The sequence below is a fragment of the Thalassophryne amazonica genome, chromosome 23 (assembly GCF_902500255.1).
Source record: "Thalassophryne amazonica chromosome 23, fThaAma1.1, whole genome shotgun sequence".
In the NCBI taxonomy this organism is placed as follows: Eukaryota; Metazoa; Chordata; class Actinopteri; order Batrachoidiformes; family Batrachoididae; genus Thalassophryne; species Thalassophryne amazonica.
This window is the reverse complement of record NC_047125.1, coordinates 30,790,294-30,862,382: the sequence shown is the minus strand read 5'-3', so window position 1 is coordinate 30,862,382 and position 72,089 is coordinate 30,790,294. Positions and strand designations below refer to the sequence as shown.

General features: G+C 41.8%; 2 protein-coding genes and 1 long non-coding RNA gene across 6 annotated transcripts; 2 read left to right on the top strand and 1 right to left on the bottom strand.

The window, feature by feature from the left end:
• The first annotated feature begins 17,497 nt into the window (after positions 1-17,497).
• Positions 17,498-20,900, top strand: gpr185b (G protein-coupled receptor 185 b). 3 transcript variants are annotated; one of them, XM_034164942.1, is made up of 2 exons: positions 17,498-17,692; positions 19,354-20,900. In XM_034164942.1, exons 1-2 carry the CDS (start codon positions 17,644-17,646, stop codon positions 20,409-20,411), a joined length of 1,107 nt encoding a protein of 368 aa, XP_034020833.1. In that variant the 5' UTR covers positions 17,498-17,643; the 3' UTR covers positions 20,412-20,900. The 3 variants fall into 3 exon arrangements, with proteins under 3 accessions (XP_034020833.1, XP_034020834.1, XP_034020835.1); XM_034164943.1 differs by lacking the exon at positions 17,498-17,692 and adding an exon at positions 17,743-17,829; XM_034164944.1 differs by lacking the exon at positions 17,498-17,692 and adding an exon at positions 18,411-18,567.
• A 17,413-nt stretch (positions 20,901-38,313) lies between these two features.
• Positions 38,314-38,619, top strand: LOC117505254. The gene is made up of 2 exons (XR_004559054.1): positions 38,314-38,481; positions 38,521-38,619. It is a non-coding gene; the product is annotated as an uncharacterized LOC117505254 (long non-coding RNA).
• A 2,619-nt stretch (positions 38,620-41,238) lies between these two features.
• On the bottom strand, positions 41,239-71,338 carry zgc:109889 (uncharacterized protein LOC553542 homolog). Of its 2 annotated transcripts, XM_034164745.1 has the most exons (11): positions 71,092-71,338; positions 52,908-53,054; positions 51,893-52,027; positions 49,307-49,460; positions 48,073-48,190; positions 47,168-47,236; positions 46,341-46,385; positions 46,098-46,231; positions 42,838-43,140; positions 41,642-42,057; positions 41,239-41,516 (listed from the first exon to the last, which is right to left on the bottom strand). In XM_034164745.1, the coding sequence occupies exons 2-11, from the start codon at positions 53,038-53,040 to the stop codon at positions 41,359-41,361; spliced, it is 1,665 nt and encodes a 554-aa protein (XP_034020636.1). In that variant the 5' UTR covers positions 53,041-53,054; positions 71,092-71,338; the 3' UTR covers positions 41,239-41,358. The 2 variants fall into 2 exon arrangements, with proteins under 2 accessions (XP_034020636.1, XP_034020637.1); XM_034164746.1 differs by lacking the exon at positions 47,168-47,236 and having other exon boundaries at positions 41,241-41,516; positions 71,092-71,337.
• Between the last annotated feature and the right edge of the window lie 751 nt (positions 71,339-72,089).

Genomic DNA, 72,089 nt, shown 5'->3' with positions numbered 1-72,089 from the left:
TTGGCAACACAGAGTATAGAAACCAAAGACACAGGTTGTGTTGGCCACTCCTTGACCACACCAGGATCGGACCTGCAATTCTGGCCAAACAAGTGACACGAACTCCAGAAACAGGTTGTCTGTGTTGCTCCATGGTTACATAACCATCAGGAACTGCAGCCATGGTACACAGAACTTCTGCCTTGGTAATGCAGGTGGCAGGAACTGTATAATCAGGTTGTCTTTGTTGTTCTTCGGTCACACCACAATCAGGAACTGCAGCTTTGGTGATGCAGGTGGCAGGAACTGTAGAAGCATGTTTTTCTGCACTACAACAGTGATCAGTAACTGCACCCTCAGCAACACGACAAACTGCAAAATAAGATTGTTCGCACGCCGCAGCTCGGTCACACCACAATCAGGAACTGCAGCCTTGATAACAGAGATGACAGTAATTGCAGCAGCAGGTTATGTGCGGTGCTCCTTGGTCACATAGCGATGAGGAACTGCAGCCTTGGTAACGTAGGGGACAGGAAGTGTAGAAGCAAACTGTGTGCACCAGTCCTTGGATCAGAAAGTGCACCCTCAGAAACACACATAACAGGAACTACAAAATTAAGGTGTGCGTGATGCATATTACCAAGGCTGCAGTACCTGGTCACACCACGATCAGGAACTGGGGCTTTGATAATGCAGGTGACAGCAACTGCAGATGTACGTCATGTGTGCCCCTCCTCGGTAATTGCAGCTTCAGGATCACACATGGCACGAACTACTGAATCAAGTTGGGTGCGCTGCTCCTTGGTTATGTCAATTGGGACTGTAGCTATGGCAACAGAGATGACAGCATCTGTCGATGCAAGTCATGTGTGCCCCTCCTTGGTCACGGAGATTTGGAACTTCAGCCATGGTATTGCACATCACAGGGACTGCAAAAGCAGGATGCGTACACCGCTCCTCAGTCATACCACCAGCAGGAACTGCAGCCTTGGTAACACAGATGACAGAAACAGGACATGAAACAAATACAATCTACCATCCCACATGCAGCAGAAAGACAAAGAAATGTATTAAGTTGTAATGGTGGAGTTGAGGTGAGAGACAGCACAAAGCAGCAGCTCTACTTGGCCACACAGAGATCATAAACCACAGCTATGGCAACTGCAACCCGTGGTAACACAGGTGTCAGGAACTGCAACAAGCGGTTGTGTGCACTGCTCCTGGGTCACACAACCATCAGGAACTGCAGCCTTGGGAACAAAGGAACTGCAACCTTGGCCACACTGATCACAGGAACCACGGAAGCATGTTGTATACACAGCCATCAGGAACTACATCCTTATTAACACAGCAACTACAAAATCAAGTTGTGCACGCCACACGTTACCAAGGCTGCCATGCCTGGTCACATCTGGATCAGGAACTGAAGCCTTGGTAACATAGGGGACAAGAACTGCAGAAGCAGAGTGTGCGCTATTCAACAGCTGCAGTGGAGACAGGAGTTGCAACCTTGGCTATACACTAAGGGAACTGCAGAAGACAGTTGTGTGCGCTGCTCCACGGTCACACCGCTACTAGGAACTGCAACCTTGGTAACACAGGTGATAGCAACTGCAGATGTACGTCACGTGTGCCGAGCCTCAGTCACACGGTGACTGGGACTGCAGCCTCAGGAACATATGGCAGGAACTACTGAAACAGGTTGGGTGCGCCGCTCCTTGGTTATGTCATTAGGGACTGTAGGTATGGCAACACAGATGACAGCACCTGTAGATGCAAGTCATGTGCGCCACTCAGTCACACCACCATCAGGAACTGCAGCCTTGGTAACACAGGTGACAGGAACTGCACAAGCAGGTTGTGTGCTCTGCTACTCTGTTAAACCTTGATCAGGTACTGTAGCCTTGGTAACAGAAATAACAGGAACTGCACAAGCAGGATGTGTGCACACCACTCTTAAGCCACACATTGATTCAGACCTACAATTCTTGGACACACAAATGATGCAGTACCAAAAGCAGGTTGTATGAATGAAACAAAAACACACTAGACAACACCTCACATGCTGGAGCACCCTGTGGAAAAAAGCAACACATTGGACACAGGGAATCCAACAACCGTCACACAGAGAAACCAGCACTGTATTCTCAGCAAAGCAGCCTTGACCACACAAATTACAGGAACTAAAGAAGCAGTTTGTGTGCGCTGCTCCATGGCTACGTCTGACATGAACTGCACCCTTGGCCAGAGAGAGGGCATGAACTGTAAATGCAGGTTGTGTATATCAGACCACAATCCACTGGTGACTGGATCTGCAGCCTTGGTCACTCAAATAAAAAGGTCAACCACATCAGGATCACTAAATGTAGCCTTGGTCACACAAATGACAAAACACAGAAGCAAGAATGCAACGTAAATTCAATGGAGCATGTCAAACCAAATGCAGTGTTGAAGAGAAATCACAACATTGGTCATCGCAGTGTGGGAAATAAAACCCAGAAAGGCCTGCACTGAGTGCCATAGGAAATAAAATAAAGACACACTATGCACAACCCCGTGCACCAGAGCACCTTGTGGAGAGAAATTTTTTTTTAAAGAACTAGCAATAGAGTGGAGGGTGAGAAAGAACACAGGATCTGCAGAAGAAAAAACATTGACATATAAGGAATGACAAACAGGGAACAGGGAAGGTGAACAACAATGACAGAGAAACCAGCACATTGTTCCCTACACAGCAGTCTCAGTAAAGCACACAGACCTGGTTAACTGAAAACACTGTGGGAGAAAAATCAGAACACAGAACAGAGAAACCTGTGATTTCACAAACTTGTCCAAGCAAACGTAAGTGCAGGAGGAGCGATGAGTGGAGGCAGAGGCCTAGAATAAGGGGATAAACAAAAGTGTACATCAGCTCCCACTGCAACCAATGACAACTCAAGACTGTAGTAGTGATTACTTCCTTTGTGAACAGCACCTTTATTGTTACATGTCCAACACACACACAAAAAAATTGTTTTCCAGCACACTACAAAAACATTTTTACCCGAGGCCATCAAATACAACCAGCACGTATTGCGAAGACTCTGCGTCTGTCAGTCTGCGCTGAGCATAAGTCCAGTCCTATTACTTCCACAGTCTTCAAATTCACAGTGAACATTCTTGGGACACAGACCTTTGACAAGTTCAACGATAGATAACCTGGATGCATTTTAAGATGTTAAAAAGTCTCATTCTGTTCCTATTTTTATGGTATGATCTATGGACATTAGCGTGGTGACATCACTTCCTGGTGTTACTACCTGCCAACTTCGCTTCATTTTTTGCTAAATATAACACCTTTAACAAATTACCTAAAAGCTAGCAAAACACTTCTAAAACTGGAAATGCTGTTTTTGTAACCTCATAACACCTGTGGAGTGATTTATAAGACATATAGCGGACATTAACGTAGTGACATCACTTCCTGATCTAGCTAGCTGCTAACTGCTTTGTTCGTGTTTAAATACAACCTTTTTGTCATGTATTATGTAAAAGCTAGCGAGAAATAAACACTTCTAAAACTAGAAACACTTTTTGTAAGCTGCTAACACCTCTGAAGCGATTTTGAAGACATTTCACAGGCGTTAGTGTGCACACTAACGACCACTTACTCAAAGCTAACTTCTGCGCTTGTTTAAAACTCAAACATAAATACTGATTATGACTGATTGACCAATTGATAAAGCGGCTTTGTTGAACATGTACAAATGGTAAGAAAATAGGCTCTTAATGTAAATAATACACACACACACACACACACACACACACATAATTTGCACTGGGATAGCAATTAAACAACTGCAAAGTCTAAGAATAAGAACTTTATTAATCCCAAAGGAAAGTGTTCTGCCTTGCTTCTTTTTTTTTTGTTTTACAGCAAGAACAGTGAGACAACAACGCTCATATTGCCAAGGGCATTTTAGTATATTTCCACAAATTGCGTTCCTCTTGACCTGTCGTTACATAGCACAGAAGCCTTTTACATTGCATCTCCCATAATTTTTCTTGTTTTTTTTCTACGCAAGTGATTTTATTAAGAACTGCCATCATGTCTTATTAAAATACGAAGATTTAATCAAGTTTGTTAAACACTATAAATGATGCACAGTTGAGCCGCTCACTTAAAACCTAGACATCGATGATATCACAAAGACAAAAGTTTGAAACTTTAAATATTGTATGAATATAGCCAAGATAATCACTGTATCCAACAGGTTATAGTCTGCTATATCTGGTTTGATGAGAGATTGTTTCCTTTGGTTCTGATTGATTGAAACGTTTTCTCATCTGCTGTACACAGTCTCCCATCTGGTGTGTCAAACACCAGATTGTGGTTGCTCATGCTTGTGCAGGACCACAGCAGGCTGCCATATCTCTCCTCTTTGCAGGTTAAACAATTTCCTGGTTTGCCTGTTGGAGGTCTTTTTTTTTGTTGTTGTTGTTTTTAAATAAATAGTCCTCATGCTTTTCTCTCAACTGCCTGCATACCTGAATGAGTAAGCAGTGAGGTGGACATTGGTAGTTTCCTTTTCATGGTAAATGGACTGCAATGCTTTTAAATCTGAAGCAGATGTTCAAAGTGCTTTACAATGATACCTCACATTCATGAGTTACATGTGCACCATACAACTACATATTCTGCTGCAGCCTAGTGCACTGACATTGCAGTTTTTTTTGTTTTTTTTTGTTTTTACAGTTCCATATTATGTACCTGTCAAATCAGAATTTTCAACAACCTAAACCTTTTTACATTACACGGTATGCTCATGAGTCTGTTGTGCAAAGTATAAATTGTGGAATCTGCACCTAAACAGAATTGTTTTCTATGCAATGTGCACATTGTCTACTTGTGAATTAATGAAGCAACAAACAATGACAACATCTCATCAGCTCCCACTGCAGTAGAAGGTGACCTATGACAGAAGCATCAGTTTACCGTTAAGCAAGCTGTAACGTGACTGTAGGTGCCAAACAGCAAGAGCGACACACACACACCAGCACACCCATGTGACATCGCACCTTCCTACACAGTAGTAGGTGAACAGTTATATTGGGAGAGGAATGAAGAGGTGGAGCGAGAGTGCAAAAACAGAGAAAGATGGATGAGATTGAGAGTGTCAATGTGCATGGATTAATATCATCCAGTTGCATCTTTATTTCATGTTCAGAAAAACCATTTTGTCTTTGTACACCTTATTATATAGAGTACACAGCATTAGATACAGTACTCCTCAGACTTAGTGGGCGGGGGGCAGACACTAATTACCTGTTAAAAATACTTTGACCAAACAAAAATAGCAATAATTAAAACGGGGCCACATGAAGGTTACTTCGCTGAGCTCAGGTTTGAGATGATTTACAGAATAAAGCACTATTCTATGAGAAACAAGGTTTTACAGCTATATTGCCAAGCGTGATGCAGCACATTATATTCAGAGCAGCAAGAAAGGTGAAGTCGTCAAAGAGGTTGTTTTATTTAAGAGCCAGGAGAAAGAATGCCATCAACCCACAGCCAACACTTACTTTTGATTTTGCAGCACTACAAAGTGACAGACACACACACCCCCCCAATGGCTTATTTAGTCAGCATCAAAACTACTTATTCTATGAATAAGGAGCTTGCTTTATATTTATCTGACACCCCAGCGTGGGTGTCAAGTCATCCATGCTAACAGTAATATGGAGTGACGGGGTGAGAGGATGCAGCACAGTGGGGGTCTAACCCACAGCTGCTCACACTAACAGCCTGTCTGACTGCACCACTACCTGCACGCACGCTTTTGTGAGAGCGCATACTTATTTTGCCACTTAGGAATCTGCTGCATTAAGAGACTTATGCTTCAACTTTACACCATAACTGGAACTTTTAGCATGTAGCAGGAAAGTTAGGCAGAATTACCACTGCCGTGCTTTTAAAAGCTTTGCCCAAGTTTGAAATGATGAGAATAAAACCAGTGTTTATTTTTAGTGTGGCCCAAGCAGACGGTCACCCCACTGAGTCTGGTCTGCTTGAGGTTTCTTCCAATATTCAAAAGATGACTTGAGAGTTTTGACCAATGTTGCCAGTGTGCTGATGTTTGGTGGAATTGCACCTGAAACACCAACTGCTAGATCTGATAGCTTTTAAGACACCGACTTCATTCCAGCTCCTTTAAGCCTTGATAAAAACATACTATTATTACATATAGTGCATTCAGCTGGATGTATGGACTTGTAATCTGGGCAGCACAGGCATGTTGTTGTTTGGAGGATTTATACCTGAAATATAAATGTATGTATTTTATAGCTACAACTCCCAACTGTTTTGACGCATCCAAGTATGAAATTAACCATCGTTTGAGTCCTGTAACACACAGATCTTTTTTGTTTAAAGACATTGCTGCCAGTATCTCAGTCTCACTTTTCCCATGTATACGCCGTTGGGTTTCTGACTGCTGCATCTCTACTGACGACAAGACCCCGCTGCAGCTCTCTGCAGGAAATCCTTCAGACATCACTCACAACAGGGGCCATACAGGCGACATAATCGTGCTGCCTATCTCAACAGGAGTGACTGGAATAGTCCAGGCTTCAGGCAGCCACATATGAGCGTCAACAGTGATACATACAATATGTGACTGCAATGTGCATGAGATCCTTTGGTTCGACTATAGCCACTGCCCGCTAGCTCCCTTCACACTCATAAATCCCTCAACAAAATGAAGCTGCGCACAGACAACAGACTGTCACAGCTCTCTAGCATGATTGGTTCTTGATGCTGTCATGTCTCCTGAGGAGATGAAAGAGATTGATGACACCTGTGCTGGCTGGTACTCTGCTATGCAGGCTAGTTAAATCAGGCTTCTCTCAAACCAAACCAACAGGATAAGTGACCACACAACCTCATTTTACACTTGCTGCTCTGTGGGTCCACAGACAGACATCAGTAGTGACAAAGAGAAAAGCAGAGCCTACATCTGCAAGAAACTACACCTCCAAGACCTGCACAAGATGGGTCGAGGGATGAAAGGAGAGAGAGAGAGAGAGAGAGCTGCAGCTTTAAATAATTAAAGTCACTTTAAAAAAAAAAAAAACCCATGGACTTGAACATGCAAAAAGCTAATTCATAATCCAACTGCAAGTAGTGCTGCTCTGATGGTCTGACATGTTCATGCTTGAAGCTGGACCTCCCCACCACCTCCTTATTTATAGCTATGGCACCACAGGACATAAGCAGGGTTTTGCCTCATGTTTCACTACATGACTGCACTGCTGTACCAGCTGTGTCTCACAGAAGTACAAAGTTAGAAATTCTGCATTGGTTACAGTTAGCAGGTGTAAATTGTGACAGGACTGGGTGTTGCTTCTGTCAACCTGGCCCTGTAGGGTCAGCTATTCAGGCGTTCACTGACATGAGTCCTGCTCAAGGTCAGCGACCTCTGAACTGCACTCAACTTATATCTCAAACATTGTGGCTCTTTGACAATTTGGTGTAAAGTAACAGTGCAGCAAAAGCCTATTTTTACACGCCGATGCAATTATGCTCAGACCACTGGGGCAAGGTTGACACCCTCTGATCTCATGTGAGAAAGTTGTGCAATTATCTTATATCCCAATACTTTGCCTTTGTGTAGTCCAAGCTGACAACCATCCCTGAACTGATCGCGAAAGAATATAAGGAATATTTCACTTTGGATAAAGACGAGAAAGAGAAGCCAACTTCAGCGGCTGCTACTGACGAGGTAAATTTGAAAGTCGCTCCACCAGTCACAGATAAACCTGAAAAAAGCAGACATGAAACCAAGGCATGTGTTTGCCAAAAAAGACAAACTGAAATTTTGTTTCATTTAATATTTAATTTCAAAGAGGAACATTCGGTGTCATCAAAAGACAGCATGTTTCTTCTCTGTAGTTCTTCACTGTGCCCTCTGGCTGATTTTCTCCCTCTCTAATTCTTTAATCAGAGCAGAATTTTTATTCCCAGGAGCCACATCCAACTAGTGACTCACACATGTTGTGATGTAGTGGGTCAGTAAAGCATTTGACTTCTCTTCATTGGCTCCCTGTTAATTCCAGAATAGAATTTAAAATTCTTCTTCTTACTTATAAAGGTTTTGAATAATCAGGTCCCATCTTATCTCAGGGACCTCTTAGTACCATATCACCCCAATAGAGCGCTTCACTCTCAGACTGCAGGCTTACTTGTAGTTCCTAGGGTTTGTAAGAGTAGAATGGGAGGCAGAGCCTTCAGCTTTCAGGCTCCTCTCCTGCGGAACCAGCTCCCAATTCGGATTAGGGAGACAGACACCCTCTCTACTTTTAAGATTAAGCTTAAAACTTTACTTTTTGAAAAAGCTTATAGTTAGGGCTGGATCAGGTGACCCTGAACCATCCCTTAGTTATGCTGCTATAGACTTAGACTGCTGGGGGTTTCCCATGATGCACCCAGTGTTTCTTTTTATTCACCACTCTGCTTTTAATCATTGGTGATTGACCTCTGCTCTCTTCCACAGCATGTCTTTTTCCTGATTCTCTCCCCTCAGCCCCAACTAGTCCCAGCAGAAGACTGCCCCTCCCTGAGCCTGGTTCTGCTGGAGATTTCTTCCTGTTAAAATGGAGTTTTTCCTTCCCACTGTCGCCAAGTGCTTGCTCATAGGGGGTCGTTTTGACCGTTGGGGTTTTTCTGTAATTATTGTATGGCTTTTGCCATACAATATAAAGCGTCTTGGGGCAACTGTTTGTTGTGATTTGGCGCTATATAAATAAAATTGATTTAATTTTATAGTAGAACTCTGAATAATACACATTTTCCTCCAGATTACAGGACTGTTGATTGAGCTTTTTAAAATTATTGATTCTTGTAAAACAAGAGAAAATAAGAATTGTGTTGGCATGTGTAAAATGACACAGGAACACAGATATAAATCCCCCCAGGGTGTGTGTGTGTGTGTGGGGGGGGGGGGAATTGCCACAGTAACAACAATTGTTTCTTATAGTGAGACTAACAGTCTACTGCAGCATGTGGTAGGAAAATTAAGAAAAATGCTTTACAATGGCTGGTGGTCAAGAGGACCTGATTGGGGATCTAGGGGGCTGAAACTGAAGGGTTTTAGCCATGCTAATGCTCGTCAGAACCAACTCAGCCACATGGGGTGTGCAGCCAGTACATTCTGAGTGACGGTCCCAAGCCCGGATAAATGAGGAGGGTTGCGTCAGGAAGGGCATCCGGCGTAAAACAAGCCAACCCAACTATGCAGACTCAATCAAATTCCCATACCGGATCGGTCGCGGCCCGGGTTAACAACGTCCACCACCGGTGCTATTGCCCAACAGGGTGCTGGTGGAAATTGGGCTACTGCTGGGTGAAGATGACGAAGAAGAGGAGGAAAATGTTGCCACAAACAGCGGGAGAAGAAGAAAACTAGAAGGGTAGAAATGAGAGTGGGGACTTTGAATGTTGGTAGTATGACTGGTAAAGGGAGAGAGCTGGCTGATATGATGGAGAGGAGAAAGGTAGACATATTGTGTGTGCAAGAGACCAAGTGGAAGGGAAGTAAGAGCAGGCGCATCGGCGGTGGGTACAAGTTGTTGTAGCATGGTGAGGACAGGAAGAGAAATGGTGTTGGGGTCATTTTAAAGGAAGAGTATGTTAAAAGTGTGTTGGAGGTTAAGCGAGTGTCTGACAGGGTGATGAGTGTGAAGTTGGAAATTGAAGGGGTGATGATGAATATCATCAGTGCATATGACCCACAGGTAGGTTGTGAGATGAAGGAGAAAGAAGATTTCTGGAGTGTGTTAGATGAGGTGGTAGAGAGTGTGCCCAAGCATGAAAGAGTGGTGATAGGAGCAGACTTCAATGGGCATGTTGGTGAAGGGAACAGAGGTGATGAGGAAGTAATGTGTAGATATGGTATCAAGGATAGGAAAGTGGAAGGACAGATGGTAGTTGATTTTGCACAAAGGATGGAAATGACTGTGGTGAATACCTACTTTACGAAAAGGGAGGAGCACAGGGTAACATAAGAGTGGAGGAAGGTGCACACAGGTGGACTACATTCTTTATAGGAGATGCAAGCTAAAATAAATCAGACTGTAAGGTGGTAGCAGGAGAGAGTGTCACTAGACAGCATAGGATGGTTGTTTGTAGGATGACTTTAGAGGTAAAGAAGAAGAGAGTGAGAGCTCAACAAAGGATCAGATGGTGGAAGCTGAAGGAGGAAGACTGTTGTGTGAAATTTAGCGAGCAGGTGAGAGAAGTACTAGTTGGAGGGGAAGCAATTTTGGACAACTGGAAAAGTACTGCAGATGTGGTGAGGGAGACAGCTAGGGCAGTACTGGGTATGACATCTGGACAGTGGAAGGAAGACAAGGAGACTTGATGGTGGAATGAAGAGGTCCAGGAAAGCATAAGGAGAAAGAGGTTGGCGAAAAAGTTTTGGGATAGTTGGAGAGATGAAGAAAGTAGACAGGAGTACAAGGAGATGCGGCGTAACGCGAGAACAGAAGTGGCAAAAGCAAAGGAAAAGGCATATTGCGAGCTGTACAAGAAGTTGAATAGTAAGGAAGGAGAAAAGGACTTGTACCGATTGGCCAGACAAAGGGACAGAGCTGGAAAGGATGTGCAGCAGGTTAGGGTGGTAAAAGATGCACATGGTAATGTGCTGACAAGTGAGGAGTGTGTGCTGAGAAGGTGGAGGGAATATTTTGAAGAGTTGATGAATAAAGAAAATGAGCGAGAGAAAAGGCTGGATGATGTGGTGAGAGTAAATCAGGAAGTAAAAGAGATTAGCAAGGAAGAAGTGAGGACTGCTATGAAGAGGATGGAGAGTGGAAAGGCAGTTGGTCCAGATGACATTCCAATGGAGGCATGGAAATGTCTAGGAGAGATGGCAGTAGAGTTTCTAACCAGATTGTTTAATAAAATCTAGGAAAGTGAGAGGATGCCTGAGGAGTGGAGACGAAGTGTGCTGGTTCCTATTGTCAAGAACAAGGGTGATGTGCAGAGCTGCAGTAACTACAGAGGCATAAAGCTGATCAGCCACAGCATGAAGTTATGGGAAAGAGTAGTAGAAGCTAGGCTTAGAAAACAGGTGAAGATCTGTGAGCAGCAATATGGTTTCATACCGAGAAAGAGCACTACAGATGCAATGTTTGCTCTGAGAATACTGTTGGAAAAGTACAGAGAAGAACAGAAAGAGTTACATTGTGTGTTTGTGGACTTAGAAAAAGCTTATGATAGGGTGCCAAGAGAAGAGTTGTGGCATTGTATGAGGAAGTCTGGAGTGGCAGAGAAGTATGTTAGGGTAGTGCAGGACATGTACAAGAATAGTGTGACAGCGGTGAGATGCGCAGTCGGAATGACTGACTCATTCAAGGTGGAGGTGGGATTACACCAAGGATCAGCTCTGAGTCCTTTCTTGTTTGCAGTGGTGATGGACAGGTTGACAGATGAGATCAGACAGGAGTCCCCATGGACTATGACGTTTGCAGATGACATTGTGATCTGTAGCGAGAGTAGAGAGCAAGTTGAGTCTAGTCTGGAGAAGTGGAGATATGCTTTGGAGAGAAGGGGAATTAAAGTCAGTAGAAGCAAGACTGAGTACATGTGTGTGAATGAGAGGGAGCCCAGTGGAATAGTGCAGTTACAAGGAGTAGAAGTGGTGAAAGTAGATGAGTTTAAATATTTGGGGTCAACTGTTCAAAGTAATGGAGAGTGTGGTAGAGAGGTGAACAAGAGAGTGCAGGCAGGGTGGAGTGGGTGGAGAAAGGTGGCAGGAGTGATTTGTGACCGAAGAATATCAGCAAGAGTGAAAGGGAAAGTTTACAAAACAGTAGTGAGACCAGCTATGTTGTATGGTTTAGAGACAGTGGCACTAACAAAAAGACAGGAGGCAGAGCTGGAGGTGGCAGAGCTGAAGATGTTGAGATTCTCTTTGGGAGTGACAAGAATGGACAAGATTAGGAATGAACATATCAGAGGGACAGCTCAGGTGGAACAGTTTGGAGACAAAGTCAGAGAGGCGAGATTGAGATGGTTTAGACATGTGCAGAGGAGGGACCCAGGGTATATAGGGAGAAGGATGCTGAGGATGGAGCCACCAGGCAGGAGGAGAAGAGGGAGACCAAAGAGGAGGTTCATGGATGTACTGAGAGAGGACATGCAGGTGGTTGGTGTGACAGAGGAAGATACAGATGACAGGGTGAGATGGAAACGATTGATCTGCTGTGGCGACCCCTAACGGGAACAGCCGAAAGACAAAGAAGAAGAATGTTCGTCAGAACCATTTTCTGCAGTGCATTTGCAAGGAGAAATAGAGAGGACAGAGGCAGCTGTTTATCCAACACGTTACAAGCTGGATAAAATCTATGTCCATATGCCAACAACGTCTGTGCGTCTATATCTCACTGCATATTTTATGATGGCATAATCACATTATAACACAAGCATATTATTAATGTCTTTAAATAAAAACACTCAAAAGTTTCAAGATACACATAAAACCTTTATTATTTAACATACAGTGCCTCACTGTTTCATGACATCTTGCCATTTATAAGCCAGTTTCGAGTTTATCAGTGCACAAGCGACGTGCTAGCTAAGACTTCCGGTTCACAGGTCAATGTATTCAAACAAACTGCCAACACTGGTAAAAAGCACCGTTTTTGAAGCAATAATGGCTTAACAAGCCTAAATAAGTTACACTGTGGACAAAGACGTATGTAAACAGTTTGTGTGGAGTTGCTCTAAGTGCATCATTTAAAAACAATTTCAATTACGTTCCCTTGGAGATGAGCAATCAGAACGATTTTTCCTTTGTGTGCTGTACTATCTTTACATGAAGTTTCATACAAATTGACTAAATATTTAACAGCGGAAAATGGTCCCGTTTGTAGAACCAATTTGCACATATTCCTCAAGAAACTCACCTGGAAGGAAATCTGTCATACATGAACCATGGCAAATTGCAGTGAAAAAAATTTGATACTGGGCCAACATTTCATGGCCAAAATGTAACAACTGCTTTCAGCCAGACCCACCCAGGAAAATTTTATTAGCACCACCACTGGACGGCATGCACCACTGCCCTGAATATGAAGGAGTTATGCAACTCAGCCTCCTTGATTAACGTGTCCTTCTGTGACTTTCACACAAAGAAATGAGGACTAGGCAATGACGGGGGAGAACTGTCTGCAAGAAGTTAACCTGGTGTTAGAAGACAGCACAGTTTTATAATGAAAAAGGAGGATGAAGGTAGATGAGGCTGGCTAGCTTTCTGCTACAAAGCAGAACAGCACAGCAAGATGATGTAACAGCATTCATGGTGCTGTGCACAGAAGATGAAGTCACACAAAACACGCCACCAGGCGCTTATAGCCACTCGTATGTGGCGATTCATAGGTAAAAGAGAAAGATGCCTGACTGTCCTTGAAAACTTTTCCTTTTCTGCGATATATCGCAGGCTGGACGATGGGTAAAGAGAGCTTGAGATATAAAGAGCAAGGGAGTGAGAGGACGGAGGTGGTTGGCACTGCGGTGTGCGTGGGCCGACTCGGGAGATTCCTGCACTGAAGGCTCGATGATGTAATTCAGCTTGAGCTGAAAGGGAGAGCAAACTGGCAGAGAAACATGAGCTTATGTCTTTCGTTCTCTTTTTTAATCATGACAAAAGGAGCCAGCTTGCATCATGCCAGCGTGGTCGCTTCACAGACAGAGGAAATAAAGGACAAGGCCATTAAAACACAATTACACATGCCAGGGACAAATCGGCCAGTTTAATGACACATAAGGATTTTAACATCTAAGCACTGACATTACTTATAACCACTGGTGGGATGTTGTTTATGTGAACACAGTACTTATATTTTATGTTGCCTTACACTATATGCCTTCCAAGGACTATAGTGACCTGATTATTATTTGACAAAATATTATTAGTTTGATGCTTGAGACAACTTTATGTACATCATCACACCTATGGCTAATGCTGACACGAACCCTAAGAACACTAACAACAACCGTCACCCTAAGAAATGATTAATTTTATCTGGAGTCTCATGAAATGAGCGCAGCAAGAAGCTTGATATCTCAGTGAAATCTTACGGGACATGACATGGTTTTCATGTGTACATGTGTGAGAACCCTGCAGCTTGCATACCAGTATTCTGGCACAAAGCTGGTACTGCTGTACACTGCAGACCCCCCCTCCACACACAGAGATGAGGCCACTCAAAATAACCAAAGTAAGCAAAATATTTTAGGAGTACATTTGAGGACAGTCAAACCAGAAATGGTGCCACCCCTATTCAATGCCAAACTTATTTTATTATATGGGTACTCAGTGTTAGCCACTAACACATACCTTTCAACTGGCACCATCAGCTGGTGGTTGCGATTACATATTTTTACAGATAAACATTCACACGACTAATATAATGTTGAAAAAACAAAAACCAGATGTCTCTGTGGGATAACAGTTGACCTGCCAATATGTAGACCCAGGTTTGAATCCAGATGTGTGCTTCCAGCCACCTCAGACAAACACTTCATCTTCATTGTCTCTGTCCAGAAAGCTACAAAAGGGTATCAGCCTAGGCTGAGGAAGTAACATCCCATCCAAGGGGAGCCATAGCAATTGGAAATGAGCACTGGCCCAATGGACCACCCGTATTGGAATTACGGCCTCTTCAGTAAATACTGATTACCATATTTTCAGGAGTATAAGCTGCACCTGTCAAAAAAAAATGCCTCTTGAAGATATAAAACGATTGAAGTTGCACCGAGTATACGTTTCACCTTTATTGTGATATGAGCTCTTTCATTTGGGATTTTTGTTCATTGAAAGTGCTTTTTTTTTTATTACTGGCATTTATTTTTTTAATATTGTAGTTTTTTGTTTAGTGCTTTGATTCTTGTGAAAGTTCTGCATAGTCATAATTACTATTATTAATAAACTTGTGAATTTTCAGTATCTAAGTTGCACTACAGTATAAGTCGCAGGGGGGCTTCCCAAACTAGTAAAAAAACAAACAAACAAACAAACAAAACAAAACACCACAACTAATACTTTGGAAAACACAGTATACATTTATAATTTCTATCCCAACATATAGTTCATTGCATAAGTACTTAACATCAACAGCAAAATAATTAAAACCACAACAAAATCTTATTACACACCTTTAGAGCTAAAATATTACAAAGAAAAACAAAGGAAACAAACCAGAGATAAAACAGCTGCTTGTGCTAGCCTGGTTGGTTTGCATGTCGCACATTCATGGACAAATCCATTGATTTCAACTCTTTTTAATTTAACCAGGTTAGTCCCACAGAGATCGAGACCTCGTTTGCAAAGGAAACCTGGACAATTATGAAGTTTCCAATTCATCTAACCTGCATGTGATTAAATGTGGGAGGAAGCTGGAGCACCCAGAGGAAACCCACACAAACGCAGGGAGAACATGCAAACTCCTCAAAAAGGCCACAGGTGGGAATCGAAACCATGACCTTCTTGCGGCAAGACAACAGAACCACCACGGTGCCAAATTAACGTGAGCAAACCATTTATTCTACCAACATGTTCAGATCACTAAACAATATCACAATAATTTGGCTTTATATGTGTGCGATTAGCTTCACAATAACACCACAAAAGCCGTGAGAGGACATGTGAGAGCTGACCTTGTGCCCAATCATCAGCCTTGTTTTTCAGATGGCCAAGTAAAAAAAAAAAAAGTGACCACAGCAATCAGCCATTTGATTCGATACAAGCAGAAGAGGGAGTGGGACTATTTATAATTTGTGATTAATTTATTTTGTGTTATTGTGTTTTTTTGCATTTTTGAAACTCCTGCAGCCTGGCAACACTATTACAAGTACGAGGTCTGTGAGAAAAGTGTCCGACATTTTTTTCAAAAACCATATGGATTTGAATCACGTGTGATTGCGTCAGCCAAGCTTGAACCTTCGTGCGCATGCGTGAGTTTTTTCACGCCTGTCGGTTGCGTCATTTGCCTGTGAGCAGGCTTTGTGTGAGCAGTGGTCCACCCCTCTCGTCGTTTTTTTTTTTTTTATTGTGAATAGTTGTCTGAACAATTTGGAGCTTTGCTGCATCAATTTTTTTTTCCCAGAAACAGGTGGACACCGTTCGAAAAATTAATATGGCTTTCAGGGACGTTTTTTTTTTATGGGGATTAAACAGATTACGGAGTGTTACGGCTGCTTTAAGGACGGCCCACAACTGCTGAGAGCGCGGCGCACTCCCAGCACCGATCGACATGCTCAGACCACGCTGAAACAACCAGATCATTTCCAATGTGAAGGCTTTGTTGATCCAGGAGGTCGTCTGACTTTCACAAAAAGGCAGGAGACGTGGACATCAGCACATTCCACTGTTACAGGAGTTTTTTTCAAGGAAAAAGAAGCGGATGAATGCGCCACCGTGCCGCTCATGGCGCGGGACAAAACCACCTCGGTGTTGGTCTCACAGGACGGCTTTGAGATGGCTTTCAGACGGATTCCGGTTGCTTTCCCGTCGTGTGATTATCCGATTGTGATTGTGCATGAGCTGGACATGCCCCAACATGCCCTGTGAGGATTCATCACGGCGTTGCTTTGCGCCATGCGGCTCCACCGCGATGCGCAGTGGAGCCGCTCCTCTTTCCATGACAAAAACTCTTGTAACAGTGGAATGTGCCGTTCATTTCTAAACTGGACGCTGTCTTGATGCGGTATGTCACCTGACTAGCACAGGAATTGTGAAAAGACGTGGACATCAGCACTTTTTCGGCACGTTAAGACAGACGTGCGGAGGAGTTCCGTGGAATGTGCCGATAAAGTGCTGATCCCGACCTCTTCTGAAACTTCTCTGCTAGTCACACGATGTCCTGCATCAATAGAGCCTTAAATTTGGAAGTGATCTGCTCGTTCCAGCCTGTCGATGGCCGCTCGGGGCGCGGTGCGCCCCCCCGCCACCGTGGGCCGTTTTTAATCCAGTTTTAATGGTCCTTAATCTGTGTGATACCAATAGAATCTTCACCGAAAGCCATCTGAATCTTCCAAATGGTTTCCATCTGGCTGTCTGGCAGAGTTTCTGAAAAATTTTCATGGAACAAAGCGGCAGTCGCTCCGCCATTCCTAAACAATAAAAATCCGACAAGGGGGGTGGACCAGTGCTCACTCAAAGCCTGCCCACAGGCGAATGACGCAACCCACAGGCGTGAAAAAACTCACGCATGTGCACGAAGGTTCAAGCTTGTCTGATGCAAGCGCACGATTCAAAGCCATATAGTTTTTGAAAAAAATAAAAAGGTTGGATAGTTCTCACAGACCTCGTATATTACACAATAATAACTGCCTATAAAATATACTTTGATTCCAAAGTATTTTGCAAATACATTAAATAAGTCGAACAGTAATTGACTAGGATAAGAAAGCAGAATCACTTGTTTCTGACAGTGCACTAAAGAAAAACGACAAGAACAAAAACTAATGAATAGTAAAGTTTTAAAACCGGAGTCGTGCTGGCTGTGCTGAAGGGGATTTTATGAATTCATTATCTCTCTCTCTGATTCACACACACCATGACGGCGATGACTGGAAGAACGGAGACTTCTGACGTCAGACCAGGAGAATGACACGCGCGTCCAATGAGAGGCCAAAGATGTGCAGCGCGAGGACGGAGCTGCCGACAGAAGGGTAAGAACCATGCCAACGGAGGAATAAAGCGCACGCTGCTGACTAGGGAGAACAGGGAGGAAAACAGTAAGAAGAACATCAAAATTAAAAAGGACAAGAACATTTTTTGCAGGGTGGGAGAAGAAGACAAGGAGCTGGTAAATTACTGTCTGCTTTTTTCTAATCTCTAGCTGTGGCGTGGTGTGCGTCCATCCCGCTTTCTCGCCATCTCTCTCAACCACTCGCGCGCTCTCTCTCTCTCACTCGCGCGTGCTCAGACGCGAGGACTGCACTGCTGCGGCTGATTGAAGCTGCTTCTTTATGGCCATATTTCTCGCCCGAGCACACGCACCAGTCACGTGGGATGCTGTGGACCACACGAGGCGTAAGAACGACGTCCGTCGCGGGTTTTCAGCACGCGGCGGTGTCGGTGACCTTCCCCGGCCGTTTGCAGTCATTGACTGCGGGTGCGCGTGCGGGAACAAACGAACGAGAGAAAGAGAAACAAACGGGGGCGGGGTAAAGGAGGGGGAGCGTGTAGGGAGAGACTGGGAGGCGCGAGGGTTGATTTTTTTTTGTGAATGGAGCGATCCACATCCTTTTGGCGCGCGCGCTGGAAGCTGAGCTAAAATTAGCATCGCACTGGTTTCTCCCCCCCACCCCCACCTTTTTTATTTTATTCTGTCTGCATGCCATGGCAGAAACAGCATTTCCCGAGCACAGTCAGAATTAACATCAGAACTAAATATGCAAACACTCAAGCGCTCATGCACTTCGGGAGCTAGCCCCAGGACGTCATGCAGCATTTTTAGAGAAGCTCTAAAAATAGAATTTGTTGATAAATGTTTTGACTGAGTGGAAATCAACCATCGCCTTCTGTCGTCAGCATCTCATAGGTAGGACTTCGCCGAATTCCACCATGGTCGGCTCCTCTTTTGTTGTTCATTTGTGGTGTTTATTTTTGGCTGTTGCGTTGTCAAAGATGGAGCCAAAATTAGGTCGCTATCCTTTCGTAGCTTTGATTCAGTCACCTGCTATCGCTGCTGTTTATCCACCAGCATGGTTTGTGGAGGCTGCTGGTGATGTGCATGCTCGGGGGTCAACTGCACAGTTGTTTTTATGAATGGATGAACCAGTGGATGAATCAAGTCTTGCTTCTTCTCCTTTAAAGGAGACCGATGCTAACACCTTCCTCATCTTTCCCGTGTCCCCCTTCATCCACTTTCACCCCTCTTTCTTTGCATTTTCAACATCTCAACAACTTGATCTTCATTGTTTTCACATTTTTGGGTCCTTAACCATATCTGCTTGTTCTGGTTATCTTCACTTTTGGTCCATTTTGTGTTTTTCCCCCCTTTCAACCTGTCACTTTTTTTAAACATGTAACTTCTTTCATCCCTTTCTTCCAACTCCTATCCCGTTTCTTGCTCACTGTTTTTGCTTTGAGCATTTGCCTCAAATCACCTTTGCTTCCTCCCCTTCCATCCTCATCGTCTTTCATTTTCTTTTCCCCATCTTTTCCTCCTCCACCTTCTGACTCGCTTTGTGTTGACGCTTACTCACCCGATTACTCCCTTCTACATCTCTTTAACCTTTCACCTCTGTTACTCATTCCTCCCTGTTTTCACACCTACATCTGTCACACACCCCCACCTCCCTCCTTCCCTTTCTTGTTTCTCCAGCTATGATTCTCTCCCTGGCCACAGCACCAGCCATGAGTAGCCTCAACTCATCCTCTCCACTTGACCCCTTTGACTCTTCCACTTCTTGGAGCCTGCCTGAGGAGCCCTCCAACTCCTCCTCTGAACCCATCGTGCGAACTCTGACCCCAGATCTCCAGCCAGCATCCACCGCCATTGCTGTCCAGCAGGTCAGCCCCTGGGACATTGCGCTTTGCGTTACCGGGACCCTCATCTCCTGCGAGAACGCTTTGGTAATTGCCGTTCTCTTCTACACACCGGCACTTCGCGCTCCAATGTTCATTTTGATTGGCTCCCTGGCAGTGGCAGATCTCCTCGCTGGCTTGGGCCTCATCTTGAACTTTGTCTTCACTTATTTGGTTGACAGCTCAGTGGAGTTTGTGACGCTCTTGTCAGTCGGACTGCTCATCTCAGCATTTTCAGCATCTGTCCTCAACATTCTTGCAATCACAGTGGACCGCTATCTCTCGCTGTACAATGCTCTGACGTACCACACAGAACGGACCGTCACGTTCACCTACATGATGGTGGTCTTCATCTGGGTATTGTGCCTGACGCTCGGTTTGCTGCCGGCGCTCGGCTGGAACTGCCTAAAAGATGAGTCCTCCTGCAGCATCTGCCGGCCTGTCACCAAAAACAATGCTGTAGCCCTTGCTGTCACCTTCCTGCTGGTCTTTGCCATGATGATGCAGCTCTACCTGCAAATCTGCAAGATCGCCTTCCGCCACGCACAGCAGATTGCCGTGCAGCATCAATTTGTGGCCATCTCCACCACAAAAGGAGTCTCCACACTCTCGGCCATCCTGTGTGCCTTTGGAGCATGCTGGTTGCCGTTTGCCATGTACTCCATTGTGGCAGACTCCAGCTACCCTGTAATATACACCTACGCTACAGTCCTCCCTGCCACATGCTGCTGTGTGATCAACCCCATCATCTATGCTTTCCGAAACCCAGACATTCAGAAGTCACTGTGGGTGGCCTGTTGTGGCTGCATCCCATCCAATCTCTCCCTCAGACCAAGAACCTCCAGTGATGTCTAGCAGGGAAGGTTGGTTTCTTTTTTACAATTTTGCACAGAATGCAAGTATCAAGCAGTCCAAGTGGAAATACAATGAATATTTTGGATAAGATGAGCAGATGTCCTCTACTCCTTATATCAGAGTTGGCAGAACAATTCAGTTGGCCATAGTACAGGTGGCACTTGCAGAGAATGGTCCAAAAGAAAAACTATGGGGTGAAACCAACTGCAAAAACAGAAAGTAAAGCATCCTCATGGACTTAGTCCTGGTCAGATGCGGTCTTCAACCAACAGAGTGGCCTACTTCTCAAAAGTAGCACAGACGTGAAAAAGTGAGTTGTTCGTAGGACCCAAGTTTGGGAAGCACTGCACAGTTATGCAATCAGAAGAGTGAAACAGTATCAAATATACTGTTGTGTTGTCACTGATAAGTCTGAAATAAAGCGTGTGGATAAATTACAATGAGCTACTTAATAAACTGCCTTGGGCACTCCCACTGAGCTATCTTTGCTGTGCTTTTCTGACAGAAAAACACTGCAAACTGTATTTAAACAGTGGTTTTCCATGGATCTGATGCATATTAAGTTACTGGGGAGTTTGCAAATACATTGCAACAATAACAGATTGGCTTTAAAATGCATTCATGACCATGTTTTTTTTAATAAACATAAATGAGGTTGTCGCCCCCCCCAGTGTTAACAGCACAGTCTGCATTTTGTCTAAGGGAGTAATTATAAAGCACAGGCTGCAGTGAAGTGGCTAAACGATGAGAAGTCAGGGAACACAGCTCTGTTAGCTATCCCTCATTAAACATTCACATCTTGTCTACCATATACCCCTGCTTGTTTCCAAATCCTACATGTTTAGAATCCAAGTATTGTCCTTGGTGTGATGAACTTAAATCTGCTCCCCACTTTCTCAGCCAGCCACTGTGCCGTGACTGAAGCATAAAGAGCTGAATTCAGCACCAAGGACAGCGGCACTGCAGCAGTACGCCGCTGTCCAGGGAATGCTGTAAGGGGGAAGAGGTCTGGAAACTAGGCTACCCTCTTTTTTCCATCATCCTGATAGGACATGTGAGACAGCTTTTAAGGGCACAGTCCGCTTTAGAGTAACCTGATTTTGTCACATACATTAAACCTAAAGCTGCTTTTAAATATTTTTTCCATGTTTATCCGGATCATTTGGAAATGTTTCTGCTTGTAAGCCAGACATCATGGCCATATTCAAGAGTTCTTTTCCCCCACACTCAGAAATATAATAATGCTTGCATTAGTCATCAATAGTAACATTAAATGGAAATGCCAGCTGCTCTTTAATCTAGACTCCAATAACTGACTCTGAAATTACCACTTGAAAAACTGAAGCACATGCAAAACTCAACATTCCACAGTGTTGTTTAAAAAGCAAAAGAAGACCAAATAAAAACTGCTCTATTTACATTTGGCAGCACAATGCTGGTTCCATCCCTGCCACTCCCACTGCCATTATTTTAACCACCTGTTAAATCTCATCTCAAAGTAGAGATTATGCATAAACTCAACATACATCACAAGAGCAAAGCAAAAGCAGCTGATGTTTGTCAGAGGCTAAAGGAAGCGCAAGATCATACAATATCACATAATGCTATTTAGGCCATGGTGCTCTGAAGGACCTGATGCATGTGGGACAAAGAGTCGCCTCGGCAACAGTGGATTCTGCTGCATATTTTTAGAAAGTTCTGACTTTATTTGATGTAAACCTATCACCAGTTACCTGACAGAGCAGGAAAACTTTTGACACGATTTTAGTGTGCCCACCTTCTGTGCTGTTTGATCGAGGGGAGGTGATGGTCTCGTGGTTAAGCATTGGGCTTGAGACTAAAGGATCCTCTGTTCAAGTCCCAGCCTGACTGCAAAATCACTAAGGGCCCTTGGGCAAGGTCTTTAATCCCCTAGGTGCTCCCGCTGTGCAGTGGGCGCCTTCCATGGCAGCAGCCTGACATTGGGGTGAATGTGAGGGATTGATGTGTAAAGCACTTTGCGCGTCTGATGCAGATGGAAAAGTGCTATATAATGCAGTTCATTTACCATACATGGAAGATGTGCCAAACATTCCACATTTGTCAGACCATTTACAGTTAATATATCTACATAGTACTTATTGCATATCAGTACTTTCCTTCAACATATTTGATTATTTTCAGATAGTTATTAATTACAGTGCAACAACCAAAATAAATATAGAATTAAATTGCATATAAAAATGTACAAATTTTTCTCAAAACATCATTTATGATAGAACTTGGTGGCATCCTAACAGGATGAATCCCAGCTAAAATTAACCCTACCCCTAAAACTACAACTTTATCTAAATGGAATGCAATTACAAAATGAGCCAATTTTGTTGGTGGTGGACTGAGCATGTGTTTTTTCACCTCAACCAAAACACAGCACACACATGCCTACATATATATTAACCAATAATGCATAATTGGAAATAAAATATTTATAGCAGGGTAGACAGTTTATTTTCCCCATAAGTGCACTTTCTAAAAATGACTGTCTTTTCCCTAATATGTTGGCATTTGTCTCAATATTTCTGCATCAGGTTAGCAAAATCATTCCAGCTTCATTTCCTGACCCATAATCCCTTCACTGGAGTCAAGCACAGTCCAAAGTTGGATAATTTTCTATACGCATGAGTTGGCAAAAATCAGTTCATGTGAATAGTCATAATTATAACAAAAACATTTATTTAATTAATAACTAATGAATTAATAGTGACTATTGGCATGAAAATTATACATTTGTGTCGACAGTCCCAAGGTCAGGAAATACGACATGTATAGCGCATCTGCAAAGTATTCACAGCGCTTCACTTTTTCCATTTTATGTTACAGCCTTATTCCAAATTAGAGTACTTTCATTTTTCCCCTCGAAATTCTACTCAGAACACCCCATAATGATAATGTGAAAAAATGGTTTTGAATTTGTTGCAGTTATCAAAAAAAAAAAAGATAAATAAATAAAAATCTAATGCTGCGTTTACACATAACGGCATGTCACGAATGCCACGAAGTACACATTCTTCGCCGCTGATCACGAATGTGATGATTCGGGGCAGAGGCATCAAGTGTCCTCAGGAACTGTTGCAACCTGTTACCAGGCATTACGATTAATGGCACATGTTGCTGGAGAATTCTCAGGAACCGTTACGCACAGTCAAGAATAATGTTCCGTGCTGTTAGCAGGGGTGGTGGCCAAGTGGTTAATGCGCTTGGTTTCAGTGCAGAAGGTTCCTAGTTCAAATCTCACCCCTGCCACATTTCTCCATGTAATGTGGAGTTGCGTCAGGAAGGGCATCCGGCGTAAAACCTGTGCCAATTCAACATGCAGATCCACCTTGGATTTGCTGTGGCGATCCCGAGTGCAAACAAGGGAGCAGCCAAAGGGACTTACTTGTGCTGTTGCACACAACAGCGCAGCGTTAAGTTCTGTCATGTTGTGAATGAGGTGAATTGCCTCCATACACACCCATATTCATCCAAGCATCAGTTGCTGAACAATTCAGATCACTCCTGTTTGCTCCTCAATACACACCATAAGAACTTTGTGACTGTATGCTTAGTTGGGCTCTGTGCCATGGAGTAGCGCAGAGAGGAGGAGGAGATGGGGAGAGAACCAGATGTGTGGCTTCACGCGGCTCTCGTCTCACTCCTTTTCCAAAATATCAGGCACATGCAGTAGGTGGAACACTTGCAGGAGCGCGCTGAGGAGCACTGAATGGAGACTTTTAGCCGACTTGGCTTCACTGTCCTCTTTCAGCATATTGCAGCAATGAAACAGAAGGCAGTGCAGCAGGGTTTAATTGTGCGCATGTCAGAGAAGAACGCTGTCACTCTCTATTAAGGATCACCACTAATCAAGACGGAACACGCTCAGTTGTGACCTCCACAACATGAGGCGAAATGAGGGTGGTGCATGACATCCGTGGAAGATTTTTTTGACAGCCAAAAACAGGCTCCACGAAAATCACAAATATCACGCACCAAAGCGTACTATTAAAGAACCTACTCAGATGCGTTAAGTCACATTAAGAATGTCAAGAATGTCCCAAGAATGACACAAATATGACATTCGTAACGCATCTTGCCTATGTGTAAATGCACCTTTAGAAGCCACTTGTACATAAGTATTCACACCCTTTGCTCAATACTTTGTTGATGCACCTTTGGCAGCAATTACAGCCTCAAGTCATCTTGACTATGATGTGACAAGCTTGGTGCACCTATATTTGGGCAGTTTTGTCCATTCCTCTTTGCAGCACCTCTCAAGCTCCATCAGGTTGGATGGGGAGCATCTGTGCACAGCCATTTTCAGATCTCTTCAGAGATGTTCAGTTGGATTCAGGTCTGGGCTCTGGCTGGGCCACTCAAGGACATTCACAGAGTTGTCCTGAATCCACTCCTTTGATATCTTGGCTGTGTGCTTAGGGTCATTGTCCTGCTGAAAGATGAACCGTCGCCCCAGTCTGACGTCAAGAGCACTCTGGAGCAGGTTTTCATCCAGGATGTCTCTGTACATTGCTACATTCATCTTTCCTTCAATCTTGACAAGTCTCCCAGTTTCTGCTGCTGAAAAACATCCCCACAGCATGATGATGCCACCACCATGCTTCACTGTGGGGATGGTGCCTGGTTTCCTCCAGCCTGGAATTCAATCTTTGTCTCATCAAATCAAAGAAATTTGTTTCTCATGGCCTGAGAGTCCTTCAGGTGCCTTTTGGCATACTCCAGGTGGGCTGCCATGAGCCTTTTACTAAGGTGTGGCTTCAATCTGGCCACTCTACCATACAGGTCTGATTGGTGGATTGCTGCAGAGATGGTTGTTCTTCTGGAAGGTTCTCTCTCCACAGAGGAATGCTGGAGCTCTGACAGAGTGACCATCTGGTTCTTTGTCTCTGACAAAGATTCTTCTCCCCTGATCACTCAGTTTAGACAGGCGGCCAGTTCTAAGAAGAGTCCTGGTAGATCTGAACTTCTTCCATTTACAGATGATGGAGGCCACTGTGCTTATTGGGACCTTCAAAGAAGCAAAAATGTTTCTGTACCCTTCCCCAGATCGGTGCCTCGAGACAATCCTGTCTTGGAGGTCTACAGACAATTCCTTTAACTTCATGCTTGGTTTGTGCTCTGACTGTCAACTGTGGGACCTTATATGTAGACATGTGTGTGTCTTTCCAAATCATGTCCAATCAACTGAATTTACCCCAGGTGGACTCCAATTAAACTGTAGAAACATCTGAAGGATGATCAGCAGAAACAGGATGTACCTGAGCTCAGTTTTGAGCTTCTTGGCAAAGATTCCGAGTACATGTGATTTCTTAGTTTTTTTTAAATATTTTTAATAAATTAGCAAAAAAATAATTTCATCCATTTTGGAATAAGGCTGTGGAAAAAGTGAAGTGCTGTGAATAGTTTCAAGATGCACTGCATGCATGGAATAAGGAATGAGTGATCTTATTTCTGTAGTTTGTGGTTTGCACCATGAGCCCAGTGGTAGTCTGTTGGTTTCTTTTTCTTCTGGATATTCAGCCTGTCTACAAAAAACTGTTCTGTCCTGGAGGCTCTCTGAAGGCTCAGTGGGTTAATGAAAAGTGAGCTAGGTCAAGTGACGTGAAATGGAAACGAAAAGCTTTAACACAACCCCCCCAAATGACTCTCATCCACTAATCACAATGAAGTTATTTCTCACTGAAAGGGGATTGTTAGATATAAATCCTGCTATTGTTAACAGCAGGAACTGACCTAATGTGCGCACACACACGCGCGCGTTACTGTACACACATTTGGTTAAAGTGGCATCATCGAGCTGTCAGCATGCTTTTCGAATCCATGGGGAGGGAGGAGTGCTGCTCCTCCCTCTGGATCTCCCAACGTGGAATCCCATGATTCCTGCTTCTCTGTCAATGTTCCTGGCAACCAAATCACCCATTTTATCCCCTTTTTTAATCATGTCTTTCTGCAGATTTTGACTCATTTTATTTAGCTGCAGTTTGACGCCATTCCAAAGCAAGGTTTTTTGGGGGTTTTTTTGTAGCTTGACCGCTTTACGGCAATTTGCGGCCATTTACGATAGTACTGTATGATAACAGGAAAAAATTATGACAGAACACTCATTTATACCGCACGCAAAACACTTGTAAAAATTTTAAGATGCGTGAACACGCAAAAACATGCAATTCTCACATGCCTGATTAATATGCATTTCTGTATTTACTTACTGAAAAGTTGTATGATATGACCCCCTTTAAGATGCACTTTTTTCTATGCTGTAAATCAGAATATGGCATCAGCTTTTGCTTGGTATCATAATTATTTCAGCTGAATTCTTCAAGTCTGAAAAGGGAGACTATCTTGTCTTTTTTTTTGGCCTTACTGGAACTAAAAAAAAATTCAATAATGTACAACTATATTTCGCTGTGCACAAAGTGTCACAATCAACGGAGAGAGTAAGGTAGATGATTCAGAAGGAACGGGGATCATCAACAAATAGCACACTGTATGAAATAAGAGCAGTCTGAGTTTTTTCCAAAATACAATTCAGGAGTAGAGAATAAATGAACGACTTCCATTTTGAGATAGAGGTTCCCCCCCCCACACACACACACACCTTCCCGTGACACCATTTCACAAAAGCAGCACAGTGGCAGATGTGTTTTTAGAATTTGGGAATTAACCAGTTGAATGATTTGGAATAACTGCTTTTGGCTGCTGGCAGCTTGGTTACTTTGGCAAGCTTGTGGAGAGCTGCAGTACCACAGGGAGAAATTTGCTGATAGTGCCAGGCAAAAGTAACCAATCCCAGAGAGTTAAAAGAATCTGCTGCCGCACAGTTCTCACATAAGCACAACAACACTGTTGCCCGTGTGTAGAGATGCTAGATGGGACACAGATGACAGAGGAGACGCTCACATCACAGCCGAAGTTCTTTCTTAGACAGCGTTTGCAAAACATTTCTAATGTGGTTTGGTCCTTTAATTGTAATGCTGATGGAGATGCTGCAGTTGGGCTAATGTCAACTCGCCTCCTGCTTATTCAATCTAATCAAACAGTGATTGGATCATTACCAGACTTGGTTGAAGCCTAAATTGATTTTACGGCTGTTTTTTTTTTTTTTTTAAATCCCTGGGGTGGTTTACCTCATGTATCAGAAGGACAAATGTTGAAGGCTTTGTCCAAGTGCTTCAATATATCACAGTCAACGACAAATACTAACAAAAATGCTGAAAGGCCCTGGCTCCTCCCCTGAGCCCAAATTTCATGGTTTTACAAACAGGAATAATTACTGAAATGCTTTTCTCACAATATTAAATTATGTCTAAGATGTCATGACTCCACCCCTTTCCCTGAATCAACCCCAAATCTGTTATTTCCATTCTAGAGCAGATATGTTTTCCAGTAAGTTCTCTGAAAACAGGCTCTCAAAACACATTTTGCAATCCTTTAAAAAAAAAAAAAAAAAAAACGAACACCTTCCTGGCTCCACCCATTTTTGCAGATCCGCCACAAATTAAAGACCCAACTTCTCTGTTCAGTTTTAATGATACTTCTCTTGCATTGTTCAAGTCGTTTTCAAATTTCCCTGGCTCCACCCATTTCTCTGCATACATCCCAATATTAGCGGTAATCACACAGCCTTGCTCTCTGGTTTGACGATACTTGTACTAATTATTTCATCCAAGTCTGGAGGACATTATAAACCAACTTCATAATCTGCAAATAAATACCTGATATCTTGCATTAGCTTAAACATCATGTTTGACAGTCCTATCTGGCATGTCTAGCTTGTGTTTTTTGTTTTGTTTTGTTTTTTTAAGAAATGGCTCATCTGTGAATATGCTACTACTCTGTCAACCATTCCTGGGCCAGCAGTAGAGCGACCACTCACTGTGTGCGTGTGTGATTTTTCACGGAATCATAGCCAATTGTATTGAAACATAACCAAATCTCACTGTAAACACATGCAGATGCCCCTATGCAGGAGTATCATTTAACAACAACAGCAAACAAAAAGGAACTACCGTACAAGTGTGTGTTATTTTTCTTATGCAATGTTGTACAGAAATGTATATTTTTGTAATGTTCAGAGCATGTCGCTGCTGTGTGTGTGTGCGTCTGTAAGTGTGTTTCTTCCTTTTGTGTTCTTCCTATAAATTTCTCTGAAGAAAATAAGATACACAAAAAAAGTGCCAAATTTTTTTTTCTTTTCCAAGGTTTTTGCATATAGACATTTATCAGCAGGAGAATCAGCTCGTGGAGAGACTCCCAAGTCTTTCTCAAGGTGTTTCCACATTATCCATTCTCATCCTAAGGTGTATGATTTTTTTTTTTGACAGGTCATCTGCATTGTATACAGTTGTAGAAATGTTAAAATACAGCAAATATTAAAACAATCCCTAACCTTAATGCTGACACATACTCCATCTGGCCTAAAATCTTCGATATTTATCGTTTTAAACTGCTCAAGATTGTTGCCAAGTGGCAGCACTTTGACACCTTTGGACAGAGATTGCGTAGTTCCAGTATCTAAAACTGGATGCGCTTGCGCATTCAACATCTCATTCCCGCTGTGCCACTTTGAGCATTTCATGTGGAGGTAGAAAATAATCCCTAGCTTCTACACAGAAGTTGACATTTAAACTTCAAGGACTAGCTGGTACCTGACCTGAAAAGGAAGTATGCACGGTAGGGCTGCACAATGATCTAAAATTCATATCATCATATAAATTGAATCCCTTCACAACAGTATATATTGCGATATAAACCTAAGTGTAAAAATTCTGTATTTTTGAATGCGTCCCTTAGCAAAGGTAAATTGATCAAAATAAATAAAAATGAAAAAATGCAAAAAAAAAAAAAAATTTGATAACTAATTTTGAAAACATTTATTGTGCAGATCTCAAAACGACTGGAAGGTACATCTAAGATGCAAGCTGAGAATTACTGTTTTGGAGAAAATTACATAAATTTATGGTCAGCAGCTGAAGTTTCATCTCTTGAACACTAGATGGCACACCCGCTGTAAATACATGAAGCGCTTTCAGGACGGTCACTTCCTCATTTACAAAACTCAAAACCACCAAAACATTTTATATATATATATATATATATATATATATATATATATATATATATATATATTAAAAACTTAATTTACTCATATTTGAAGTCATTCTGGGTAAATCATCTGACGTTACCTGGCTGATTATGTCCTCCTGCTCCTGTTATTTAAAAAAAAAAAAAAAATCATTGTGTTATTAATGTGGTGCTTTATCATATGTAGGGTTGGGTATTGAGAACCAGTTCTTTTCAGGTATCGTTTAAAAAAAAAAAAAATCATTTGATCCACTGATAATAGTCTTTTTGCTTAACGATTCCCTCATTGGTCCTTCAGAGCGGCCGTTATTTTGAGGGTGTTTTATCTGGAAAATGATCATTTCTTTACGTCGATTGGATTGGTTGGAATTAACTTCAGAATGAATCGGCGCTTTAAATAAAATGACACCGCTTTTCAAACGCTGTAATAGACAATAAACTACAAATTGACTAAAACTTTTTTTTTCCTCCCAAAATGAGACATCCTGCATTCTTTATGAATTACATCCTGACGTGCAGCGCAGCCGACTGCAAGAGCTCAGCTCAGATGTATGAAAAGACATTCATGCCAATAATATCAGAAAGGAAATGCTTTTGACAAAAACTACAGATTTTGTTTATTTCTATTTATGTCCAGAGATCAAGGATCCACCATGTAGAGTTTAAGGATCCAGTGACCAATTTCACATTTACTTTAATACTCAATAAAATGTCGACATAGAAAACCTGCAAAGCCTACTTTTAGTACACAGAAATTTCACAAGAGGTATCGATAAAGAATCGGATCGATAAATAAAATCTCAATACCCATCCCTACTCATATGTTTGATTCAGGTCACGACGGAGCCTCCGCCTTCCCCCACTGCATCCGGCATCTCACAAACTAAACTTACATGAACAGCAGTGAGAGTCACTTCATCTCAGAACACCCCTCTCCGCGGCAGCAAACTGGTTCACACACACACACACTTCAGAGGCGTTTTCCAGGATCGAAAAACGCAGCGGCCATTATCGCGATTAGTCGGCGGAGTCCAAATCTCTACAGTCGGCCAAAATTATACAGTGCACCGATTAAACCACCAAAACACAGCAGGCCTAATGCACGATTACACCTGTAGGACCACAGCCAAGTTTTTTGAAGTGCCACAAGCCTTTTCACCTTTCACTCGGCACTCAGCAGTTAAATATAAGTTTCACTGCAGAGTGACTGTGGTGTGTTTTGCATTGCTATGTATGTGCAAGAGCATGACAACACAGCATGAAGAAGTTCTTTTCCACACAATAATATTAGGAGTCAAATATCAATTAGCCAACAGCCTCAGCAGAAATGGCAGCTTTCACTTCATGTTTTTGCTTCAACTTCAGATATTCTTTGACGTAAAACCTTTTTTTCCTCTAGGAATGTTGTAATCTGAACCTCTTTTCTATAAAAAGACATACAGCAGCAGAGGGTGCTGTGCGTCAGACTTGGGGTATCAGTGACGTTACATAGTCTGAGTCGTGTCTTAGACAGCAGGTCGTTTCAAAGACACCCCCCCCCTCCCCTGTTCAGCCGCCTCCTCCCTTGTTCAAAAACAAACCCCTCATTTCCTCTGCAACCTCTTCCTCCTTAAACATCCCCCTCCCGTTTCATCATCTCCAAAACATCCCTTTCTTTGACATCAAATGTTCAGATATTTCGCCCCTTCATTACGAAACATCCCACACCATTTCAGAAATTCCCCCCAGTTTCCCTTCCTCTGCAGTCTCAAACATCATCCTTTTCTTTCTTATAATCAGGTCCCTTGCGTTCTCATTTTCCTCTCTCCATCACTTTCCTCCACATTCTACACTCCTGTCAGCCTTTTCTCTTTCCATTTCTACCTTCTCCCTTCATTCTTTACTGCCATTTTCAACAATTATTTACAGAATCGCCTCTACCTTCCCTCCATCGCTCATATTACCATTTTTCTATTCTCGACTTGCAGGTAGCTTTTTTGTCCAGCTCCATCTAAAAATAGTTACTCTGAATGCTCAGACAGAAAAAAAAAATCTGCTGTGTGCTCCTTTTTGTTTTCTCTGTTAAATCTCTTTGTAGCCTATTTTTAAACCTCCCTTTCTCTGACCATCTCAATTTGTTTGTACACAGTGAGCACAACCATTATCAATAACAGGGTGGGCTGAGTTTCTACAGTGTAATCTAACAATAAGAGAACAACTTATCAGTCAGCAGAACCATTACAGAGCTAATTTCCTACAGGACCAAATATGGCCTTTATAGAAAACATTGACTAATGCATTGATGATATTGGTCTGGAAGTTGCACTCATTCATGAGCATTACTGGGTTTAAATCCTCAAGGTGAGGATGTAAATGGATCATGATTTTGTGATGTCAATTTGCCAACACAGTGTCCTCCAATCATTTTTGTTTGTATTGATTTGAATTTCTGTTGTGAAATATTCCGTGTTGTTTTTAAAAAAAGTACAAATGCACTTTATAAGATGGACATGTTACACATTGCACTTGTAAATGTCGAATGTAAAATCTTCAAGAGAAAGATTTATTTTTAGTACTGTAAATAAATGATACAAGAAAGAGGAAAAGGATTCAAAGGAGAATGGAAAAAGCTGATAATTTGCCAAATAAACTGAGAAGAACAAAAGAACCAAGTGATGACTGATGTGACTTTTTTGTGAAACTGTGGATATTAGCATGTTTATGTGACATATGCATGTGGGGCTTGCGACTGTGTGAGCAACTATCACAGTTCGCGGTAGTGCTGAGGAAAGCCTACAAGTTACCCCCCCAAAATGCAAAATTATTAAACCACTCCCTACTTATATAACAGCAGAAACACAGCCAGATGAAAATTAGATTACCACTGCAGTTAACAAAAGACAAACACAGAGACACAGTTTAATTACTGATTTTTTTTTTTCGAGGTGGGGGAGTTCTGCAGTACAAAGTGGAGGAACAAAATTAAGAAATGCCACTGTAGAAAGTCCCAAACTGCAGCCAAAAGGGTGGTAACTGTAAGAAACCCAAAATATATTCACCTTCACAAAGGGAGGTTTTGAAGTTTTTCCATCCAGGTCTCGTGTTAATTTCCATCCAGTTAAATTCATTAACTATGTTACATACAGCATCATCAAATACAATGAAAAATTAAATTTCTTTCACAAATATAGTTGCTAAATACAGAGAGTGCAACAGGGTGTAAGGCTCCAGCTTGAGAAGTGAAAAAAACTTAAAGCTTAAAGGTGATGGCAAAGTGCCCTCTTGTGGTAGAAATAAAGTAGGTTTTAATATAACCGTAAAAAAAAAGAAAAAAAAAGATTAACAAAAATTGCTGGGGGTCCCACTGGTCTCTGAATTTGGATGCAGCTCATTTTTTTTTTACGTCCACTAAAGACGTACTAAAATCGTTGCAGTTTATTTATTCATTTGTCTGCCTGTTATCAGGATTACATCAAAACTACTGCACGGATTTTGACTAAATTTTCCACATATAGATATTAGGCCATGGAAGACTCCATTAAATTTTGGAGGTGATCCAGATAGGGATTCTGGATCAAATTTCACTTTATATAGGCTTTGAAGGATTGCATCAAAACTACTTCACAGATTCTCACCAAATTTGGACCACAGATAGATATTGGGGCATGGAAGACTCCTCGGAATTTTTGAGGTGATCCAGATTCTGAATCAATATTTCACTTTATATAGGCTTTGAAGGATTACATCAAAATTACTTCACAGATTCTCACCAAATTTGCACCACAGATAGATATTAGGCCATGAAAGATTCCACTGAATTTTGGAGATGATCTGGATCTGGATAGGCAGAGTCAGAAACCTCAGATTGCTCTTTTCTACTTACCTCTGTGACATATGTCACAGAAATCCATACCTGGATTCCTGCTTAGTCTCCAAGACACACCCACTGAGTCAGTCTGCACTCTTTGTAGCACCACCATTTGGTGTGGAACAGAAGGTTCGACAAGGTCTTCAGATGACTGGATGGTCTGAATTGATCCGCCAATGCCTGCAGAGTACAGAGACTGACGACAAGCAGTTGCTTCAGAGAGGCTTTAAGTTCACGTGACATGGTGATGTTGTACAGCACCATGGAAAGTTGGACTAAATTTATCCAGCTTGTACTACATTGGATCCAGCATGGATCACGTTAAAGACAGTGCACTGCATGTACTAGTCAGGTCCACCTAGAGCAGGGGTGGGCTGATTAACTGATTCCATCTGCTCAAAGTGATATTAATCAGTGAAATCACCTGGTGGAGTCAGTGGCTGCAAAGAAAACCTGCACCCTCTTGGCCCTTTCTGGAATCAGTTTGAGGCCTATGACCTAGAGAGACTTTAAAGAGGCAGGACAAGCAAAGCAACATTTCCTTTCCCATTAAAAAACAGACAAAACAGGCTGCATGAAGATGCAGTGTATTTGATATTGTGATTTATTGCAATGTGTTGCTCACAAAAAAAAAAAAAAAAAAAAAAAAACCTGCAAGAGTTCCATCTTGACGCGGTGTCCTGTATGCCAAGTTTTATATTCTTTCCTCAGAATTTGAGGAAAAATACACTAAACAAGTGGTTAGATTAGAAAGAGCTAGTTGAATAAAATATCACAAGAACTGCATGCATGCACAGACAGACAGCAATTAACAGTCAATGAGCACAGCTTCTCACCATATGCAAGTCAGATGTGATCACATAATCTAGCAAAATTTCAGAGCCAATAATGACTTCTTGAAGGTTGTTTGGAACACTCCTGCAAACTTTTAGCCATTTCTTAGGCAACTAGAAAGTAGAACACATCAGCTTGTTTTGTAAGCAAATATGTCCCCTTTAAAAGGTTGCATGAAATATTTTGTTGCTGTCAACATTCTTTCATTTTCTCTTATGTTACAACTACATTTACTATAATTAACCATTTTGAATGGATGAACAGACCTAACAGTATGCATGACTATAAAACAGATTTTTTTAAAAAGAGACAGGCCTTTTCAAACTGATGAACCAACCACATGACCAAATTTATTTTTAAATTAGTTGTAAACTCTACTTTTAAGAGCTAAATAAAAAAGGAGCGATCTACTTCCGCTAGTTACCGTTCTCAGTTGAGAACATCTTCATAAGTATTCCTGTATGCTGCTCAAATAAGGATGTGTCCACAAGTCTTGTTTTTAAAAAGCAGTTATCGGTCCAAATAAGGTTTAAAACCTGGTTTTACGTTTAGATGTCAAGGTATTCATTGCTAGCTTAGCTTTGCTATCAGTAAAGGGAAAAAAAACGCATACAAGAGGCCGCACCTTCATGAAAAACACGTTTAAATATGCCACATTCATTTCCTAACAATAAAAATTATTAAAAATATCCCACCTGTTTTTGTTTGTTTGTTTCTTTCAGCACAAACGGTATTTAAATAAACCAAAGTTTGTCCAGGAACCACAGTTCAAACCGGTTTAAACTGAACTTCAAGGGCGGCCTTTTCCCGCCTCTCGCTCGTTGAACAAACGCAAGGTGCAGTGCATTGTGGGTAATATAGTCCATTTATTTAAACAAATGAAGACTAAAAGGGCAATTAAACAATTTTCATGAGATAAAAGACTTTCTAATAGAACACCAATAAGTTAAAAATACTGCTTACAAAAGAGGTGACACACACACACACACACGTTTTACCATTTTAATAATCTGTCAGAAACATCCAAAAATGCTCTGATAGCTTTCATCAGTGTGTCAAAACGATGATGCAACTTCAAGGTACTAATTTACAGAAATATTGAGGGTGTAATTCCAGAAACAAGTGGTAAGAAGATGCCCCATTTTTCCTAAATATTATGGATTTATAGAAATATAAAGGTCTAGATGAAGTCAGACCTCATTGAAGCTAAGTGGAGAATTATAATCATTTTTCTATGACGCAGGAAAGTGGGCGCAGAAAAAACTACAACCTCGACTGTTTAAATGTGATTTACACAGATTTAAAGTGAAGGAATGTGTTCTTTTGTTGAATCGAAGAGCTCCTCCGTGTGGCCAAATCTGAGTATTGCTACGAGGGAAAAGACGCAGCGCCCACCCACGCGCTGACTTCATTTACGTCACCACAGCAGCAAAACAAGCACGAAGCCAAACGCTGCTTTCTCTTTTTCTTTTTCCTCACTGTCTCTGTCTTTCTAACCTTGTCTCCCGCCTCTCCCCACCACCCACCTCGCTCCCCCAGTTTTTCCCTTTCTGAGTCAGACGGTTCTGCAGCCATCTGCTGCAGGATGCTGTAAACCACCTCACCACCATGCGTGTCAGAGCACCCCCTCTCCCCCCACCAAAAAAAAGAGCACAGAAGGTGGTGATACAGTTGCATCTGTTGCCTCACGCCCACCTTTTCGCCCTGATCTGAAATTTTAATGAGCATTTGATTGAATCATCTGAATATTGTTTCTTGTGGTAATTAAGTAGTCTTAATGTGAGCCAAAGATTAACACATCAGTCTGTGATGACTTTATTCCAGCTTCTTTGGCGCTTGTACACCTGCACTGCAGTAAGTGAAAACTTTCAGAGAACATGCTACTTTTACATCAAATCCTAGAATGTTACTGGGTGTATTCCCAGTTGGACTGGCCCACGCACATTCCAAAGACGAGCGCCCAGGTGCTATTCTAATAAAATCCTCAAATCTCATCTGGCTCATCTATGAACTGAATGTCTAAGGTTCTTCCAACCTCTAAGGAAATTTCAGTCATGACCCCAACAAAGTGAGAATTTAAGATCATGTTTCAGCTCTTTCTTTATCGCAACAGTACAAGGCAAAGTCCTTGTTCCCTCTGATGCATGTCTTTCACCATTTTGACTTCCTACGTGAACATTGATACAGCATATGGTGGCTCTACTCCTACTTGGATTTGCAGATCGACCTTCCAAAAACATGTCCGACAGCAATTCTACTCAAATTTTCAAGCCACCTCCACTGGTTCCTTCTTTTAGTCGCTACCTAAAACATCACAGGTGATGAAGTAAGCTTTACATAGACCCTGAGCTCCGCTGGTCCTGGTGCTTATTTCTGTATTTCATAGAATGAAGTTGCTGAGAATGCAGGACTTCCCCTGGATGGGACTCCAGGCCGAGGCAGGTTACTTCCCCGGCAAAGGCCGGTACCCATTTACAGCTAGATGGACTCTCTGGGACAATGCATGTTAAGTGTCTTAAGGGCACAAACAGGTAGCAGGAGGCGGCTTTAAACCCAGGTTACTTCCCCATCAAAGTACCCTTTTACTTCTTGTCAATGCTAGGGTCTCTGTGGCTGCATACCACATTTGGCATACCTGACGTTGGTCAAGTCATATCATCCACCTGACCTGAGACCTGCAGCCCTTGAAGATTTGTTATAGGGGTTCCAGCCTCTTCTACGGTCATTCAAGGCAAACTGGCCTCAGTCACGAGGCCAGACTCGGCATGATAATATCACTGGGATCTCATGTGGAACAGGAAGGTCTCAGTGGGAGTCTGTCCAGAACATAACCTGGAGCTGTCACCCTGTGGACTCACTACCTACAAGGGGATAGGGGCCAAGTCAAATGCCACATGGATGATAACGATAGCCCATTTCGGGATATTTTCAATTATTTTTGTGCTGTGGCGCTCTCTATTTTCCACGACCTGTTTCTGCTGTGTCACCATCTGTGTTCCAAACTGAATCCCATCTGTCAAAGCTCAGACCAGCATGATGCTGGAAGCAACTGTGTTGAAGGCATGTGGGGAAAAATGTATTGTAGTAATGATTGTAAGATCATCTTAAAACAAACAAACAAACAAAAAAAAGACCATATTTAAGTTTATGCAACACCTAGCAATGTGAAAATTCTGGTCCACAACCCTTTTCTCCCTTGAAATCAGGTAATACATCAATTTCAAGTTGTTTAAATTCAGTTTATTAATGTTTTTCAACAAAATCTTCACTATGTATAAGTGTTTCATTCATACCTTTATGTATAATTGTAAAAAAAAGCACAAGAATAAACTTTCTATTCACCATTTATTGTTTATAGTTACATGCATACTTGCTTACAGTTGGTTTTAGTGTGCAATACACAATAATATTTTCATTTCACGGTCTAGGTCATTTTAACCCCAAATGTATTTTATAGGCTGTCTTACCAAAAATCTATACAACATGATTCATTTTGCACATTTTTTTAAACACATAATGAAGTACTCATACAAGCCAGTAGCCATAGATACACAATGTACGGTTGACTTGACGCTGGTGCGTCATACGTTCAGTAAATTCCTACTTCAGAGTTCATAGTGATGAATAAGGGTTCCCAATTTGAAAATGTCAGCCGGACCAACATGTTAAGATCACGTCCAAGGCAATGGGAAATATCAGGATTCAAAGTTCCAATTTGAACGTTAAATTTAATTTAGGATTGACTTTTCGCAATTTTTTTACAAATAAGTAGATTGCATCTATGGCTCTCGTATAACAACAAAACCACACAACAAACAATTCAACCCGGGTCTTCACATTTCTATTTCTGTAAGCGACTTAGCTGTTGTGAAGCAGATTCTGCTTTTTTTTTTTTTTTTACCCAAGATGTTACAACACACTGAATTTTATTTCTGTCGACAATCACAAATCTCAGCTGTTCCCATGTCCTTTTTTTAAACTTTATTGTTAATAATATTGTACATTAATTCAGGTCTTGGCACAGTTCCTTAAATATCAAACTGCCACTATAAAGATTAAGAATCAATCCATGTTATAGTTGCTGTAGCTTTTGAGTGAACCATTTCCTCAACTACTGTGCGGAATTTATACACAAACACAAAATAGCAACTTTTTCAGCAGTATCACTTCGAAAACACTTGTATATTTCCCCCCACAAAAGCTTTAATATTGATGAATCTGTGCAAGAACTGCGCAGTCAGAACAGTTAAAATATTTGAAAGGCATTTTAAAGTTAACAATCACCAATTAAACACCGGTTTTGAAAAAAAGAATAATCTCAGCAAGTACAAAAATTTTATATTTGATTGAAATTTGTCTTCTAACAACACAAGACGCTATTCCAAGTATGTTTTGCACAGATCCTCAACACAAAGAAACATAAGTAGACAAATAACCATCAGTAAAAGTATATATTAAAAAAAATTAAAAAGTGAATGTGTTTCACGTTACTGTAGGCAGCAGCGCCTTTGTACGCTCAGAATGGACAGAACGCTTCTGTTCTGATTTGAAAAAACCTGATTTCAAAAGAAGTCAAAACTGACTGGAAAACGGCAAGACAGCAAGTGCAGAATTACATCATCATAATTAGCAGCGCGTTTCTACAACGGCTCTACTACGTAGTAAAAATGCAGGCTGCTTCGCTCACAGTTCCCCAAGCTCCCACAAACGCTACATGGAACCACTTTCAGTACTAGAACCCTTTTTTTTTTTTTAGTGTGGACACATAAATATGCTGGCAGTGAATTATTGGAGCAAATTTGATTTATTTTACGTGTAAGATGCTGTGATCAGCGGGTTTGTGCAGATTCTCCACAGGAGGTTAAATTTTTGTTCGAGTTATCCGAGTGGATAATTTACATTAAGTAGACTGACACTGATGCCCAATCACAGGACGTCTTTATATGGCCAAAACAACGGAAATAAACAGTATCCACAATGAAGATATGGCTAACATATTAGCTAGCTGCATTGCTTAATTCAGATTTAAAAACTCTCGCTGCCAAAATATGAACCGCTCCAAAAACACACATATATTTGTACAACAAGATTTTATAGTACAAACACATCTTTTCAAATTTTAACTACACTAACTAGCTCAGTCACGAAATGGCTCATGAAACAGCTAGTTTAGCCAGTTAGCATGCACCTGATAAATAAATGAGCTTGTTTATAAGCCAGTAACATATCTGAGCGTGTGTTTGTGAGATAACTTCAGACTGTCGCTCAGTTAATTTGACTTAACAATTTAACCTCGCAGTTCTGATTTAGACGTTTGTGTTTGATCATAAGCTCCGTACTGACATCAGCTACGGCAGGAACGTGCTTGTTTTCCTGCCCGTAAAATTTCCATAAACTTTTGTTCCCAATCCCAAGTTTGATCGGCCACTGAGAATGACTGACAGCATTAAAAAAAGAACCCCTTAAATTGGTTTGTGAGAAAAGTACACACTTAAGTATTAAGGATTAATCCTATTTAAGTCCTGCTTTTTTTTTTTCCTGAAAGTAACATCCAGATGGTGCAAGAACAGATTTAGAAGCCAGTGAATCTTTTAACATTTTTTTCAAAAGGATTCTTTAACTAGAGACTTGGACACGTTATGTTGTTTACCTTCTAGTAAATCTCATGTAAAAATGCAATTAAATCAAAGTCAACACCTCACTGAAGCACATTTTCAAAATAAAACCACTTTATAAAAAAACACGATCAGCTCATGATGAGGATTAGCCAAACCGATACTGAAAAGAGATAATATACCGTATATTACTGTTGCAAGTCGCTTACACTTACGTATTTATAGTTTTGGGGCCACGCTCACAAACTGATGCCGGGGTCATCAAGCATGAACGAGGTCTTATGGTGGACTGAATGTGACCTTCGACCCCGTGTCAGGATGCAAGCGCAGCCCCAGTGCGGTTAAATGTTTATATTAAGACCAACACCACAGCACACAGTCACTGGCTGAAATGTTTCAGAATGAATAAAAAAAAAAAAAAAAAATGGCAGAAGCTCACGTTCTTCATTGTGACGTGGAGGCTGGTTGATGAGTCATCAGGATGCTCCCGCACGGCTGGTGGCACTTTGTTTTCCCAAAACCAGCAGAAATGAGTGTGGGTGGGGTCATCCATCACAGTTTCAGTTTATAGTTTATCACAAAAAGTTTATCGCAACTTCATGGTGGTTTGGTTTTCTGGTCATGAATGTTTATACTGCAGATTTCTGTTTCACTCGTTCACATTTTTAAAGCAAACCTCTAAATCAAAGGGAATTTTTAACAACTGTAGCAGATATTTGCTAAAATGCATTTAAAATAAAATTAGTTAATTTCACACAAAGGAATAATGTTTTGCGATGCTGCTTACGGTTGGTTATTTCCAACACTATATACAACACAGATTTTTTTTAAAAATTTTTGTTATCATGTTACAAACCAGCTGCACAGACATCTCGCATTGTTCCATGTTTGCTCAAGTGACCAGTAAACCAAAGTCTCACCTGAAGAAACGTGGACTTGTTTCATAAAGCAGCACGGCCTGATGCAGACGGATAATCCTCGATGGAGCTATTTTTTCAATTCCCTGATAATCCCTGACTTGTTCTCATAAATTCTTTATCAACATTTGGCAGATAAATTAAGATTGCACTATAATTAGTTTCCCTTGTGCTATACCATGTGTTCTGTAAACACATTTGTATCCATATCCAGTAGGGGCCCACCTACCTACCTACCTACCATTTGAGAGCATGGAATATTGCTCATCAGCAGATATTTTGGGAGGGAGTGAAAAGGCGCACTTGTTTTATTTGTCTCTGCCTAAATGAGTAGACAGGTGGGAGGGCGGTGAAATGTTGTGAATGCGTGCGCTAAATGTGATTATTGCACCAAAGAGCCTACAGTAGGTGGTTAAAAACAAAACGTCAAGGGTTTCAGCTCAAGAATAGGCGTTGTCAAGGGCAACAATGATGAAATGACAGATGACACTGTGTTATGTTACAATGCTGAATATTAAAATTAATCTAACCTCATCAATTCTACCTTTATTTCCCAACAATTCTCCTCCTCCCACGAGTTGCCATCCACTAAGTTCTGCTCTCCCCCTTATTGGTTTTTAGTCAGACCACTCGTTCTCGTCGAGCTCTGAATCGTCATCAGACTCGCTGTACTCTACGGCGATGCGGCGTGACAGGATGGTGGCCACATCATTGCCGACAGGCTCCCTCTTTGCCTCCTGCTCCCTCTGCTCCTGCACCTTCCTCAGCTGGATACCTAGAAAGGATGAGGAGGGAGGCACGGGAAGTGAGCAGGGTGCTCTCAAAGAAATGTAACATGAATCAAATTTCCAGTTGGAATTCTCAGTTTTATGATCATTGCAATTTCCTGGATGCACAGACCTCTACGTATGGCAGCCAGCAAGTCGGACCGTGCGTCGCTCATTGGGATCATCCCCAGCATCGTGGACTTCCTCGTAGGGGGCGGGGCATCCGCAGCCACCTGTCCGACGGCTGCGTGCGGCGGGGATGGGTGTGCCTGGTGGCCAGCAGGGGCACCTGGCGGAGGAGGAGGCGGGGCAGCTGGTGGGGCGCCTGAGGGGGGGTGGGCAGGAGAGGGGACGTAATTGGCCGGGGGAGGAGGTGGGGAAGGGGAGTAAGGGCGGGAAAGAGTAGAGGAGGTGGGGGGAACAGCAGAGGCGGCGGAGGAGGGTTGGGCAGAGGTGGAGTCGAAGGCGGTTTGGGCAGAGGGGATGGTTGGGGGAGGAGGGGGAGGGGCGGGTGGGATATAGTACTCCGATATCGTGGAGGGCTGGCCACTGGTGAACGGAAAAACATAATAAAAATCAAAACACTTCATTTTGTCAGTATAGTCGACCCTTAAAAATAAAGAAACCAACAAATGATAAAAAAAAAAAAAATTCTAAAGGTGCACTTCTTTTTTTAAGAGGTGGAACGTTAAAAGTACAGCCTGTAAAACAGCAGCAGACTGACATCAGCTCGAGCCTTTTTGTTTTTAAATGTCATCTATGATTTTAGTCATTAATCACAGCAATGAATGCAAAGATGTCAACTGTCAAAGACCTCATCAAACTACGGTGGATAAAAGGGCCCCAAGTGGACATGAGCAGAAAACAATGACCAAAGTGGAAACTGCTGTCATTAGAAGAAATCCATACTTTATTCAAAGTCTGCTTGTTAAAACAACAACAAACAAACAAACAAAAATAAGCTAATTATAATTCCCAGCCAGCTGTAAGACAAATATCAATAGCACAAACAGCGTTGGTATGAAAACGTCTGGCCACCTGTTATAGTCCTTTTAAGTACTTGTTAAACTCATGGCAAGTATCCAGGCTGTGGCCGACGTAGTTGAGAAAATTTTTACGTCTCTAGTTCAAGCCTGTTCCCTCAGTTAACATTCACATCAATCCGTAGGGCACCTGCAGACTTAGCACTGGTGTAACCACTTGGTGAGCCAAAGACTACGACATTAACTCAAATATTTGCTTATAAATATTCTGAAGATACAACATAAAAAAAACAAGAAATAAATAATCCCAGAGTACATTCAATAAAATACCATTTTTAAAACCTACCCGTGTCCAGCCCGGTATTCCTTAACAGACTGCTGCCGAGGCCCATTAACCGTTGAATCTCCTCCAGCCTGGACTCCGTGCCCTGACGGGGCCCTGCCCAAGGAGGCCACGTGTCGTCCTGCCGTGACGGCGCCTCCAGCTCCCGGGGGCTGGTTTGCTGGCCGGAGCCCTCGATCGAGTGACTGGGTCTGTCCTGCGGCGCTAAGGTGCTCCCTGGCGTGGTGGTCAGTGGGGTGGGCAGTGCTGGAGGCCTGGGTTGAGGGGTGGTTGGGGCTGGCTGGGTAAGAGTCTGACGCCATTGACCTTTTGGAGGAAAAGGGAGTGGAGTGATTTATCAAAAGGTAGAGACACAATCCTTCACTTCAGGTCAGGTCCGGCTGAATGTGGTGGTGCTGCACATCAACACTTTACGGGTCCTGGATAGCAACCACCCAGGTAGACAACTTAGAAATCCTGTGAAATGTGTATGTGTGTGTCTGTGCACAGTCTATTATATAAGACACATGCTGATCTAATCTGTTAAAAATCTTACTTGTTTGTTCAACAGTATAGGTATAAATTGATTCTGTGTAGGCTCTCAGTTGTCCAGGTGGTTTCCATAGTAGAGAAGCTTGAATCTTCGACTGGACTGGGTTGCTTGACGTGAGGACGTTTCGCTTCAAATCACAGAAGCTTCCTCAGCTAAAATTCTTGCTCTGGTAGTCTGACGTCTGTCTTGACTCTTGTAGAGAAGAATACAAGAGTCAAGACAGACGTCAGACTACCAGAGCAAGAATTTTAGCTGAGGAAGCTTCTGTGATTTGAAGCGAAACGTCCTCACGTCAAGCAACCCAGTCCAGTCGAAGATTCAAGCTTCTCTACTAAGGTATAAATTGACATGCTGTGAACTGCCTTCTCCAGCAGAGGACATCAGACAGCTTTAAATCCTACCGCAGTCAATGTGTTCTTTCTTTGTTTACACCATCATCCTCATTATTAACTTCATTTGGAAAATGTCAATCGCACAACAAACCAAACTCAAACTGCTTTATAGTAAAATAAAACATTTCCAGCAACAATTGCATGAAAAACGATAAAGAAAGAAAGAAAGAAAAAAAAAACGCAAACGCACTTAAGAAGAGACTAAATCTCAGAATGCATTAAAGCTTGAGGGCTGGTCCACATTTCACTAAACTGACAAAACTGACTTTCTCCTGAAATCGCAGCATTAAAATGTTTTATTTTAGAAACGTCCTGTAAAGTTACAGCTCATTTTAAATCAAGAGAACATATTTATCTGTGGGGAATTCCATAAGGCATATTTTCTTTTCTTTTTAACGCCATGTGCGGGAGGACGTGCGTGTGCGCATGCATGAGCTTTTGAAAAGTTACCTTGATGCGATGCGTGTCGTTGACGTCTGTGAAATGTCTTGTAAATCACTCCAGAGCTGTTTTCAGGTTACAAAAACAGCAATTGAAGTGTTTATTTCTCACTAGTTTTTACATAATATACAAGAAACATCTTAGTTTTACACATAAATGATGCGGTTTCAGAGCATTTTACTCAACGGTGGAGGAGGAGCCAGAGTGAGACCAGTGAGCATACGTCATTGTGTATCTCTACTCTGATTGGCCGCCACCACATCCTTCCCATAAAGCTTTGCACAAGTCTGGGGTTCGATGAGGTCACTGTCTGTGACGTCATCCTTAAATGCCTTAAATCTTAAAAAGCACAGTGGCCCTTTACCTGTAAGAAGACGACATGTTAGACACGCTAAGCACAGAAGAATTTAAATGCAACTGCAACGAATGATCAATTATTAAATTATTGTTAACCATTACAACAGTAAATTAATCACTTTAGATCATTTTTTTTAAGTCTCAATTGTCTGATTCCAGCTTCTTCATAATGTGAGTATATTCTGGCTTCTTTGCTCCTCTTTGACAGTAAACTGGATACCTTTGACTTCTGACCAAAACAAGAACTGGATTACTCAACAAAACCATCAACACATTAAAGGCACCTTGATACTTGCACGAATTTGATTCGCACAGTGCCACGCAATTTAGCGTGCCCATGAGTAAACTCGTCTCAAATTGTGCGGCTGTGTGCCAGTGCGCAAAGAAAATTCTGAAATGTTCAAAATTTCTGGCACACATAAATTTCCTGCCACTTGCATGAACTACCCATGAACATTGTGCAACTTGTTTGCAAACACTGAGTGTCACTGTGTGTCATCACACGCAGGTCCTCGCAGTTTACGATGAGTTTACTCACTGGCACACAACACTGCGTGCCAGTGCAGGGATCAAATTTGTGCAAGTGTCAAGGTAGCTTTTCAAGAGTACCATGTAATGACGCGCATTGGCATGATGAACTGGCAGTGTGGAGCCAAAATTCATTCAAGCATCATGGTGGCTAAACTGATGGTAAATGGACTGCATTCGTAGCTCAAAGCACTTTATAATGATGCCTCACATTCACCTATTCATACAGACACACTGGCACACCGATGTCAGGGTGCTGCCAGGCAAGGTGCCCACAACACACCGGGAACAACTTGGGGATGAAGGACCTTGCACAAGAGCCCTTAGTGATTTTCTGTCCAGGCTGGGGTTTGAACTGAGGATCCTCTGGTCTCAAACCCAACGCTTAACCACTAGACCATCACTTCCCCATAGATAATGAAAATAATAGTTAGTTGTAGCCCTGAACTTCAACATCTACACATAAATCCGTGGAGAATATCACAACAGCTGTCCACCCACAATCCAAGTTAAAAACTGGTGCATCGTCTAAATCCACAAACTCAAACACCTCAACAGTTGTGCTGAACTTGAGGGACCTCAGAATCCTCCTGCAAATTACTCAAAACAATTCTGGCTCACTTTAACTAAGGTTGCCCCAGTTAAGAAACAGCTAGGATGTGGGAACAATCTGGCTCTACCAGTTAGTTGTATGTCTTTACCTACTCCAGCTCCCTGGGTACATCCTTTTGATAACGGTGGAATTGATGAACAGTTTATTTGAAATGCCAAGTCAGGTTGGAGAAAGCCTGACTTGGGGATTCTGGGGATCCTGTACGCGGGATCTTCCTACCGTGCACATAACTTATAGAGTACAAGTGGTTGTTCATCTACTGATTTTTAAGAGAAAAGAGAACACTAACACTCTGTTTAGTGTTGTCAGTTAAAAGTTTAACAGATGTGGAACATCTTCCTCACAAAAATCAGTGCTGAGACTCAGCTCTTAGTGTAACATGGTGCATTAAAGTGCATACCTGCTATCAGGGGACAGAGAGCCTTCAGAGGACATGCCATGGTAAGGGGAGGGGGTCAGCCGCGCGTCTGGTCGGAACTCTTTGTCGTAGGCCAGAACGTTCCACTCCTGACGCCGGTTACGAGCCTTACGTACCTTAAAAAAGCGGATGGGTTTCTATTTAGTGCCATCACACAATATGCTTTTCCTTCACACAGTTGGCTGTTGATGCCAGTAAACACTGGCACAAAATACCCGTACGGACCTTCTTGACCTCTCTTCCTGGATCCTCGACCTGTCTCTGCTGCTCCTGAGAGACACGGACAGTGAGAGACAGGAAGTTAGTTTTTGTGGTGCAGAGGGAAAGAACAGAACCCCGTCACCAGCTCCTTCATCACAGGGAAAATTCACACCAAGCCAACTATACACACTAGTCTACTCAACACTCAGTCACCGTGAGGCACAACAACAGACAGGTGAGACAAAATGTCTGGCAACACAGAACAGCAACCAAAGCAAACACAAGAGGGTGACATGAGGGTGAGGCAGAAAGCAAACGCCGCGTGACACAGACTGATGCCAGCAGAAGGGGATGTGTGTGTTTCTGCAGCCTTCCACCAACTTTCCCTGTGGACCTGCTGCCGTGTCACATACGCTAACTTAAGGTTTAAAATGGCATTAAACCACTTTCGTCACGTGATGGCTTAAAACCCCATTGTGATATAGGTTGGAAATCCCTTGTGTTTCCATGGAGCCTGTAATGTTGTCGTACAGGACGTGACATCACCAGGAGGACACCTGGTAGGTTGTAATAAAGTTGTACAGTGTGTCTGCTTCTCTACTGTGTCTACTGTGTTACTTCATCAAAGCGAGAAAGTCAGGACGGGGTTTAAGCAATCACATCGGAAACCAGGTCAGAACTCATCTTAAACCTTAGATCACGGTGAGGAGTTAACACTGTGTGTTCTTTTCTACCTGCCAAACTTACCCGTGTTCTTCTGTAAGTCTACCACTAGCATGTACAGTGCACGTGTTGTAAAGGGGAGGGTATGGTGTGGGGCAGGAGGGGGTTGGGGTCAGGGATTGTCTTACAGAGATGGACAGAGGGCTCCTGGGTGGGGCCTGTCTGGAGTGGGGCCTGTCAGGGTGGGCCGGACAGCCCTACGGAAACATGGGAGAAAGACAAGCTGGTGCATTAGCCTGAGCACTGGAGGAAGAGGAGGAGGAAGTGGGGCGCCCTGTTGCCGTGCTTTCTCAACCAATCAAACCCTCTCGTTTCTTCAACACCAAAAAAAAAAAAAAAAAAAAAAAAATCCAAGTTAAATCGAGCTGCAGCAGATTCTCTGGATTAATAAACCTGACAGGTTTCCAGGTTGGGAATAGAAAGAACAGAAAAAATATAAGCTGCATTAAATTGAAAACATAGAAAGTAAAATATCACAGGAGGAAAAAAAAAAACAAACAACTACAGCAGCAGTTTGACTGAGTCACTTGAAATTAAAGAAGCTTAGAAATAAAAATAAAAAAAGAAATAATACACAAATTTACAGATTACCAAGAACATGACACAGTAAGTCACACCTGTCCTCAAAAACTGATTGTGCACGGTGGAGACTAGTGAGGGAAGCCATCAAGAGGAATTATGACAACTGGGAATTTGAAGTGAAGATCGCTCTGACGTTTTTTGCGGTGCATTATAATCAATAAACCGACCTGATTGGTCATTTGCTTTCAGCTTGGTTTTGCATCAGAATAACATGCGTGCTCAACTGCTGCTGCAGAAATAACCAATTACACAACAAGGCAAAGATAAATGTACAGTCAGATATACAGGCTGAAGAATGCAGCACATGAGGCAAATGACAGTTGAAATAAAGACAAGTAGGCAGAAAAAAAAAAAAAAACAGATTAGCAAATCAAAGCAGAAGATGGTTTTCAAACTGTCACACACACAACCGACAATATAACAACGAATCAGCCACCGCACAAACGCTGACCTTCTGCCTTCGCTTCTCTTTGCGCTTATCCTCGGTGGCCTGCAGCATCTTCTCCTTCCACAGGTTGAAGAAGTAGGAAGGATCGGTGTAGAACTTCAGTGCGTCCTTCTTGTCATCCCTGGACGACAGGACGGAGGGTTCGAAACAAAACAGTATGAACAGAGGGTTCGGTTTGAGGTTTGCATTAAATACAATAAATACTAGGGGAGCTACGACCACTACTTTTGCACCCCCCCAGGACTAAAACCAAACCAACTGTTTAGGTTCCGTGGATGACCCCAAAACACAATCAGGATGTTCCCAAAAATAAAACTGGCCTCAAGCCAGTTATCCAAGATGGCCACCAAAACAGGGTTTTTTCACGAAAACACCTTTACACAACATATAAACAACTTAAATATCACAGAGATTTAATGGGACGACCATTGCAGGTCACAGCAAACTCATTTGTGCCTAAACTAAATTCATTCATGGGTTTAAGATTCAAAATTGCATCCAAAATGGCTGCCAATAGAGTCTTATCATTAAAATACATAGTAGGAACAAATACGAGACAGAAATCATTGGTGTTTTAGTGAAACAACCCTATTCTGGCAGCCATCTTGGACGCCATCTTGGATAACTGGCTTGAGGCCAGTTTTTATTTTTGGGAACATCCTGACTGTGTTTTGGGGTCATCTAAGCAACCTAAAAAAGTTGGTTTGGTTTAGTCCTGGGGGGGTGGGGGGGGGGGGGTGCAAAGGTAGTGGTCGTAGCTCCACCAGTAAAACCAATGAGTTATTCAAAAGAACGGAGAAGTGGAACCGCTGAGAGACTCGCAGACAGGCGGCTAATCTGTGCGACACACAGCCGGCCTGGAGACGAGCCGGAGTCAATACGGATACTAAATTATGGCCCACATGGCTGGCAGAGAGCCCAACAAAGAACAATTCCCATCATCAAGCTGAGGGAGGCCTGCAGCCTGACAAGGAAGGACAGAGAGAAAAACCCACTACTGTCGCTGCTAAACTATGAAAAACCTCCACTTCCAAGAAGGACCATACAGTCTCTGTTGTAGTTCCTAAAGTTGAGCACTTTGTATGGTCCTGAAGTTTCCCATTGTGACAATTTGGTCTCTGACCTCATTTGACTGAATAACTGACTACAAATGAAAACACACAGAATCTACAGTTCTTGAAAAAATGTAACATTTGTTGGACTCGGTACTTGAAACGGTGCAGACTGACGCAGTCACCTGTAGGGGCTGAGAATGTTGAGCGGTGGAGGTTTGTCACAGCGATGGTACATCTCAACCACTGGGTTCGGAACGGATGTCCTCGACACCACCTGCTGGTCCTGGATGGTACTGCTCTTAAAGGCCTTCCTCATGTTGATATCCTGCAGTGAAACTAAAAAGGAGAGAAGGATGATTAAAGGGCAAGAAAGTGGGAAGGCAACATTACCAACCTGAAAGACAAAGACCATCCCACTGGCCCAATCGCTGGTACGAACATCTGGCGGAAAAGGACGTATTCCTCACTTACTAACGGGGTGACTGAGCTTTTCTTGCCAAAGCATTTTTAGTTGATTTGAAACATTCAGGCAGCCACAAAGGTGACATCTGCTGGCCGTTTGTTTATGAGAAACTTAGCAGCCAAAGTTTGTAGCTTCATAACACAGCAACAGCGTCTTAAAAGAAAAATCAGATTGGATGTGTGATTTATTTTCTTCTAACATGCAGACACTTAGTTCTTTAGCAACAAAACACAGAATGAAGCAAAAAAAAAAAAAAGCAATATTTTGCATGTCCCCAACCATGGGGTATGTACCATTAAAAAACATTAAATCCACAACATTGAATACTGCATTTTCCACAGTATAAATTGCATTTATTTACACATATTTCACAAGAAACACTATGTTTAGTCACAGACTAAAATTCACGATGCCTTAATTAAATAAAAATATTTTAAAATGGTCTTTAATCTGATTAAATTGAAGAAAATTGTGTTTTAAATGGTTAACAAGCATATTTAACCGAGTGTTTTAATGGAGCTTGCACCAGATATTAACCATTTCAAACGGGTATTAAACAGCTCTCAACCAGTTTTAAGTGTAGACACTGAAGGCTATCAACTGGATTTGAACAGGCTAAAGTTTGAAAGTCATCTGGTTATCACTGGATTTTAGACAAAGCAAAATAAGCAATTTGAAAAGGTCTGATATGTTTATTAGCTTGAAAAGAGCAGAAGTCTTTTATCTGGTTCCTGAGATGTGGTCAATACATTTAGACCTCTCGTTTGACCTTGACCTTAGCATGACCTGCTGTGTTATGAGGGGATGGACCATTGAGTTTATCCATCAAGTGCAATTGAAATTCCTTTTTGCCTTTTGAAGATATTATGGAAAACACGACAAAATTTTCCCCAACCGGACACAAATCTTGCCAAATTTTCACAAAAAAGGTCATAGCTGATTTTCAGGGCAAACCTCGTAATTCTCTCTTATAACGGTTTCCAAAGCGTTCATCCTCACAGCCGACTGAAATCAGAGGTGAAGCCGCCTAAATAAGAAGTGAGGACAACCTCAGCAGCACTTTGATGTATTAAAACCAAACTTAGTACGTGACATCAGGACTCCATCACCAGGAAGCACAACACCTTCTTTTACTCTGTACAGCTTTGAGTTCCTCTTTACTTTCTCAGTGTAAATAATCTTTTTGTTGTCAGTTCAGTTGTGGTGATTTTTCAGGATAATTAAGTTCTCCTCACAGACAGGAATGTGCAGCGGTGGTTTGATGCGTGTGCGTCTGCTGTGTTCCACGATTCCTTCTGAAGTCTGGCCCTCCGGACAAATGAATAATCCACCGGCCTCAGAACTCATGCAGCTTTTATTCACACACATCTTCAAAGACACCTCAAGCTCCCTGCTGCTCCTCCTAAACGTTCTCCTGCTGACACCTGAACATCCCTCCAGCCTCCTTCTCTTTGTCATAAAGCCTTCATGATGTCACAGAACAAAAGAAGGAAAGGAGAAGGAGTGATGGATGAGGGGAAATGAGAAACTGGAAAATGATACGCGACAGTGAGAGAAGTGAGAAAACGAACGCAGACCAATAAACACATGCTTCTCATGCTGGCATGGAGATGAACAGAGGAGAGAGGAAGAGGAGCAGAGAGCTTTTTTTTCATCTCCATCAGTTCTGCACCGATGTTTTCGGTCTGCATCTAAGCTGCCGCAGCGTGACTCTGCAGAATAAGAGACTGCAGACAAAAAGTCAAACAGTGGAGAGGAAAGATGGAGGAAAAGAACGGGAGGAAATAAAGGGTGGGATGAAGGAAAGAGGGCAAAGAGAGGAGTGGAATTAAAGCAGAGTGCAAAAATAAAAAGGATAAATTCATCACAGTTCTGAAGTTAGGACCAAATATCCTTATCGCCCCCTAGTGGAAGGCTGCATTAAAGAGCATAATTCTGCCTCTTCAATATGATGAGGAGATGCAGGATCTGTTACATTAAAGTTCAGTTTGAGCCTGAGGGGCCACCGTACCTGGATCTGAAATCATCCATCAGTAATTGAATCATCAATTACTGTTATTAATAGAACCAAAGTCACAGCAAACAGCAATAATCCAATACCATAGTGATGGTAAACTGATACCGTGACCTGGATTTGGATACCAGTATGATGAACACATAGTTTCCAGAGAGCCTCACCAAACACCACGGCAGGACATCCTAGCTGGTCGAAAATGTTGTGTTCTTCAACTATTATCTGGTCATTTTAACACAACAAAAACTAAAAGTGAGTCCTTGGTGCCTTGTGGGCTGATGTTCCGCTTACCTTCCTCCACAGTGGAGTCCAGCTGAGTGACTTTCACAGCCAGCTGGTCCACTCTCTCCTGCAGGCTGCTCATTCTCAAGTAGAAGCTGTTAGCTTCGTTGAACAGCTCGCCAAAAATGTCCTCTGCATGGCGACCTGCACAGACACAAACACATGGAGTTTAGCAGATTGTCGGTGGCTCACAGGTCAGGATCAGCCAATATTATAACAAAACTCCACCTGTATCACGTAACCTTCCTCAACTATATTTTTATTCAGTTTTTGGTACATACGTTTACATACTTTTCAAATGCTCAGTACAGGTATTCGTCTACATCACAATGAAGTCGTAACAGTTCAAAAAAATATCGCTGAGATTTGCAAATGTTTCAGAAAGAATGTCGACAAACCACAAACTATTCACATTATCCACAACTTTGTTGCAAGATGATGGTGTTAAAAGCAGACAAAACTGACAGGACATGTAAGGTACTGCGTTTGATGTCATAAATTGTCATGACATCTAGAATTACTACACAACAACTGGATCTTTTTTGTTACATGTGTGATAGTTTGTAGAACCAAAAGTCAATTCTTTATCATAAAAATAATCAATTATAAATAATTCTTGGTTTCTGAAAACATTTTTAACTTCCCTAATATGACCATTTCCTGTTTTCCCTTTTTATTTGCACTAAAATAATTCAGCCTTTATAGCCTGGATAAATTATATAAATTAACTCTTAAATGCTTTAAATTCATCCTACAGCAACAACATAGTTATTTAAATTGCTTTTAAACCACTGGTTTGAAACCAGAAGAGCCATTAATTACGACTGTAATTGTAAAACATCATCAGCATACAGTGGAATCTTTCAGTTTTAAACCATACGCCTTAAAAAACCAACAGTCTGTCGGTTTTTGTTTTAACGAATAAACTCCACTCATTTGGTTATCATGAATTAGCTTTAAGAGCAGGAAACAGTGACCTGTCTTGTTGCATGGATGCTCATTAAAACCACGCCCATTGACTCACTCAGACTGCCCAGCTGTTTGATGATGGAAGCCAAGGTGCTGTTGGTGACGCATTCCAGCTCGCTGGTCACCCCGTCCGGCAACGCCCCACGGCACAAGTGCCTGGGCTCGATGTTCCTCTTCACCAGCGGCATTGTGGTCTATGCCTGAGAGACCACAGATGGAAAAGTTATCATCACAACTGCAAATAAAAGTGACACCACCTCTGAAAAGAGAATAAGTGTGCAACTTTTAGATCAAAGTAAAGTGATTTTGGTCAAACTTTATGGCACGTGCAGGCTTTAGCGTGAACTCAGCAGTCACTCTGATTTGAACTGTGCACCATATGGGTCCAAAAGTGCAGCTTTTTGATTTAAATGAGGACATGCAGATTAATATGTGCAATATTTGGATTTTTGCACATTTTCTTTAAATGAGATGTGCAACTTTTTGGTTTGACAGAGACACTTATTAAGTTTAAATGGTGATGCTTCCTGCCGTCTCCCTATGGAGGTCTATCAGGTGCATCCCATTGCAAGGAGGCCCTGGGGAATACCAGGACACTCTGGAGGGATTATATCTTTCCAGCTGTTTTGGGAACCCTCCAGAAAATGATTGAGGGCCTGAAATGGCAGAAAATGAATAAATAAATATATTTAGCATTATACGCCAAGTCAGCATTCCACTGCGCGCAGTGCATTCTGGTCCACGGTGACCCAAAACAACTGATAATGATGAAACAAGACATAAATATATAAAGTGACATACACCAATCAGCCGTAACACTGTGACCACCTGCCTAATATTGTGTTGTTTTGGCTGCTTAATAAAACATACACGCTCCTCTTCCTCCTCAGGAGCACCAGGAGCTGCTCTTCATCTATTACTTGTCTCATCTGTCTGACCCTCCCCACCTCTGTTTCACAAAATCCCCACTTTCTCCGACATATTCTCACTCCTTATCTTCCGCCTGTGCCTGGTTCCATGAATAAATCAGTACGAGTGAGTGTCTCCTCTGCCAGGTCCCAGGTGCCCAACACGGAGAGGGTAATCCCTGTCTTTGTTGTCTCAACTCAGAGTGTGGCTTTGTAACTGAGGATGTGTTCATTGAAAGATAACAGAGGATTCTGGAAAAGTGATACCAGATTGTTTACAGCACCATCCATGGAAGGAGAAAGAGTTTCACTCTCAATTCCACCATAAAAACAGAACTTCTCCTACCAGGGGCAAAGGTGTAATGGCATTTCCTGACCACCAGATGGTAGCACTACCCATTTATTGGAATGAAATATGTAGGACATTTCTCTGTGGATGATCCAGCACGCTGGTGCCTCAGTGTCCAGGACTTTAGCGTTTGGGGAAAACTAATAACATGCATGCATTTCCTCTGGGAGCCGCTTGGTTTTGCGTTGCTGCCAAACGAGGTGGATCTGTATGTTTAATTGGCACAGGTTTTACGCCGGACGTCCCCTTTCTGATGCAACTCCACATTACATAGAGAAGCGTGTGGAGATATGACCATATTACACTGTGAAACAAGAAAGGTTTATGTATGAGCATTTCTGAAGCCGTCTGTCACTGACGAGCATGGCTGCAACTAATTAATTAATCCAGCAGGTGACAGACATTCAACAGGATATTACATCGATGAGATAAACTTTACTGATCCCACAGTGGGGAAACTCACTTCTTGCTGCAGCAAGACTCGTACAGTCGTAAGAAAATAATATAATTACATTAAAGAAAGGTGACTAACGTATATTGAAATGTTTGCTGGTGGGTGCAAAATACCAATGTGAACAGATTATGTGAAAAATAGAATATAAGTGTTTATACATATATGTATAAATGGTAAATGGACTGCATTTATATAGTGCTTTTCCATCTGCATCGGATGCTCAAAGCACTTTACAATTATTCCTCACATTCACCCATTCACACAAACGCACACCAATATCAGGGTGCTGCCATGCAAGGCACTCACGACACACCAGGAGCAACTCAGGGATTAAGGACCTTCCCCAAGGGCCCTTAGTGATTTTCTGGTCAGGCTGGGGTTTGAACAGAGGATCCTCTGGTCTCAAGCCCAATGCTTGACCACTAAACCACCAACCATCACATGCTCATGTATAAGTATGTACGTATAAATATGGTAAAATTATTGCACAGGATGAATTGCACAGTTGTGCATGTAATAAAGCACAAAAGGTGGTGGAAGATGTAGTTAATAATGGAAAATCAGCAGGTGGTTATGTTGCTAAAAATTGTGAGGTATTATACAGTCTGACTGCAGTTGGAATGAATGACTGTGGGAGCTGCTTAAGTAGTATAGTCTCATATATAGTATAGTATATATATATAGTAGTATAGTCCATAGTCTCATTTTAAGGGTGAGAGGGGTTGTCCATAATTGATGTCCGTTTAACTAACATCCTCCTCTCACCTACCACCCCTATGAGGTCCAGATTACATTCCAGGACTGAGCCAACCATTCTGACTAATCTATTGAGTCTCTTCCTGTCCCTCTCTGAACTTGTACAGCTCCAGCAGACCACAGAGTAAATTATGGCAGATGCCACCACAGAGTCATAAAAGATTTTCAGCAGTGTCCTGCACACAGCAATGGACCTCAGTCTCCTTAACAGGTGAAGATGACCTTGGTCCTTCTTGTATGGGACATCTGTGTTGTGTGTCCAGTCCAGTGTGTTGTTAAGGTGAACACCCAGGTATTTTTACTTCTCCACAATCTCTATGTGTCAAATCTGTTAAAAAAATTCAGCTCATTTGCCAAGTCCTGGTCTCCAAATACTGAGCCCCTCCCACTATCCTTAGAGTGAACTGAGATGGTTTTCAGACCTCTATAGACTTCTCCGATGTTGCTTCCTGCAATGTGCTCAATTCAATTCAATTTACTTCGTTTATATAGTGCCAAATCACAACAAAGCCACCTCAAGGCGCTTCACACAAGTAAGATCAAACTTTACCAACCCCTGAAACAGGAACACAGGCGACAGTAGTAAAGAAAAACTCCCTCTGATGATGCTGAGGAAGAAACCTCAAGCAGACCAGACTCAAAGGGGTGACCCACTGCTTGGGCCATGCTACCAAAAACTGGAGGTGCTCCTCCAGTTGCCTCCTGTAGCGGTCTTTGCCTGTCCGTATCCCCCTCTTCAGCTTCTTCTGCACCTTTCTCAGCTCCTCCTTGTCCCCAGATCTAAAAACCCCCGTCTTCACATTAAGCAGGGCCTTTAATTCAGAGGTAACCCAGGGTTTATTGCTGGGGACACATTGTATTCCACGCAGAAATTAGTGTAGTCCGTGATGCAGGTACTCAGGTTATTGACGTCCTCTTCGTGAGGTTCACAATGCACACCCCAGTCTGGTGTGAAAGTAGGCAAAACAAAAGTGTTTTTAACTGATCTCCTGCATTAAAAATTTTCCATATATGAGAGAGTTTGTCCTCATTATCCAACCCTTTAATATGTTAAGTTCCACAGTGATAACACTTACTGGTGTTGAATTATTTTGTTCAGAAATAAGAGCAGATGGACTCTCATCTTTTCCCTCACTACATTCTAGAGGCTACATGTCCAGGTCAGAATATAAACCAAACCAATGTTCTGTAAACAAATAAAGCCTCATAATGACACCTACGAGCTTTACAATTTAAGATATCTGCATACTTTTTTGGCTCAAAAATCACCAAATGGAAGATGAAATTAAAATGACAAGGAGGAGAAAGAAGAAAAAGCGTGCTGTGGAGCCACGGGAACATTGTCATGGCAACTCAGCTTGGCTGCTACGAATCTGCTCAAATGTGGAATTCAGCACAACTCCGAAAATAGTATGAAAGAGAGATGGACAGAACAGGGTGAAGGAGGGAAGCAGAAAGAGGAGAGAGAGGATTGATGGGCATCCCTGTGACTTTGGCATTGGTTTTGAATGATGTCTCCTTCATAACCGTTCAACAACGGGTCAGCGTCATCAGTCCATCACATTGTTTTGTTGTCCAAGTGTTACTTCAACGCCAGCAGTATGTTGCTAACAGCGTAACAGACTACGACCTCGGCTACAACGAGGTGACACACTGTGGCTGAGAAAACCGCCGCAGTTGGAAGACTCCAACGATCACGAGTCAGAGGTTTCCGTCGTGCTGTCGGCCGTGACTATCATCTACAGCTACGTAAACAACTCAAGGTTACTCAGCTATCGTCAGTGATGAGTTACAGTAAGTAAGACGACCGGACGTAACTAAAATACTTAGCAAAGATGTCCTACTCTGATTAATTTGTGGGAACTGAGCTAACAGACACCCGCTGACGATGAAACCAAAGCAAACAGACTAAAAACTATCCAAAGTTCACGTCCTCTGCCTGAACCGTCGTCCCTGTTTAGTTCTGAGGACTGTGGGTGTGATTACAGCTGTAATCAGCTCAGACTTTATCCTCCTGATCCAAAGGAACAATGACTTGCTGCACCCAAACGTGTCCCCAGGGGGAGCACCAATACGACCAAGTTTGGAGCTAAACCGCCAACAGAGACACAGCTACCCACATCAGGACTGCAGGGACAAAAGAATCAAAAAACAGAGCTGTGTGGGTTTTAAACGTGCGTAGCTTCACGTGCACACTGTGCGTGTGCACGAGACAGTCGGTATTAATTAATGTAACAACAACCAAACGAGGTGAACCAGGCGCAGGTCAGCTAATGTTGTTACTGCCCATCTGCTCCATGACCAATACTGAAATATACTCACAGCTCTCTGACCGCGCTAAGACACACTCACAGCAACCTGCACCCCCCCACCCCCCGCTATAATCATGGCTAATTAGCTTTCTACACTAACTCATGGAAATGTCAGGTGCTGATGCTTCATAATGATATAATTGGATCATATACCGAGTACGATGAAGTTACCACGGACACGAGGCTTTGTCACCGTGCATCGACGTCCACACGGAATTGGACAAAGACGATAATTTCACCTGCTGTATGTCCAATTTAACTGACATTTTGAGGAGCTTAAATGGATGACGGTGTCAAGCTCATTTAAAGTGGGACAGTTGTCATTTTGGGGTTTGTTGCTGCACACGTTTAATTTCAGATGTGTCATTAAAGCAAGCCATCACCAGGTTGAAAATAAAACTAAACAACATAAAAACTGACATGTACATTCTGAAAAGGACAAAGAGGCCTGGAAGACCAGTGAGGAAGACTGGAGTGGACAACAGAAGAACTGCTTCCCTACTGTGGAAAAACAAACAAACATCACAACTGTTTGTCAGCTCAAGAACACCCTGCAAGACGTGGTTGCATCTGTGTCAGAATTAGTAATGACAAAAAGACTTCACCTGGAGAAACAGAGCATTTGTCACAAATTAAATTACATTTACTGATTAACTTCTGACAAAAGCAAGACGACTGACTCCTCTTAAATATACAGAGCTCTATTAGCCAATCACAGCCAGGGAAAGAGGTCAAACCGTGTCACGTCTCCTGACCTAAATTATGTAGAATATCTCAAAAGTATATTCCTAACTTTAAAAGATCTAAAAACTATATATTTCATGATTTATGAGCATTTCTAGAGGGGTCAGTTCCTAACAGGTGCCATAAAAAACTCTGACCTGATTATTATTAGATGTTATTATCATATCTTTGAAATTGAAGACAGAAAATCTGACATACTTACTGTAGGTAGTACTGCAGCATTTAAAGAAACTGTTTCTTCGCCTTGTTAAAATTGTACTTTTTCCCCCTCACTGTAAATATTTTACAGGCTAATTAGCACAGGCAGAGGAAGACGTTACCAACAGTAACGCAGGAAGACGGAGGTCAAATTAAAGGGGGGTCAGTAGGTCACCTGCTCATGCTGGTCAGCAACACAAAACACTCATCCTACATCATTGAGGCATTTTTATCATTAAAAATGTTAACTTAACTTATATTTGCATAATCACTGTTTGTATTCATGTTATGACATTTTTAGGCCAATTTCCGTTTACAAAAACAAACTGAAAAAATGCAGAAAGAGGCAGGATGGGAGACTCGGGGAAAAGCAAGAAATTTGTTATATAAAACCTGAACTTTTTTAATATTAGGCACCATTTGGGTGAGTTTTTCAGAAACAGATAAAGCAACAAGGATGGAAAAGTCTTATTGTGATTGGCGGTTGATCAAAGCGCCTGATGCGTGTGGTTAAATGGTGGCTGTGATTTTGGGAAATAATCCTGGACAGTGTGCACGCAGCTGTGAAAAGACGTGAGCGCGCCAACTCACTGAAACCGACCTAATGTTTTCTAACCAAATCAGGTTTCTGCTGTTTCTGCTGTGCAGCGCTCAAAGCGCTCTGCTGGTTTGATGGTCAAAATGTCAGCTGACAAACGAGCACAACCACCAGGAACAAACGCCACCGCATCGCTGTGATGTTAGAAATTAAATTTCAACTGGCAGCCTCACGTTCAGACGGCGTCTGCAGCCTCCTTTCTCCTCCTCCATCCTACACACCCCCTGCCTCCCCCCTCCCTCTTTGATGTCTGTATCTGCTGCTGCTTTTGGGTGAGGAGTCGCTGCACCAAATGATCACATGTATGACGGCGCTTTGTTGCCCATTTTCTCACTAATCCCGCCTAAAAACAAATGAAGCACAACAGTGTGAGGAGTCAAGGGCTGTGGATTTTCTGCTCGCCTCGATTTTAATTTGTCAGAGGAGCTGCAGCAGCAGCAGCAGACTTTGAACTTGTCATCATGGTTTCGTTGGAAGCATTTTCATCCCTGGGTGAGAAAACGAGCTGTCTGACCACGACAGAATGAATGAAGTGTTGAAATTCTGCAAGTCATCCGAGCACCTGGTGTGAGGCAGAATGCCTACCAAGAACCCGCTCTCTGAATTCAAAACCACCCACAACCCACGTCTCCATCCACGCATCACGGCCTGCATCAGAAGGGCAAAAAAGGCGCATGCAGATCCGTGCAGGATGCTCTGTGGGGACTCCGAGTAAAAAATTTCCAAGAGTTTCTATTGTGCAAAATAATATTAAATCTGCCGTTTACAGATAGATTTGTTTTCCCAAATCATTATCACATTTATTTCAATCTTTTATCTCAATAATGATAAATGAATGAATCTTTTATTTTATACATCTTTTGTTGTTGTTGTTTCTGGCAGATGTCAGGGTGTCCAGTCAACCTGTCTTTTCTTGAAAATTTAACTCCACACACCCCTGAGGAATCAGATTATTACAAAAGAAGAACAAGCCACTTGTGGTCTTACAACACGTGTTTGATTAATCGCTTTGAGCTACACACGTCCATGCTAGGTTTAAGACAGAGTGGCGTTACAGCGGACAGGTCTGCTTTGTGACGCGGTCAGTAAACAGGTCAGCCACAGACGCTCCATTCTGTGTGCGCTGTGAACCCTCCGCATGCCCCTCAGCGACCTCGACATTCACAATTAAATGTGTCACCTCAGCGCGATCGCAGCAAGTCATCCAGAGGAATCATGTGACCTGACAGAGCCGCACACATTCAGAGGAAGCTGGGTCTGCCGGCCTGGAGCTTACAGACAGTGAGGCCGAAGCAGGAAAACACAGGCCAGATTAAAGCAGAGCTGGGTCAGGATCAAAGTGTAAACAGGAGACAGGACTGAGGTTAGCATGGAAACGATGAAGCTACAAACCAGATCAGGAATAAATCATCAGTTCCTTTATTTAAAGGGGGAGTATAATTATGAGATAATATGGCTCATCAGGCGTCTTAACAACAGGTGTTAAAGTATGAAGCCAAAAAGTGGGTGTGTGACATGAACTCAGATGCACTCAGTGGGTGTGTCTCACAGCATACACAGCAGGCCAAATATGGACTTCTGTGACATATGTAACAGACATCTAACATAAGCTGCTTCGGGTGTATATTTTGTTGACACACACTGAAGTGCAGGATTTTGAAACTCCAGCCATATTAAAATGTAAAAAGATGATCAAAACTGATCTGGCATCATATGATGACATCAAGTCACATCTTTCCCGGCCTCTAGGAAGCAACCATCTATCTGCTGCCACCACGAGAAATCTGGGTGTGTCTTTGGTCAGGCCAACGAGAACCCCCGCCATGCCAGAACTATTTTGTTCATAAAGCCAACAAGGAGCACCGACTATTCATTCATTTGGATGTCGATCATTTCAGTGAATCTGCAGCGTTTTGATGCTGGTATTCTCTCTCACAAACTATTTTCCATGAAGGAACAGTTATTTTAGTGTGATTGACAGCACACTAATCGCTTATTATTCTTATTTATTGTTATTATTGGCAGTCAGCTGACATCAGTGTGTAGTTAAAAACTCCTGATGCTGTCTGCATCAATTACAGTTACAATTAGTAATCAGACCATTCAGCATAAGACATCAGAATCTGACATCTACTTCACAGATTTTGACTCCTAATAATAAAAGTTAGAATCACCGGCCTCACCAAACAGTTTATTTCTGCACTGCAGATGTTCTTTGTTTTGTTCATGAAACACTCTCACACATTATGCAATACATTGGTGCTGTTAAAGCTACTAATTTTAAGTCTTGTATCACACCTGACATCTGTGCTGCCTTGCGGACTGTGGCAGGATGACATCAGTAATGAGCACATCACTTAACTTTAATGCTCACATTTGGAGTGGTTTATTTTATGTTCCCCCCAGCGAGTGTCAGCAGGCCTAAAAATAATTCAAGATTAAACACCACTTTTCCTCTTGCAGAAGCCTTAAACTGTTGAATTTGGAATTATCACTGTTTGCACTCTTGACTGTTTATCTTGCCTTAAGGTGGCCCTTTAACACATTATTATTATTCCAACTTTGGTTCCCTGACATACTTCTTATCACATAATTAAAGTGACAAAACCATAAAGTGGGATAACAACATGCCATCTGCTTCTGAATATTTCGCCTCATTATCAGGCAGCGTTTTCTCATCATTAGAAGTAAAGTAAAGTAGCTCTTCTAAGATTGCGTTAAGTTATTATTCAAAACGTGTAATACACATTACATTCTGCAATTTTAATATTGCAATAATATTAAATATAACACCATAATCACAATTTTTGTTCCTCACACTGAGAAAATGTGAATCAATAAGGTGGTGGGTATTTTTTTCCATATAAATCTGCATTAAGTTCTGTGTATTAGAACAACTGTCTTCAGTTAAACATCACAGAGGCGTCCCTGCCCTGTCCAGGATAACTGAAGCCACACGCCTTTGATTTTTTTTTTTTTTTTTGCGTTCCAATGAAATCCTGCTGCAGGAAGTGAAGAACTGAAAGTTCAGTGAAATCGAAGCCGTCTGCTGAGCATCCAGTCAGAAAATGCTTACAACATGGCATCTTCACCTTCTGTGGACCGGCTGGTCATCACTCCCACCCTACACGAGCTAGTGTTTCAGAAAACGGGCCTCGAACTGATGCATTACGACTTCTGATCCACTACAACTCACTTGCAACGTCGCCAAACTTTATTAATACTATTGTTTATTTTGCAAAGTGCGTTAAATGTCGTATGTTAAACCATATTGGTGACCGTTCACAACAGGTTCCAGTGAAAAAATTTTTAAAAGCATCATGGTGTCACTGTTGTCATGCCAACCATGGAAGCATTCTCCCATGGTCCAGGGCCTGTGGCCCGACGTGGATGTTCAGGGTCAGTCCTGCATCAACAGATTCACCAACAGAACCACCAGTAACACCTCAAACATTCCCCATCGCAACATTAGACAGGGTCAACCAAAGGTACTGACAACAAACCCCAAACCAGCTGAGTGAGTCTGAATGTGCCAGCCGTGAAAATATAACCAACAACAGACACAAAAAGAGAGAGTGAGACACTGACGAAAAAAAATTAAGCTGCACAGAATTTGAGTTAACTTAACTTCAGAGCCAATTATTTGGGTCGACTGGCCCAACAAAGTAAAATATTTTGGTTGAACCAACTTAAAACAAGAAGATCAACATAAAATTGATTGACATAATCTCAATTTTCGTCTACTTAAAATAACTTTGCTGATCTTGAAATCATGGGTTCAAAGGGCAAAAAAAACAAACAAAAAAAAAACAATAGTATTTTAGATTTTTTTCAGGATTCATATTTTTGGTTGGAGGCAGGAAACCAGAGATCTCAGATAAATTAACACATTAAAATATTTCACTGAGAAGGCAGAGCAAGAGTCACGAGAGAGCGACCGAGTCCAATCCATCACACTCAGACTCAGACTGAAGCGGATCTGTAAGTGGCCACATCACTCAGGCTGAGTGCACCCTGAAGACGCCACATCCTCACAGTTAATTCAAAGCATTAAACCACAACCACGCGCACGCAACATGTGTCTCATCCGGAGGCTCTGGAAGGACAGCTACATTGAAGGCTTCAAACGAGAGTCCAAAACCCAGGCTGGGGTTCAGTGAGAGAGCGTCTGAAATCACAGAAGAATAATGTGCCGTCTGTACTCAGACAGAGATGGTCCGGCTAACTTATGAAGTCCAAGATCCTCTGGGAAAAAAAACCCAACTAATTTCAGCCAACCTCTACAAATCTGGGGCCTCATGTACAAAAACTTGTGTGGATTTCCTACTGAAACGGTGTACGCTAAAACCACGAATCTGGCGCATGCAGAAATATATCCAGATGTGTCAAAGTGTGCGCACGCATGGATCCAAGCACGTTCCGTTTGTACATCCCACTGAACATGGAATTGAGCACACATGCAGATGTACTAAACTCCTCTCTTTCCACGCCCTATTTAAATATGCAAATCCATGTAAATATGCCCTGGGAGCTGGGATTCCCCTCTGTCCGATTACTTCACATGAACACAGAAAAGAAATTATACCAAGTGTCAGCTACAGATGACTGGAAATGAAGTGGAGACATACAGGATAGTTTGTTTGGTACCCTGTCAAACAGAATAAACAAATGGAAATAAAGTTAATGGGAGCATGTGTGCACATGTGTGTGAGGCTGTAAACGCTGTGGGCTCAGAGCAGCGCACACACACTGAAGTTAAAAATAAATAAGATGTGCCACAGCTGATAGTGTGTGACAACTTGTTTATTGACAAATACTGAACACAGGGAGACAAGCAGGGGCCTGTTAAGATCTGCAGCTCTAGTTTCACCATCAAGCGAAACAAAAATACATTAATAACAACAACATACATATTTGAATGCACACATGCCCATTTCGTTCGGAACAATTACACAAATAAACTACTTCCTCACCAAGCAGCCACCCATCACGCACCATGCCAGCCTCTAGCCTGTTCCCAACCTGGTGCATCAGTGCATCACATATGATTTGAACACTGATGGAATGAACATATTTCCTACTAACAAATTAATCATGTGATGGCACCTTCATAGCAATATGTGTGCAGTCAGTAGCTCTAATTACATTAGGGAAACTGGCTCTCACTGCAAATTGTGCTTTAATGTTGAAATGTGATGTACCTGGATGACATTTGGATGATTGCGTTCCACACAGCTGGCATGGCTCGACTCAAGGTTGACTGGCACACTCCTGACTGATCAGCTAGTTCCCGCTGGAATGCCCCTGTTGCCAGGAACCCCAGCATGGTCAGCACCTGTGTGTGCATAGACAACCCCTGGCTCCTCACTGCATTGCGCTGTGGGCCAGCAGTAGTTCTGCACACAACTCCAGTAACACTGGCCTTGGTACATGAAATTGGCTTATGAGCCAATTATCATGAATTGCAAGTAAATCCTCGCCTTCTTTGAATACACGCTCTCACTGAATTGCACCATTTGCAAAGTCCTCTAACAACGCTAACACAACCATCGTTAATGCTGCTGTCTTCATCACTTTCCGCATGCATTTATATCCACCCATATAATTGCAAACATGTGGGTGTGTTAATTGTTCATCAGTGTGTCTCTGGTGTGCACATCACTCTGATGACTTCTTGCTTTCACACCATTAACAGTTTCCCAGCATCTAACAGGTATCTCCATTGGAGGAGAGGAATACAAAGTAAGTCTATATGCCGATGATGTACTTGTCACATTGTCTGAACCAGCCACTGGTCTACCTATTTTAATGGACATGCTGGAAACATATGGGAAATATTCAGGTTATGTTCTCAACACAAATAAAACACAGGTTATGACATTTAATTTTGCTCCCACACAGGAACTTAAAACAAAATATACGCTCAACTGGCATTCTACCTAAATTAAATACTTAGGAGTATATTTGACTAAAGATCTGTCTCAGCTATTCCAAAGTAATTATAATAATGTTAGTAAAAAAATATATGAGGATCTTAATAGATGGAGTCTCGTCCCTCTTGACTTTGGCAATAGAATTAGAACAGTTAAGATGAACATCTTGCCCAGATTACTTTATCTTTTTTTGTCACTTCCTATAGACATCCCTACAAAACAATTCAGAGAATGGAATAGGCACATTTCATTATTTGTATGGAACAATAAGAGGCCAAGGGTGAAGTTTTCCACACTCCAGTTATCAAGGGAGCAGGGGGGCATGGCGCTCCCATCCTTAAAGGATTATTAAATATCAGCTCAGCTAAGGCCACTTGTTTGTCTATGCAACCCATCTTATAAAGCTAAATGGAAAGACATAGAGACATCTTTAACAGATGTCCCATTACAATCATTAATAGGTTGTACTGACAAGGATAAGGCAAGACCACAGATAGAGAGTGACTGGGTGAACCTATCATTGAAGATATGGTTTGAAACTGTTCAACGCTATCAGCTCCAGAGGGAGATAAAACTACTCAGTTGGCCTGCTTATGACCCTGACTATAAGCCATCATTGTATGATTTCAGATACAAACAATGGGTTTATCGTGGTATCACATCTCTATGTACAATAGTTAAAGACAGAACACCTCATAGTTTTGAACATTTATGTAAGGTCTATGGGTTGAGGAGACAGGATTTTTACAGATACTTACAAATCTCTGATTATTTCTGTAAAGAGGTTAGGGACTCTGACCAGAAAGAATGGTCTAAGGTTGTTCAGTTATTTGTTGATGCATATAACTGCAGGAGCAGTAAGGGACTGATAAGTAAACTGTACCATGCTGTCACATCTCTTAAGAAGGACTCCACAGAATATGTGAAGCAACGCTGGGAAAAAGAACTGGACATTGTAATAACAAAGGACATATGGGTGAACGCTTGGTTAACACAGTCAACTACTACTAATTCATTGGGGTGGAGAGACTTTTGCTGGAAGAATCTGATTCGCTTCTTTATAACCCCTAAGCAAAAAAGCAAACAGACAGACACTCAGCTGGGATGCTGGAGAGAATGTGGAGAAAACATGGCGGACCGTGCCCACATATTTTGGTTGTGCCCCCCATCCAGACTTACTGGAGGGAGGTGACGGAAGTTATTGTTAAGGTTTTGGGTTTAAGTGTGGATGTGACATTTCTTTATCTGTATTTATGTAATTTTTCTGAGGAATTGGACAAAGATGATGAGTATCTCCTAAAAATTCTGATGGCTGCAGGGAAGAAGGCAATCACTAAATATTGGCTTCAGAAAGACACCCCCACTGTGGGCACATTTGTTGGCATTGTAAAACATTTACACTTACTCAAACAGATGACCTATTCCTTACGGCTACAAAAAGAAATTGGAGAGAGAAGGTGGGGAAAATGGTCCGCTTACATGAATGACAGAATCAACAACATAGGTTAATCAGTTATGTACTGATCGTGATGTGCATTTACTTAATGACCTCAAGTTTTCATTTGTTTTGTTTGTTTTTTTCCCCTCTCTGTTTTTCTCAGTGTTCTTATTGTGACAAAAATACCTTAAATAAAAAGTTACAAAAAAAAAAAAAAAACAGTTTCCCAGCATCACCTCTATGTGTCACCAGAGGAACAACAGCTGTAGAAACGTGCGTACACCAGCCAGGAACTTGGTGTGGGACACCACACATTTCCACAGTCATTTCACTTTTGATACATCTGAACATTAGCGTGGAGAAGGACGTACGCCACGTTTTGTGCGTACACAGCCTTTATACTTGAGGCCCTGGGTTTTTTTGAGGAGATTCACCACATTCATATTTTGATGTTGATCTGGATCTGGATGTGGAAACTGAACAATTTTTAAAACTTGTTTTACATCCTTTTGAAAACTGCGTGATTTTTCTAGATTTCCACTAGACTGTATCGAGAGGTGAAACCCAGAACATTCTTATCTTTTTCGATTGTGAAATTGTTTGAAATCATTTGTAACATTTTATTAAACTGTTCAAAAATTGTTCTGCTCATCACTTCAAAACTTATCAAGAGGAAGAACCCCATTCATATTTGGTACTGACTGGGTTCCATATGAGGATCCTGGATTGCCCCCCACCTCTTTTTTTTTTTTATTACACAGACATTTCAATTATAATTGCTATTTCATCTTAGCTATACTACTTAGATGTAGCCTAGCACTAGTGTTGTATAAAGTACCGGAAAATCACACTTAAGTAAAAGTACAGATACCCATTAAAAGATGACTTTGGCAGAAGTTCAAGTCACTGATTGAAATGCTACTCAAGTAAAAGTCTTAAAGTATCTAGTATTTATTGTACTTAAGTATGACAAGTAATGTACAACTAAATGTACTCAAGTACTGAAAGTAAAGTACAAGTAAATGTTAATAATCAAAAACGGACAGATTTTTTTTCATGTAAAGTTTATCTAGGCTTGTAAATGACTGGTAGTATTAGTCAAAATACTGAAAATTGTGCACATCACACAAAAACACTTCAGAAACAACGTTTCAAAACCTAAACAAGAGTAGGCTACTCACTAGGTGTTCACAGGAAACAGTTATTTATTTCTATATGTATTTATTTATTTTCATTGTTACATGGTTTTAGCTTTTCTGTTTGGTTTCATCTGGTTCTTTTTGTCTCTTTCTCTAAAATTGTATTGTAACATTATTAGTCTATTATTATTGACTATTATTGTCTATTATGTAGACTATTATTGTTGTTGCTATAATATATGAATAAAAAAAAAAATTACAATTTGACTCTTTTACGACAACGAACGCTGAGCCATTAATTATACAGAAACAAATCAACACAAATGTGCTGATGTGAACAGCTTAATGCTAACTTTAACATTGAAAATGCCATAGACATGCTAACGCATTAGCATCGGTCTCGTTTTTAAGTTATAAAATACATCTATCAACTGTTTCAGAACACCATAACAGGTCGTTTAACATAAAAATATTAAAAATTACTGCTGTTCAGGGTTTAGTGGGGAAAAATTAGGATAAACTGAAATAAAACAATGAATCCATGAATTGTAGATCAAAGCACTGCTTCGACCTGCGAATCACTGCTTCGATTGGTTCAAGGTTCAAAAGAAAGCCGCGCTGTAGAAAAGTTGATTACAGACCTGCTGCAGGTCTGTAATCAATGTAGAGAAATGATCATTTTCCTAACAAACACCCCCCAAGTGCGCAACTGCAAAAAAGCCTACCGGACATACCTCATGACAAATCGGCCTGACTTCGTTGCAGTCACTAGTAATCAGTGGTGTCTCTGTGTGAAAACACGACTTTTTTCATGTGTGTGTGTTTTTTGTAATAAGTAACGGCATGGCGCATAGAAAATGTATCAGAGTAGAAGTATGCAATTAAGGTCAGAAATGTAATCAAGTAAAAGTGAAAGTAAGCTGAATTTAAAAAACTCAAGTAAAGTACAAAGTCTCCCAAAACATACTTAAGTACAGTAGTGAAGTATTTTTACTTTGTTACTATAAAACACTGCCTAGCACAGTCACTACAGGAGCTCTCCATGCTAGGAAATAATAAATTATTAAAAGTTTATCACTGCAAATCTGGATTGTATGGACGGTTATCATCAGAGAGAATCTGTCAATGGAATTAAAACCTCCTGTAGAAAAAGCCTCTTAAAAGCATAAACATGACCTTTTTGGCCTCAGCTGTGAGCACGCACAATGCTGCCCCTCCTTTATCTTTGCTGCACGAAGTGTGAGAGCTGCATATCATGTGTGCTTGTTTGGGACCTTCTTCACCCTCTTTCCTCGATGATTCTCTTACATAAGTTATGAGCACAAGCGGCTTCACACAAAGAAACTATTCTCTGAAGTCTGCTCATCCCGGCTGCAGGCCAGACGGGAAACAACTCCGCTGCTGCTGACCGCAGTGGGACTCAGCTCAGACTGAGTGAGTTCATTTGCAGATGACAGTGTTGTATTCTTCTCAAACCAACTGTTGCTTTTAGTGCTCAAAGTTTAAAGTCATTCCACTTCCTAGATTGTTGGAGTAAGCCTCGGCCTTCACACCAAATTTATCCCGTTAAACATTTGGTTTTGTGTCAGATTCCGCCATTCTTGCCTGTTGGACAAATGTGCAGAATCTCACAAAACGAACAAAAGTGAAGCCACACGTTTATGAATGTGCAGAGTTTCAACTCAGCATAATTATTTTTATTGATTCATTTACTGAACATTTTACAATTAATTCTCTGCACAATAACAGAAAATACTTGAAATGTTTTCTATTGAAATATAGCAATGAATCATTTTGGATTATTGTTTTGATTTCCTTTGATTTCCTTCTTAAAAAAAAAAAAAAAAATCAGGCTTGGGTAAATTTATGTTTTAATGTCATTGATCTGGATCACTGGATATTCATGACTGACTGATTTTGTGAATGATTGTTTTATATTTCATGATTGGCTGAAAAAGTTCTGATAAATTGATTGAATCATCCATCTTGCTACGCAAATGGAAGAAAAAAAAAAAGCTAGAATTTCCATCCTAATCCCAATAACTGTCAAAATGGAATAAACTATTCTATATTGTACAACTGAGCATTTTCCCAACTTCTGCAACCAAACAATTGTAAATCTGATAATTAGCCAATCACTATGGATCAATATGCAACAATATGCAACTGGCTTATCCTATTTTAAAGATAAATAGTTTCATCCTGGTTTGAGTGGTGGCCAAGTGGTTAGTGTGCTTGGTTTCAGTGCGGAAGGTTCCCGGGTCAAATCCCACCCCTGCCACATTTCTCCATGTAATGTAGAGTTGCATCAGAAAAGGCATCCGGCATAAAACCTGTGCCAAATCAACATGCAGAGCCACCTTGGATTTGTTGTGGTGACCCTGAGTGCAAAACAAGGAAGCAGCTGGAGGAACTCATTTACTTACTAGTTTCATTCAGTTTTGAGGAGATTACATCAAAATATTTTGAGTAAATGACTGAAATGTCAAAAGAAAAAGCAAAAAAGGTCCATTATGTTATTAAAAACAGAAGTTTAGAATCTACATCTGAATCTTGATCAAACTTCACTGATTCCATCTCATGGTAATGTCAATGATTTCACCAAGAGCTGTGACAATCAACCAAAAACATTTTGAGTAATGAGTTGAAATGTTTAAAAATTTCTGTTCTTTCTATGTAAAGGATGTTAAACTGCTTCCGAATACACATCTGGATCCTGATCAACACCAAAATTCCTTTGATTAGACCTCAGACCGATGATTTCAGTTTTGTCGAGATCATCTGAAAACACCTTTAAAAGAAATGCTGAAAATGTTTATCTCTGTACGCAAAGGAAATGAAACAAATAATTCACAATCCACATCCAAATCCCCAGTTTAACCTTAAATTGGGTTCTTCCTCTAAATGGAAGTGGAAAAATTCATCATATTGCTGAGAAATTTGGGGTATATTTACTAAAATACAAAAAAAACTGAAAAGTACCAGTGAGACAGCAACAGGCGGATTCACAATAATTAAACCACTTATGATTTTATTTTGTATTATTACAGAACGCAGGTGTTCAAAAGTGATATTGAAAAACAACATGAGGGAATACTGAATAAATTAAAAGCTGTTATCTTGGAGGGGAAGCAGAAGAGGCCTGTGTGAACGTTTTAGGCCTTTTTTTTTTTCCTTAAACCTGTTTTGTTTTTGTTTTATGGGGGTCTGGCACCGACTAATTCCTGCACACCTTCAGCCAGTTGGTGACATTCTGTCGCAGCCTGATCGACACACCTGATCAGCACAAAAACAACAACCGATCGATCACGAAGTGCGCCTTCAATTACTGAAGCGACAACAAACCGGCCCTCGTCGGTATGGGTTCACACTGCCAAACGATAAACCGATTTAAAACCCACTCACCTTCGTCTCCTCCCCGCCGTAACGCAATGGTTCGCTCCCCGCCGCCGCTCGCGCTCTGCGCTTCATTTCAGATCGTCCATGATCGCGGAGGAAGAGACACATGGATGGATGGACAGAGAAGGAGAAGGAGGAGAGGCCTCTGAAGTGAAGAAATCTGGGTCCCTGCTTCCAGAACGGATGCGTGGACTGGATTTCTCCCGTTTCCAAGGTAGCCGTCCGTCGACCTGAAGACAATCAAGCTGCAGTCAATTACAGGAAAACAGCTGGAAGTGTGCCCTTCAAAATAAAACTCAATAAATACAGCCACAATAGCAGTATCATTTTTTTAAAGATGACAAATAAAAATGAGCACTACCATTACTGGTACAAATAGCAACAATATTAGAAACAATTACTGCGAGATAGTCAATTTAAAATAACAAAAAATGTGCACCTGTTTAAATTTCACAACTGGTATGGTGGCCCTCAAGTGCAAAACATCCATCCATCCATTTCTATACCTGCTTACTCCAATTAAGGGTCACGGGTTTTGGTTGGAGCCTATCCCAGCAGTCATAGAGCATGAGGCGGGGTTCACCCTGGACAGGACACCAGCCACATATAGACAAACAAACACATTCATGCCCGCACGCACACCTAAGGACAATTTAAAGTTTCCAGTCCACCTAACCTGCATGTCTTTGGATGTACGAGGAAGCTGGAGCACCCGGAGGGAACCCACGCAAACAAACATGGTAGTGCAGTGGATAAGAGAATATTTAGAGGGGAATCCTGCAAATGGTGATAAAAGCATCAAATTTGACAGAAATACTCCTCAGCCAAACCTCTTTTGAAAAAACTGATTGGCCACTTGAATTTTTCAATCGGTGGTCAGGTAGAGGTCAATTGAAGAATTACACAGAGGTCAAAATTAAAAGATGCTCTAGTCATATTAGAAAATATTCCACATTATTTGCCTGATCATGAAGATTCCAAAAAGGTATAGTTTGGACAATCTGTGACT

Excerpts from the sequence above, each read along its gene's own strand:
- gpr185b (XM_034164942.1), top strand. The coding sequence starts at position 17,644 with ATGAGAGGCCAAAGATGTGCAGCGCGAGGACGGAGCTGCCGACAGAAG. Across the intron at positions 17,693-19,353 it reads ACGGAGCTGCCGACAGAAGG|CTATGATTCTCTCCCTGGCC; the intron begins GTAAGAACCATG and ends TTGTTTCTCCAG.
- zgc:109889 (XM_034164745.1), bottom strand. The coding sequence starts at position 53,040 with ATGCCGCTGGTGAAGAGGAACATCGAGCCCAGGCACTTGTGCCGTGGG. Across the intron at positions 46,386-47,167 it reads GGAGCCCTCTGTCCATCTCT|GAGCAGCAGAGACAGGTCGA; the intron begins GTAAGACAATCC and ends CGTGTCTCTCAG. Across the intron at positions 42,058-42,837 it reads GAATACCGGGCTGGACACGG|TGGCCAGCCCTCCACGATAT; the intron begins GTAGGTTTTAAA and ends TCCGTTCACCAG.